The sequence below is a fragment of the Peromyscus maniculatus genome, chromosome X, assembly GCF_049852395.1.
Source record: "Peromyscus maniculatus bairdii isolate BWxNUB_F1_BW_parent chromosome X, HU_Pman_BW_mat_3.1, whole genome shotgun sequence".
Taxonomy (NCBI): domain Eukaryota; kingdom Metazoa; phylum Chordata; class Mammalia; order Rodentia; family Cricetidae; genus Peromyscus; species Peromyscus maniculatus.
In genome coordinates this window covers 55,555,504-55,627,592 of record NC_134875.1, presented here as the reverse complement: position 1 = coordinate 55,627,592, position 72,089 = coordinate 55,555,504, and the positions used below count along the sequence as shown (strand labels likewise).

General features: G+C 41.7%; 3 protein-coding genes across 8 annotated transcripts; 1 reads left to right on the top strand and 2 right to left on the bottom strand.

Moving 5' to 3' along the window:
* The first annotated feature begins 11,649 nt into the window (after positions 1 to 11,649).
* LOC102912542 (signal peptidase complex subunit 3) lies at positions 11,650 to 13,230 on the top strand. Its single transcript, XM_015989368.3, has one exon. It carries the CDS (start codon positions 11,824 to 11,826, stop codon positions 12,364 to 12,366), a length of 543 nt encoding a protein of 180 aa, XP_015844854.1. The 5' UTR covers positions 11,650 to 11,823; the 3' UTR covers positions 12,367 to 13,230.
* A 28,360-nt stretch (positions 13,231 to 41,590) lies between these two features.
* Positions 41,591 to 43,282, bottom strand: LOC102912852 (protein BEX2). The gene is made up of 3 exons (XM_006995957.3): positions 43,124 to 43,282; positions 42,697 to 42,774; positions 41,591 to 42,230 (listed from the first exon to the last, which is right to left on the bottom strand). Exon 3 carries the CDS (start codon positions 42,223 to 42,225, stop codon positions 41,836 to 41,838), a length of 390 nt encoding a protein of 129 aa, XP_006996019.1. The 5' UTR covers positions 42,226 to 42,230; positions 42,697 to 42,774; positions 43,124 to 43,282; the 3' UTR covers positions 41,591 to 41,835.
* A 6,172-nt stretch (positions 43,283 to 49,454) lies between these two features.
* On the bottom strand, positions 49,455 to 62,835 carry Nxf3 (nuclear RNA export factor 3). 6 transcript variants are annotated; one of them, XM_042269831.2, is made up of 21 exons: positions 62,450 to 62,835; positions 57,801 to 57,981; positions 57,461 to 57,611; positions 56,420 to 56,503; positions 56,210 to 56,314; positions 56,019 to 56,096; positions 55,810 to 55,876; positions 55,577 to 55,665; positions 55,344 to 55,451; positions 55,061 to 55,170; positions 53,119 to 53,155; positions 52,727 to 52,795; positions 52,601 to 52,656; positions 52,344 to 52,457; positions 52,160 to 52,218; positions 51,804 to 51,919; positions 51,659 to 51,701; positions 51,003 to 51,075; positions 50,359 to 50,502; positions 49,878 to 49,938; positions 49,455 to 49,771 (listed from the first exon to the last, which is right to left on the bottom strand). In XM_042269831.2, exons 1-21 carry the CDS (start codon positions 62,451 to 62,453, stop codon positions 49,718 to 49,720), a joined length of 1,803 nt encoding a protein of 600 aa, XP_042125765.1. In that variant the 5' UTR covers positions 62,454 to 62,835; the 3' UTR covers positions 49,455 to 49,717. The 6 variants fall into 6 exon arrangements, with proteins under 6 accessions (XP_042125765.1, XP_042125762.1, XP_042125763.1 ...); XM_042269828.2 differs by having other exon boundaries at positions 55,810 to 55,930; positions 62,450 to 62,594; XM_042269829.2 differs by having other exon boundaries at positions 55,810 to 55,930; positions 62,471 to 62,593.
* Between the last annotated feature and the right edge of the window lie 9,254 nt (positions 62,836 to 72,089).

The window sequence follows — 72,089 nt, the reverse complement described above, 5'->3', positions numbered from 1 at the left end:
TAGCTTATGTCAAGTTGACAAAATACAAAAACTAATCAACTGACCAGGACAGGTAATAATGTGTACTATTTTTTTTTAAGAGTTAGCATTTTCGCCGGGCGGTGGTGGCGCACGCCTTTAATCCCAGCACTGGGGAGGCAGAGGCAGGCGGATCTCTGTGAGTTCGAGGCCAGCCTGGACTACCAAGTGAGTCCCAGGAAAGGCACAAAGCTACACAGAGAAACCCTGTCTCAAAAAACCAAAAAAAAAAAAAACCAAAAAAAAAAAAAAAAAAAGAGTTAGCATTTTCTTTGACAAAGATATCTATTTCTTCTATAGTGTCTTCAATGCCAGATATTCTCTCTTCCATCTTTTGTATTCTGTTGGCGAGGCTTGCCTCTAAAGTTCCTGGTTGAGTTACTAAAGTTTTTACTTCCAGTTTTCCCCCGGTTTGGGTTTTCTTCAGTGATTCTGTTTCCACTTTCATGTCTTGAACTGTTTTATTAATCTCCTTTCACTGTTTGTGTTTTCATATATTTCTTTAATTCATTTCCTCTTTAAGGACCTCTAACACAATAATAAAAGCTATTTTAAGGTCCTTGACTTGTGCTTCATATATGTTGCAATACTCAGGACCTGCTGTGGTAGGATAGCTGGGCTTTGGTGGACACATATTGTCCTGGCTGTTATTGTTTTTTTTTTTTTCTCTATTTTATTTTATTTTATTTTATTTTATTTTATTTTATTTTATTTTATTTTATTTTATTTTATTTTACAATACCATTCAGTTCTACATATCAGCCACGGGTTCCCCTATTCTCCCCCCTTCCACACCCTCCCCTTCCCCCCAGCCCACCCCCCCATTCCCACCTCCTCCAGGGCAAATCCTCCCCCAAGGACTGAGATCAACCTGGTAGACTCAGTCCAGGCAGGTCCAGCCCCTTCCTCCCAGAATGAGCCAAGTGTCCCTGCATAAGCTCCAGGTTTCAAACAGCCAACTCATGCAATGAGCACAGGACTTGGTCCCACTGCCTAGTTGCCTCCCAAACTGATCAAGCCAATCAACTGTCTCACCTGATCCAGCTGGGGGCCCCTCAGCCTTTGGTTCATAGTTTATGTGTTTCCATTCATTTGGTTATTTTTTTTTTCAATAATTGAGTAGAACCGACATTTATTATAAGCCACAGTCGTATCCTTAACCATCAGAGAAATGCAAATCAAAACGACTCTGAGATACCACCTTACACCTGTCAGAATGGCTACGATCAAAAACACCAATGACCAGCCAATGTTGGAGAGGATGTAGAGCAAAGGGAACACTCCTCCACTGTTGGTGGGAATGTACACTTGTACAACCACTGTGGAAATCAGTATGGCGGTTTCTCAGAAAATTAGGAATCGAACTACCTCAAGACCCAGCCATCCCACTCTTGGGCATATACCCAAGGAATGCTGATTTATACCATAAAGATACATGCTCAGCTATGTTCATAGCAGCACTATTTGTAATAGCCAGAACCTGGAAACAACCTAGATGCCCATCAACGGAAGAATGGATGGAAAAAATGTGGTACATATACACAATGGAGTACTACTCAGCAGAGAAAAACAATGAAAGCATGAAATTTGCAGGCAAATGGATGGAACTAGAAAAAATCATCCTGAGTGAGGTAACCCAAACTCAGAAAGACAGTCACGGTATGTACTCATTCATAAGTGGATTCTAGATATAAAATAAAGAACAATCAGACCACAGCCCATAGAACCATATAGGCTATATATATAGTATGGAGGTCCCTAGGACGACTGTGGCTTATAATAAATTGATTGTGTTTTTATGCTGGCCTCTAGGCATCTAGGTTTGGGGAGGCTATAAGTCTAGTGCCAATACATGGTCTTGGGTTTTTTTAGTGGGTGTTTTGTTCCTTGGTTTCTGTTATCCTCTTTGGTTCTTAGAAGTGTGTAGTGGCTGTGGGTTGCCTAGCAGAGAATGCTTCTGGGATCCTGCCAGATGTGGTCACTGAGGGTTCTGGATAGAATGTGTTTCTAGGTATTGGGAGCTGACACTTAGGGGAGGGCATGGGGGGAGGAGGACTGAGAGAGTCCACAGGAGGGAGGAAAGCAGGGTGTGCCACCAGGATCTGCTTAGTACCCTGGGAATGGAGGTGAGGAGATGCCACAGTAGGTGCCTGCCACAGAGTTGAGGATGAGACTGAGGGATTTAATTTGGAAAAGAGGAAGGAGAATGATATCTGAAGATTGCCTGTTTCCCTGGCCTATCTGCTTCCCTGAATGGCATGGCTGGTGGGTTCCTAAGGAATGCCTGTGGGGAGTTTGGCTGCTGAGACAACGGAATGGGGTGATGAGGAAGGTTGTAGAAGATCTGTGTGATCCACTAGAGATGGGGGTATAGGGGAAGGGGAGGCTGAAGCAGGTGTCCTGCTATGGAGCTGGGAATAAGAGTGGGGGACTGGCTTTGGAGGAGAGGAGGGAGAGTGAAGATCTGAAGATACCTACCTCCCTCTCTGGCTGCTGTAGCCAGTAGGCTCACAGGGAATCACAATATGTGCTCTTTGAGCCACGCTGCAGAATAGATTTTGAGATTCCAAAGAATCGACCTCACCTTTTGCCTTTGAAGTTACAAACCCAAGGCACCTCAAAGGCAAATAGGCTTTATTTCCCTCCGTGTAAATTGTTCTTATGAGGAGAGGACCAATGATAAATGAGTCTTATGCCTGTCTTAGCCTTGACACTAAGACATCTCCAATATTTGAAAGACCATTGTAGTCTCACTCCATGCCATAGACACTGGACAGTTCTCGTAGTTACTGTTAAACAGCTCCGCAAGAAGAACAAGGTCACTCTTGTTTCAACAAGTTCAGGCTCATATTTATACATATGTGACTATTTTTTTTTTGTTTCTTGTTTTTTGAGACAGGGTTTCTCTGTGTAGCTTTGCGCCTTTCCTGGAACTCACTTGGTAGCCCAGGCTGGCCTCGAACTGACAGAGATCCGCCTGCCTCTGCCTCCCGAGTGCTGGGATTAAAGGCGTGCGCCACCACCGCCCGGCTCAATATGTGACTATTTTGTTGAGCATTGTTTTGCATCATGTTCATCTGTTATATTTTTGTCGTTGTTGTTGTTGTTGTGTCTTTTTTAAGTTTGGGTGATACGGTGTTACTGGCCTCACCGAATGAGTTTGGGAGAGTTCCTTCTCTTTCATTTCTGTGGAATAGTTTAAGAAGCATTGGCATTAGCCTTTAAAGGTTTTGTTAAATTCAGCAGTGACGTCGTCCATTCCTGAGTCCCCTTTTCTGTTATTACTCTTTGTGCACAGTGTATATACCGTGTCAAAGTTAGAGAAATCAAATGTCTCTTGGTTGCCCAAGAGTGAGAACACTCCAGCAGTTCAGACAGACAGATGTGGCAGACCACAGTGTATGGGACACACCCTGTGTAGTAACTCCCATGAGAATGATGGCATGATTTGGGTTTCCTTGGGCTCTATTAATAACTGACTATGTTACTGGAAAGGATTGCTGATACCGGATGCTCCAGTAGTAGTAAGGGATCAGAAGCACTTGTCCACTGAGTTTATTCTAGTAAGTGTTCTGAGTTCTTCACAGGGAAGCAGGCAGAACTCAAACTACTTTGTGGTACTTTTACCCAGTCTTTTCAGTGAGTGATAGGAAAATGTATAGCAATGACATACATAGGAGATCCTTAGGAGTGTGAGTGTAGGAAAAGTTCTGTTATTCTTTTCTGCTGTTACTGTGGTCATCTCCACTCACAAGTGGGATATCAGATCCCTGACCCCCCCCCACAGACACACACACATTCCTACAGCTGTATATGGCTGTAGAGAGAGAAATGGCTAGGGTGTTACTCTGAGTCTCTGAGTTGTAGTGCTCACGAGGAATTAGATTAAGCAGTAATAAGCTGCATCTGGAGCCAGGCATAATTCCTCTCAGCTAAGATGATCATAGAAATAAGGAAGAGTGAAACTAGGCCAGAAACCTCTGTGTTCCTTAGAAGCTAGGTTATCTTAGTGAGTTTTTAAATTTTTATTTTATTTTTATTTTTAAAATTGTAAATTATTTTACGTGTATGGATGTTTTGCCTGTATGTATGTCTGTGCACCAAATGCCTGCCTGGCGCTTACAAAGACCAGACTAGGGCATCATGTCACCTAGTAATGTAGTTACAGACAGTTGTAAGCCATCATGTGGTGGTGGGGTTTGAACCGGGGAACTTTGGAAGAGCAGTCAGCACTCTTAACCTCTGCCCCATGGTTAGTTTTTAGTGTCAACTTTACACAACCTAGAGTCACCCAAGAAGAGGGAACCTGAATCGAAGAATTGCTTTCATTAGATCAGATTGCTTTGTAGTCATGTCTATTGAATATTACCTTAACTGATTATTGATATGGGAGGACCCAGCCTACTGTGGACAATACCATCCCTAGGCAGGTGGGCCTGGGCTGTATAAGACACCTAGCTGAACATGAGCTAGGGAGTGAGCCAGTAAGCAGTGTGCTTCCATGATTCCTCTTGAGTTCCTACCCTGACTTTCAGTGATGGACTGTGATCTGGAAGTGTAAGCCAAATAAATCGTTCCTCCTGTGTTTAGTTACTTTTGTACTGCTGTGACAATACACCATCGCCAGGCAACTTATAGAAGAACGCATTTAATTTTGGTTCACAGTTACAGAGGGTAGGAGAATCCATGATCAGCATGACGGGGAGTATAACCCACAGACAGACAGTAGCTGAGAGCTTATATCTGATCTACAACCATGAGACAGAGGGAGGGGAGAAGGGAGAGAGAGAGAGAGAGAGAGAGAGAGAGAGAGAGAGAGAGAGAGAGAGAGAGAGAGAGAGAGAAGGCATGGGCTTTTGAAACCTCAAAGCCCACCCTCAGGGACACATCTCCAACATGGCTACATCTCCTAATACTTGCCAAACTTCCACCACCTTTGAAACACATATTCAGATACATAAGGATATGAGGGCCATGATTGTTCAAACCAGAATGCTTTATTATAGCAACATAAAAAGAAAGATTATGTGTCTTAATTAGGGTGGGGTGAAACACCATGACCAAAAGGCAAGTTGGAGAGGAAAGGGTTATATCTGGATCACACTTAAATATCACTGTTTATCATTGAAGGAAGTCAGGACAGCAATCCAAACAAGGCAGGAACCTCGAGGTAGGAGCTAATGCAGAGGCCATGGAGGAATGCTGCTTACTGGCTTTCTTCCCCTGGCTTGCTCAGCCTGCTTTCTTATAGAACCCAGGACCACTAGCCCAGGGATGGCACCACCCATTGATCACTAATTGAGAAAATGTCCTACAGCCCAATCTTATGGAGGCATTTTCTCAATTGAGGTTCCCATCTCTCAAATGACTGTAGCTTGCGTCAAGTTCATGTAAAATTAATCAGCACAGAAGTGATATACAGAACACTAAAAACGTTGGTTGAAACCTTCCCAAAATGTCCTTGTGGGCCCAATCATAGTGAAACCACATGTTTCTTTTTCTGCTTGGTTATTGACAGGGGCGCATGAACAGCACTAGGACAGGGGTGGTAGAAACCATAGTGACAAGAGCCTTATGCGCTGACACCTTAATGAAACCACATATGCCTGGCCATTCCCATCATATCAAAGGGCCGTGTCCCCATTCCTCAGTGCTTGAATACAGCATCTTACACACACACACACACACACACACACACACACACACACACACACACACACACACTTCACAACAACCCCTGCCCCCATGGTGCAGTACTCTCAAGGATTGGCACAGCTATGAGGAAAGTCACTCCACTGAACCAAGTCTGGTTTGTGAAGCAGCTACCTGCTGAACCAGTATGGTGGAATATTTATGCATGATAGGTCCGTTCTTAAGAAAGTTCCTGGTATTAGCACCTCAGGGTTTTTTCTGCAAGATGAAGTGAATTGCTTTTCCAAAGTAAGACTACTGAACTGATTTCTAGTTTCTTTTCTATTTACACTACTAGGCATGTAAGGGTTATGAAAGTTTGCAAAAACTAGGATTTCACTGTGAGAAAATTATGCAAGTATAACTATTTGCCCCTTTTTTAGTTTTAAAATGAGGGTAATGTGGAGTCAATTCAGAGTGATTCTCTGCAGTCTGGATTTAAGACCTAGAAAGTGACAGATAACTTGCTTGTTTCACTTGTAGGTATTGCAAAAATGTTTCCATGAAGATTGTCATAGTGTGCCATCCCTCAGAACTGTGCGTGTTTATGGTTCACATTTTCCATTTGAGGCAGATGGAGCATATACACAAAGTCTGACTGGGTTTTCTTTTCGAATTCTAGAATTATTCCAGGTGATAAGAATCATGAAGTTGGACCATTATTGAGTTCAAATAGACTAAGTTTAATATTCATGATCTTTGACAAAGAAGACCTATGGAATCATCCCGTCCCCAGATTCAGCCATTATAGATTCTTATCATCATCATTTATCCATCTTTACTTGTCTAGGATTCGCTAACAATTTTTTAGCTGCCTTGGTTCTTTTAGGCTCTTTGATATTTCTCTATATACTCATCTATTCAAGCAGAAAATTCTGTGTCATTGCTCGGGTTGTATGTCTTATCTGTCTATCTCTGCCCATCTGATATGAAATAGTGCTTAGTTTTCTAACCTTAGGGGCCCCATTAGGTTCGTAGAAAGCTATAACTTGAGGAGATGGCATGGTTAACATTCTATCTGAATAAGTATTTTAAGTTTGTATTGAGAAGTGTTTTTGAAAGACACATGTTCTGAAACATTGTCTATCATCTGTTTTAAGGACAACCTTACAAGGAAGCTCCTTTGTTTTGGCACATATAGACAAGAACCTTTCAAATAGGAGATCACTTCTTTGTCCCATGCAGCATCACAAGGTCAATACATTTTCCAGTTTTGGGTTTTATTAATAAAAAACATTTTCCTTCTGGTCTAACCACCACCAGCCCTCTTTAATATCATCATTTCTCAAAGATTTATTTATTATATCTCACGTGACTATGTGAATGCTTGCATGCATATATGTGCACTGTGTATATGTACCTGGTGCCACATGAGGACATGAGGACATCTGATCCCCTGGAACTGAAGTTATGGTGCTTGTGAGCTTCCACGTGGGTGCTGTGAACCAAATAAAATTCTTTGTAAGAACTGTAAGTTCTCTTACCTGAAGTACTGTCTCTCCAGCCTCGCTCTAATGTCACCATTGCGATACATAGAGTGGATGGGTGTATTTTTTCATACATTTTTTTGTGTGTCTAATTGGCTCAGAGCTCAAATGTGAAATTATATTTTGAGATCTTATAATGATACAATCAATACAGAGCAAGATTGTAGGGAGAAAAGATGAAGTGTACATGAACGTATGCATGTATATAGCATGGAATCTGCCTTGATGCTGACAAGGAAAGAGAGAAGGGGAGAGAGAGCTGGCAGCGTACTCTAAGACCCATCTTTGAGATGCAGAGCAGAACATACACTTGCTCAGAGCAGACTATTTTCAAGAGTTTTGAAGGGAGAGGGCTTGGGATGAGTAACTCCCTTGCAAATGCATTAATCAGCTAAGTGATTGCCATGACATAGAAGGCATGATATGTAGAGGGGCTAGAATTTGGCTCATGATTGAAGCATCTTTAAATGGATGAGCATATCAAGAATGGAGAATAATAATTTTTATTGGGATTGCAGTGAGTCTGTAGATTAGATTGGGGAAAATTAACATATAAATAACCTGAGTCTTCTGACCCATGAACAAGATGTGCCTTCCAATTGATTGGGTCTTTAATTATTGTAGCAACATCTTGAAGTATTTAATCTACAAACATAACTTCTTGTAAATAGATTATCCATACAGATACTTCATATTTTGTGGTGATTTTTAAATGACAGTATTTTTAAAATAAAAATGCATATTATCATATATTTCTCCCAAATTTTCAGTGACCAAATATGTAATGGTAGCTGTTGAGGAAAAAATGGTTAGAAGCACAGGTCTAGCTTGTAAAAAGTACTTCCTGCTCAACATGCATTTTCCTGTACGTCCACATTTGATTTAAGAAGTCATTGAAAATATACAGAAACTATAGATCAAAGTACCAATTTTTATCTGTTGACAATCTATAGAAAACTCAGTTTGTTGAGAGAACATAGTTCAGTAGGATTTAATGCATATATGTGGTTCAAAATGAATTTGTTGAAAGGTGTGGTTTCACTTCTTTACCTTCCAGTAAATTCACTTATAATACATTCCCAGGATCTTGGGTGGTGAGAGAGAAGGTAAGACATGTATGTGGGAATGTGTGATCATATGAATGTATGGATATTTATGTTACAGGAATGTTTATCATAAGGAATACTTGAAATTAATTAAACCAGTCATGCCATTCTTATTCGGATCCTAACACATATTAGAAAATAAGATTAATGTCACTGTTGTTTTCCCAGTTCTCCTTGGCCAATGTGGTTACCATGACAACTCAGTGCCTGCTGTGGAAATTAGTGCCAACTATGCTTCCACTTATGATTTTTGCCTGAATCACTTATCACTATGGTGTCGTCATGTGTTGTTTTTCTAATTATGATTTTCCTTCTAAAATTATTATTTGACATTTGAGATGTGACAGAGATTTTTCCTGCCCATTTATTCATTTATAATGTTTGAGTCAACCTAATTTGAGTCACATTTTTCTCAGAAGTTACCCCCTTTTTATTGATACATATATGTACATATATGCTAACTTTATCTACAATTTAGCCAGTAAATTACCCTTCAAGATAGCATCAATATTAAGTTGACACCTTCCCTCCCAGAATTCCTTGAGCATATACTTTGTTTTCTAAAACTATCTCCTCATCTGTACAAAGAAAATAATAATACTACCTATCTCAGAAGATAGCTTTTAAAAATATCTAAAAATAGCAATGCATAGTGTATGGTATCTTATCTGTTTTCAGCATATGGGACTTCCCTGCACTTTGCCTCCTTTATTCAGTCAAAACAATACCTCTGACATCAATATTGTGCACTGACTACATAGTAACCATGGATCAGCCCGCATGTCTGTTAGGTGAGTCTTGGTTCCATTGTTTAGTGTGTAAGAGGAGATGTAGGATAAAGCTGGGAAGAGGAAAAGCATCATTGCACAACTTCCAATGAACTGAGTCTGCCTTTTGCCATCTATTGCTTTCATCTCTATTCCACATGCTTTCTTTTTCCTCCCCGTCTTTACTATAACATCAGAGAAGAGTGCTTAACCTGCACTGCAGAATCGGAGGCTCCGAGTGAAGAAACAAGTCTGATGTAGAGTTAGTTGGATAGGTTCCTTGAGGCCCCATCATGGGGACACTATTAGTAAGACACCACCCTTCCACCAGTCTCCTCCTGATGAGAGAGAGGAGAGATACTGCAGGCGAAGGACGTTGAGATCATGATGGGAAGATGTACAGAGATGACTGGCCACACTAGTGGAAGCCCATGAACTGTGGACTGGTGGCTGTGGAGCCCCCATGGGACTGGACTAGGCCCTCTGGATATGGAAGATGGTTGTTTGGCTCAAACTGTTTTGGGGGGCACCCAGGCAGGGGGATTGGGATCTGTCCCTGGTGCATGGGCAGGTTTCTGGGAATCCGGTGCCTGTGGTATGACGCCTTGCACAGCCTTGGCACAGTGGGAAGGGGCTTGGACCTGCCTAGGCTCAGTGTGCTGGGCTCTGCTGACTCCCCATGGAAGACCTCGATTTGGGGGATGTGGGGATGCGGGGTGGTTTGGGAAAGAGGGCTGGGAGTGGGAAGAGGGAGAAGGGAGGGTCTGTGGATAGCATGAGGAGTGAGTAGAAAATTCCTTAATAAATTAAAAAAAATACTACATTAATGTTGGAGACACATTGGGTATTCAGTATCAGGATAAATCAATACTACATGGATTCTTGTTAGAAATGTGGAAAATAAAATGTATCCATTTGGATAGTTTGGACAAAGAGTAGGTTATTATAATCATATATAGATGGTTTTGTTGAGTTTATAGGGAAATAAATACTAGAAGTTCACCAGAAAAAAAATAAATAAAAGTAAATAGGAAAAAGAAAAGAAAAGAAACCCACCTTGGCCCTGAAACCCAAGTCAGCGAAAGAAACGCTTTAGCCATGAACCCAGAACCAAAGAAACACACTCTGACCCTGAAACCAGTGCCAAAGAAACACACTTTGGCCCTGGAATCAGAGCCGGGAAAGAAATGTGCCCTGGCCCTGAAATTAGAGCCAAAAGGCCAAAAAGGTCAAGGGAAAGAAACACACTTTGGCCCTGAAACCAGAGCCTTTTCTGCCCCTGATCAACTAAGCAGGAAAGTAACCAATCCCTGAGCACAAGATATAGCCACTCTGGGCTCAAGGACTGAAATCTGACCATTTCCCACCTGAAAATCTTCTCCCTGGAAAAACCCCGCCCCTAAGAATCCCTATACAAGCCCTGTGTCTGTTCAGTTTGCTGTGGCCCCTTCCCTGCTGCCTTCCACCGAGGCAGAGGCAGCCACTCTCCTGGATTCCTTCCCTCCCAAGAAGTCTCTTGAAGGAGGTTTGGATGAGACCTTCTTTCGCCTGAGCAGAGACAGGCTAGGCTGAGCGGAGCTGGGGAAACCCTCCCCTAGCGGAGCAGAGCTGTTACACTGGGGAAGCCTTTCCCTGGAGCAGGGCTGTAAGCTGCTATGCTTACTGTGACACTTGGTATTCCTGGGCTCCCAATCGCCAGAACACTTTTCCATCCAAGCCACAATGCTTACAATGTGTATATAAAGCGCTGCCTGAGGCACTGGGAAAGCAGTACAAAAAACAGGATAGGAAGGGTCCTGGATCAGTCACCATAGTAGACTGGCAAAACTGTGTAAGAAAACCATTAACCAGGCAATTTCTGTGGGGATTTATGTTAGTGGGAAATAAACAGAAAAGCTCTTGAACAGGGGGTTACACAGAGAGTTATCAGTGAAGGCCTTTCCTGGAAGCGGCTGAGTGAAGAAGCCAGCACAGACAGGACAGGACTTGGTGTGCTTACACTGTGTGCTCCAGCTGATCCTGGAGCAGAGGGCAAGCCCAGTGGCTGGAGCCTGGCAGACAACACACAGGCTGATGGGGTGAGGTGGAAGGGCAGATGCAGCACAGAGTCTGGGCCACACATTTGAAGCTCTGTCTGTATTTTGGGTGTGGAGGATCCCAGTAGGGGAGGGACATGACCCATAGGTGATGGCTGCTCTCTGTGCAGAGAATGGACTGCAGAGAGGCAGGATGAGTTAGTGTGTGTGTGGTAGGGGAGGGGGTACAGCCCTCAGGAGCCTGTTGCAGAAGGCCAGGGGAGGGGCTAGGATGTATGGAAGCCATGATGCAGCAGTGTGCAGAGGGAGGGGGGTCCCTGGACAGGGCTTTTGGGGGCGCAGATGGGACCTTCAGTGACTGTGTCTGGGTGTGGGGCATGAAGCAGCTCAAGCCCTCCGGGCTTATTTATCCACGCAGAGACACGGCGCTGCTGTTTTCTATCAGATGCTCCAAACGCCTTAGACTCTCAGCAGACAGTGGTTGTAGGGTTAACCAGTGACTTGGCGGGGTGGGGGGGAGAAAGAAAGAAAAGGCATCGTGGGCGGTGCGCGCTCCAGGGACGCGTGCGCGCACCCAGCATTCTGCGCGAGCCAGGGGCAGGCGGAGGGACGCGAGCAGACTGCACGCCGCCGCCGTGCCCAGCCAGCCAGCCCGAGCCAGGCAGCCAGCGAGCGCCAGTGGAGCCCGCGTGGAGGGAGCCGCCGGCTGAGCCGCAAGATGAACACCCTGCTGTCGCGGGCGAACTCGCTGTTCGCCTTCACGCTGAGCGTCATGGCGGCGCTCACCTTGGGCTGCATCCTCACCACCGCCTTCAAAGACAGAAGCGCGCCTGTGCGCCTGCACGTCTCCAGGATCCTGCTCAAAAAAGTGGAAGACTTCACCGGACCCAGGAAAAAAAGCGACCTGGGCTTCATCACGTTCCACATCTCTGCGGATTTGGAGAAGACTTTCGACTGGAACGTCAAGCAGCTCTTCCTTTACCTCTCGGCAGAATATTCCACGAAAAGCAACGCTGTGAACCAGGTGGTCCTCTGGGACAAGATCCTTCTGCGAGGCGAGAACCCCAAGCTGGACCTGAAAGATGTCAAAAGCAAGTATTTTTTCTTTGACGACGGGCACGGTCTCAAGGGAAACAGGAATGTCACTTTGACTCTGTCCTGGCAAGTTATCCCGATTGCTGGGATTCTGCCTCTTGTGACTGGATCTGGACGCGTGTCTGTCCCATTTCCAGACTCGTATGAAATTGCCACGACTTTTTGAAGAACTCTCTCTGTGTCTGTGTTAAGGAATCGTAGTTAAAAATTGTCAAGAATCTGAAGGAACTCGTGTTGTAATAATCAGTTACTTTACGTGTAGCATTCGTGCATGTTCACATTGATTGTGATTTAGAAGCAGTCTTTTGTTCATCTCTTGTTAAAGCATGCTTGGTTCCTGAAAAACAGCTAATATGATTATTTGTTAGATGCTATCAGTGGTGGAAATAAGGTGACTAATAACTTTTTCTGAAAAGTGAATACATCTTTAATATGCAAGTCATTGCAACACCTTTAATGGCTGTGTGTCTAAGAAATATTGCTCTTTCCAGGTTTTCCCTACAAAAGGTTTCATGTTTTACATATTTTTAAAAATAATTTTTTACATTGTCCTTGAAAGCTGAACATGTTTGCATGACTTCCCACTGACTGAAGCTTGTTTCCATGTGTATACTTACTGCCACTAGTTGCTAATTGTGTACAATTCACGGAAAGTCTCCATTTTCGTAAGTTTTGGAGTTAATACTTATATTAAAATTTCAATTTACAAACTCTCGTATTCTATTGCCAATAATCTAGTGATGTATATAATACAAACATAGGTTCTTTTCAGATGAAGAATGTGAAACGCTGAAGCTTGGGGAATCCAAGCTAAAATAGCCAGCGAAGAATGGAGTCAAACTTCGAGCTCAGATATTCTGATTGCCTGAGTCTGTTCCATCTCTTATGCCTGAGATGATGTTGTAGTACAATTTCATTATAATTTCCATTGTGTTTTTGTAACCCTGAAACCTTTTGTCTTGATGTTTCCGATATTACCTAGAAGTAGCTTGTGTTCAAGTTGTAAATAAAACCTGCTATAGAAATAGTATTTCCTTTCACTCTCTGTGTATTTTTCTTTAGAAGTATAAAATCCAAATATATCCAAAATAAGTTAGATATTATACATATAGAAGTACATGATTAAATATATGACTTGATATTTTTTTTCTGCTGTGGGAAAATCAATAATCTCCAAGATAGCATTTACAGGGCAGCTTCAAGGGAAAGAGAGGGTCGGGAAGGGTTATATAGCACAAGTGATATGAAAGCAGAAGGATGAAACCATAATGTAAGCAAGGAGAAACACTATAGTTTCACCATCAGTGACGACACATTATTATTATTTCAAGAAGCACTATGCAACCTCTATGGAAATCAGTATGGAGGCTTCTCAAAACATGAAAATTGAACTGCTCTGTGACCCAGCTATACCATTCCTGGGCATATACCCAAAGGACTTTATATCCTACCACACCAACACTTGCTCATCCATGTTTATTGCTGTTCTTTTCACAGTAGCAGAAAATAGTCATCCCAGATGTCCATCAGGGGATATGAAAATGTGGTACATATACACAACCTCACTTATGCAGCCATAAATAAGGTGAGATTGTCCAGGAAATGTGTGAAATTGAAATATATTAGTGAGGCATCACAGTCTCAACAAGACAAATAATGCACGTTTTCTTGTGGCTGCATAAGTTTGATTGTGTATATGAACCACGTTTTCATATCCCCTGGTGGACATCTAGGATGACCCTTTTCTGCTATTGTGAAAACAGGAGCAGTAAACATGGATGTGCAAGTGTTTCTGTGGTAGGATATAAGGTCCTTTGGGTATATTCCTAAAGGAGATCTCAGCGTCTAAGTTTTACATGTGTGTATTTTGGGGGGAATGAGTGTATGTGGCTGCCAAGTGACCAGTAAGGGACCCAGGAAAGGAGTAAACCGAGGCTTTAAAGGAGGTAACAGAACACATGGGTGTGGAATAGAATTCTGGAGGTGGAAGGCTTTAGACAGGGTGGGGGACCGGGCAATTGGGGAGATGAAAGGGTGGGGGCATAGTCAACCATAGCCAAGTGTGTATGAAAATGGCATGAGGAAACCTTATTTTGTAAGATAATTAAAAACAAAATAATAATGTTATTGTATTTTATCTCATATGAATACATCGCTAATTACCTTTGTTCCAACAAATGTGTATGTAGCTGTACAGTTCATGGAGAAGTATGCAGGATTGAATTTTTCCAACTAGCATTAAAAAATCAAAGGCATAGGTAGCATCATACCCATTAAAATGGCTTTGACTTCTGTTTTTTTTTTTCGTTAAAGATTTTAGAGTCTTCACTTGTTTATTGATAAAAAGACAAAAATTGGACAAGTTAACATAAATGGTGGTCCTTTCACATGACATACATGTGCCTTTTGTTTAGCTTATTCACAGAAGTTTGAACAGGAAAGCACCTTAGTAATGTGCAGACAGGAAGACAAGCAAGGACCATAGATCATTCTTATAAATTTGAACTTATTTATAGTCTGTATACCAACAAGAACATTTAACTCCAATACCTCTGTACTGCTACTAGACATACAAATGTTACAATCTGCAGTTACCTAGTCTTATGTGTTGGTTGTTTCCTTTGAGGAAGACATGCACAAGAAGCCTGCAATCTTAACCAGACCCTGCTGCCAGTTCCACGTGTACTGCTGCAATGGGTGCATCTGTTGGTTTGGTACACATGAATGGTGAAATTTACTCTAATTGCATTTTTGACAGGTCTGTGTTCTTAGAGTTTGCGAGGAAGAGAAACAAAAAGACAACAGGATGACCCCAGTTAGTCTGGCCCAATCTGTGAGCTACAGGGTCACTGAGAGATGCTTGGGGGCAAGCAATGAAGGAGGACACAGAACGTCAACCTCTGGCCTCCACATGCTGATCCAGCCCCATACATGTGAACATATGTGCATGAATAAACAACACACAACGGTTAAAAATAGTTGTTGCACCTTTGCCTCTTCCTGTATCAATGGAAGAAGACGCTCATAAACACTCAGGTACTTTTGAGGAAGGTAAGGGTATCACAAGTGTGAGTTTTGATCTTACCTAAACAGTGTGATAGTTGTGGTTCAGGAGAGTTGAAAGCCCATGTTATTTCTTCCTCTGAAGAGAATATTTTTAAAATATTTGAAAATTATTTTTAGGTGTGTGTGTGTGTATGTGTGTGTGTGTGTGTGTGTGTGTGTGTGTGTGTGTGTGTGTGTGTGAATTCTCTAGAGCTGGAGTTACAAGCGATTGTGAGACACTCAGCATGGATTCAGGGAACCAAACTCAGGTTCTGCAGTAAATACTTTTCACCACTGAGCCATCTCTCCCAGCTCCCTCTCAGGAGAGTCTTAAATGCTCTGAAAAGTAAGTCTAGCGCGTTTACAGGAGAACTATCACATAGGGAAAAAATGTTTGTTTCTAAACATGGCCCATCTATGGCCACACTGCTCTCCTACAATGACCTATTTAATAAACAGCACAATACACCTTAACTGGAAAAACAAAATTGATATCTGAAACGATGTAAGTAAAACTGAAGTCTGGAAGTAAATACAACATTAGCAAACTACTGACAAAGAACCAAGGCGGCTCACCAATCTTTGCTGAATCATTTACACTCCCATTGCTAAAAGTTCTCCACTCCTCAACTCATGAAGCAGATAAAATGAACTCAATTATAACAAAAGTAGTGGTGTGGTGAATATATCAAATTGCTGAATAGCTTATAGCCAATGACTATAAAGCTTATAGAAGGTAGGTGGTGTGTATCCACTACAGGGTGGACCACTTGGATATTTACACATAGACTTCAATTTCCACCATCAATGAAGCACCAGTATTTCTAACAACAGTTTATGAGTTTTATTCCTGTGTAGATGTATTCTCATGTGGGAAAGATGATTCCAACAGGTTATTACAAAGCATATTTCTCTTTTTTATTTGTTTGTTTTTCAAGGCAGGGTTTCTCTGTGCAGTCTGGCTGTCCTGGAACTCACTGTATTGACCAGGCTGGCCTCAAAATCAGAGATTCGCCTGGCTTTGCCTCCGGAGTACTGAGATTAAAGGCATGCGCCACCACTGCCTGACTGAAAACACATTTCTTTTGCAAAAAATATTTTATTTTTAATTAATTATGTGTTGTATATGATTGCAGTGTCCACAGGCACCAGAAAAGGCCATCTGTAGCCTATATATGATAGACTTTTTGCTAGACTATTCTGCTATATGAACTCTGCTCCCATAGAACTTTGTTTATTCCACTGGGAGCAATGCCTTCGCCTGCCCATGGGATGCTAAGGGCAAGTTGCCCTGCTTCAGCAATGCAGCTTAGCAAGCTAAAGGGCATTACACAAACATCCCTCATTCAGCCAGAAGGCCTTCTGTATCCAGAGCACATTTGGTGGTAGTGATGAAATATTCCCTGTATGTTCTTCAATGTTTTTCTATCCCTGCTTTGAACTTGGAGTTATCTGGAATAAAGGTTTCATACACTGCCAGTAAGGGAACTCTGGAGCAGCATTAGCCTTGAATCCCCTGGTTCTTTTGAATCTCGAACTCAACTTCAATTGATCAGCAATAGCCAGTGGCAGGTCACAACAGACAGCAGATTCCCCAGAGCTGGATTTATAGGCAGTCAAGAGCCGTCTGACTGACAAGCCTGCTTGGGTCCCCTGGAAGAACAGTTTGAGCTCTTAACTGCTGAGCTATCTCTCCAGCCCTAAAAACGTGTATCTTTTGTGGAGAAATCTACAGTGATGATAGTGGTACTCATTTTATGAGATCAATTAAATAAATGTTACTAGAAAATATTATCATTGTTCCTGGTATACTGGCTCTTTGGAAATATTCAAACACAAATGACATTTTAAAACCTGAAATTGTCCATGACAGTGTTCCCTGAGGGGATTGTCTGAGAGTGGAAGACCTTCCCTGAATATAGGCAATGGGCTCAGCCATAGTTTGTGATCCAAAGAGAATGGAAAAAACGAAGGCTGCTAGCATGGACTTTCATTCTTTCTCTACCCTTGTCCTGGACACCATGATATGACATGTTTTAATCCACTACACAATAAATACCAAGATTGCATAATGTTAGTTGATTAATGCTAACAGAGTTCTTCTTCAGCAATTATTGTTATAAACTTTTATATCAGAAGGAAGACGATTCTTGAACATCTTGAGAAGAGACTGTTAGACATAGACCAAGCCCGAGCTTGCTTGTTATCAATAAACCTCTGTCTGTTCGACTCCAGAAGTGGGAGCCAAATGTTGTGACCGCATCGCCAGACCCCCAAGCAAGACCACCACAGAGCCAATATCCGATGCAAAACACACAGAGATTTATTGATAACAAGCAAAACCGGGCTTGGTCTGTGTACAACATCTGACACAGTGGGTGGAGGAGGACGGCCCTGAGCTCCCAGGATGAGGAGTTTTTAAAGGAAAAAAACCACAAGCAGGGTGGTACAAACCTTAGCATCATATGACTGGGTGAGGGTGTGTAACCTTTGAATTTACTAGTTGGGGGTTACGGTTATCATTTGGGGGCCAGGCCTGAACAAGTCCAAGGCTTTGCCCTTGAGCTGCCATGTGGGCTGGCTGGCCCAGCACATACTGACTGTGGGGGCTGACTCAGTGGCCCGGGCTTTGTCCTTGAGCTGCCATGGAGGCTGGCTGGCCTCACACATTCACATTGACCCATGCACATAGCTCTAAGTTGGTGAGGGGTCCCAGACAGTAAACAACTGGCTGAACCTTGAGCAGTCAGAGTACGTGCAGAAAGGGAGCTACTGCAAGGACTATGTTTCGTTCATCGGCCTCCCAGAAACTGCTTGCTCAAGTCTCAGGAAACTGAAATTGAGGCCTGATCTCTGAGAGAAGACTAACAGCCTGTTATGGCATCTGCTTGGTCCTTTCAGGACCACACACACACATACACACATCCAGTCAAACAAATAACAACCCAATCAAACAATTTTCTCCAGGAACTTAAACTTATTCTGGAGTTGTGAATATGCAAGTGTAACGCACTCTCCTCTAGTGCCACTAGGTGGCCCTCTTTTCCAATTTTCTAGGTCCTAAATAGCATCCTGGAGAAATTACTAAGTTTCTCTGCTTTTCATAATGGTTCCATTTGGCATTTCTGATTGCTGCCTTTCAGATAGTCTCCCCTTAAAGTAATATATAAGCTCTCATAATTAGAGGCCATAACAGTGGGTGCTGGAATCAACACCAGTCTTAAAACAGATAAACATATGTGTTTCTACTCAGGAGAGATTTGTTGGATCTCCTGGAGGTATTGGTGGTAATGAATGGGGCACCAGTAATCTGGTCTAAATGATGGACTGAATTCTAGGTTATACTCTGGAGTTGCTAACATAGTGAGTCTGGAATATGACATAGAATCCAGAATTATTTTTATTTATATTTTTTGAAAATGCTGAAGTTTGAATCCAGGGCCTGGCTCGAACTAGGCAAGCACTCGAGCACTGAGGTACATGCCCAACCCCAAAACAAGCATTCTTTTTAGCACATTTAAATTAAGTACAGTCATGCATTTCATTATAGCATTTTCATATATATGTATATATATGATATGTATCATACACACTTTGATCATATTCACCCTCTATAACCCTCTCTTATCCTCTTCCTCTCCCCAGCTAGTTCCCTATTTGTTTTTTTGTTAGCTAATAAGTTTCACTGGAGCTGCTTACATGACCATGGGTGAGATGTTGCTTACATGAACATGGGCAACTCATCAGTTGACACACAAAGGCTCTCTCTCCATCAGCCATTAGCTCCCTGTAGATCATCATGGGAGGATGGACTAAACTGGACTTCTTAAGTTACTTCAGCTCATCTTAGAATCTGTAAGAAGCTGGGATTTAGTTCAGTGGAAGAACATATACTTAACAGGCCTGAGGTTGTGGATCCATCCCCAGCACAAAGAAAGGTAGAAATGAGACCACACAAGTTAACCAAGGGCAGTTGAATATGTCTGTAGTCTCAGTTACACAGGGAGGGTGAGGCAAGAGGATTATTTGAGTCCAGATATTTCATATCATCATAGGAAAAATAGTGAGACCTTACCTCTCTAAATATTAAGTTAGGGAAACTTAGGATAGCTATAAAATTATCACTTACTGATTTAATAGATATTTCTTTCTCAATTTACTGCACATTTTTTTGTTATTTTATCAGTTAATTGTTAAAATTTCAAATATAAACATTATTAATATAGAAAAGAAAATAACTGTGTGAATGACAAATACACATTAGATTTTACATATTTTAAGTTATTCTTTTTTAATTAATTAATTTATTTATTTATTTTACATCCTGTCCAGTTTCCCCTCCCTCCTCTACCAGTCCCACCCCCACCCCACATCTGTTCCCACCCCTCAATCCCCTCCTCCTCCATTTCTGTTTAGGAAGGGCAGATCTCCATGGATGTCAACAAAACATGGTGTATCAAGTTGCAGTGAGACTAAGCACCTCCTCTGTAGTGGTATTTGCTCCACCGATGACCCTGGGCGATACAGCCCAAAGGAGGAGGGGCTCCATGCAGTTGCATGTGACCTCTTATAAGGAGTTGGAGAAGGGTTACATGCCCCTTCTCCTCGCTCCTGCCTGTGAGGTGGATTCGCTCCTGGTCAGATCAGAGGGTGACTTCTGCTGACTGCTCTGTCTGTAATCGTGCTCTCAATGCTGATGAGAAAGGAACAACAGCTGCGGAGAGACATTGGACAACAGAAAAAAACTTCTGAGCTAAACCAACCGGTTAATGTCAAAGATGTGCTGACCTCAGAATGGAAACCAGGATATGTCCTACATTGGGGAAGGGATTTTGCTTTTGTTTCTGCAGGAGAAGAAAAGCTATGGATACCAACAAAAATTAATAAAAATTAATTTGAACAGGAGAAACCCCTTGATGAGGAGAAGTAAAAGCTCATCCACCGATGTGACATCTCTACAAGTTGTAAGAAAAATTTAACAAACAAGGGTTGGGGCAGAGTTCTATTTTTTGTCTTTACAGGATAGTAGGAATACCCATCTTTAAGAAATCATAAGGCCTAGGGTTGGGGATTTAGCTCAGTGGTAGAGCGCTTGCCTAGCAAGCGAAGCGCAAGGCCCTGGGTTCAGTCCTCAGCTCTGAAAAAAAAAAAAAAAAAAAAAAGAAATCACAAGGCCTTAGACACCCAGAAGTCTACAGCAGAAGGAAAGAACCTATTGGTACCAATATACTCTTCAGGTAATATCTCACTGCCTAACATCAATATCTCTTTAACGCTAGAATAGTTGTGTCCCAATTCAATTATAATTCAAGCTGGCTTTGGAGTTGGAATGTGACTCCATCCTTCTCTAAACCCAAGTATTTTGTTAAAAGAAAAAAATAAGAGATTCTGTCTCATATCAGAAGAGCTAACTGGTGTAAGACAGAAGAAAACCAATAATCTGAGGACCATTGTTATCAAAATTCTATTTCTCTCCATGCTTATTCTTCATTTCTTGGAATCCTTTCTTACATGTCATGTCATTTTTAAATCTAAACTTTATGTTTTGATATTAATAATGTTCAAGTTTTCCACAATGAAAATAAGTCTTCCCAATAGCAATCTCAAGTTTCCTGGAAGAAGATAGGGCCCCACAACAATGGAAGTCTTCCCAATAGCAATCTCTGAAGTCTTCAGAAGGAAGATGGGGCCCCACAACAACGACTCTACTCAGTCCAGAAAGATGCTATGGTAACTAAGAACATTACTCAATGATCAGCTTTGGAGTGAAGACTGTCCAGGACAGTTCTAAGATGAGATGGTCCATCATACTACACTTCTAGCCAGAATCTCAGACAACCTTACACATTACTGAGACTGGCTGTAGACTCTACAGCTAGCCCTATTGAGACCTAACTATCTAAGCTTTCTTACAGGACTTCACAGAGATACCATTGCCCCCTGCAGCAGGAAGTAATTATAAGAAAACGGTGCCCCTCTCCCAAATGTTTCATTTTTCTCAGGGTTATGGATGGATGGTTGTAGAGTTGGGAGTGGAGCAATAAAATTTGGACTCAGTATTCTCCTTTAGAAAAGAAAAAAAAAGGAATGGATTGGTATAGGATATTGAGGTAGATTGTTGTATTTACTAGTAAATTAATTCAGTAAAATATCAGCTTTAGAAAATTTGCACTGATATGAACTCTTGTATGTTGATACAAATGTAAACTGTCCTGACTCATGAACCTGAAGAGAAATGCATGCAGGTGCACTTTGTGCTTAGGACCATCTGGTGTTTTTGAAATGTAGGCCACTTGGATTCAGTGAGTAATGGCAGAGAGACGGCTGCAGCCAAGTTTGTGACAGTCTCAGACACTGTGTTTCTGAATCAGGGAGCAATCCTATAATTTGCTTGTTGCCAAACAAAGCTGCACATTAGGATCTCCATGGTTTTGTTGTTTGATTGTTTGTTTATAGTGCTGAGCATGGGGGAGAGAAACGAATACAAGAGCTGAGCTGAGATCTTCCAAAACCTGCCATCAGGCTTGGGCAGCCATGCCTGGATTTTCTGGCCCAAAATGAGTAACTATTGTTTTTTGACTTCAGACTCAAATGCAAGACAATTTACAAATTTTACCTAAAGTCTTCACAGATCTAAGTTGATAAAAAAAAAAGTGCATCGTTAGCATCAGGAAGCTTCCACCTGACGTGTAAAGTAAAAATCCTTAACAAATTTCTTAATCTCTGAAAAAATGAAGCCTGCAGGTTCTAAGAACTTGAGTGCATCAGCAGTAATTTTAATGAATGCCCCGATTGAATTATAACCTCTATACAGACACTGAATGATGCCATTATTGTAGTGCACTGTTCAACCACCTCTGTGCATAGTTCACTTACCTCTGTGCATAGTTCACTGTTGTTCAGCCACCTCTGTGCATAGTTCACTGTTGTTCAGCCACCTCTGTGCATAGTTCACTGTTGTTCAACCACCTCTGTGCATAGTTCACTATTATTCAACCACCTCTGTGCATAGTTCACTATTATTCTGTTAAAACGTCAGATTAACATGTCTGTATTTTTGAAGTTTTCATAAAAAAAGGAAGAGTATACTGCAAGCTGCTTTGTATTTGGCTTCTTTATATCCAGTAAAGACATTCCTGCACAAATTTCAATAAAAATGTGAAAAAGTGTTCGCCATCTTTATCGATCAGGGAAATGCACAATTGAGATCCTATTTCACTTTCTTCAGAAAATAAATAATAGCAAATGGTGGTAAGAATGTAGAAAAAAGAGCCCTTTGTACTACTGGTGGGAATATAGATTTTTTTCCAGCCATTATGAAAATCATCATGACAGTTTTTCCAAACCTACAGTTGGAGTTACCATATGGAGGCTGGCTAGTGAGATGGCTCTGTTGGTAAAGGTATTTCCTTCACATGCCTGATGGTCTGAGTTCAATCCCTGAAAGAAGAAAACCAACTCTGAAATTTGTCCTTTAACCTCCAAATGGAACCCATGGCACAGTAAAATGACTCTCTCTCTCTCTCTCTCTCTCTCTCTCTCTCTCTCTCTCTCTCTCTCACACACACACACACACACACACACACACAAACACACACACACACACACACAGACTGCTTATGTCCTAGTTATATCACATGTGGTTATAACACTAAGTCAATATACCATAAAAATAATTTCATATCCATATTTATTACATCACTATTCACAAAATCCAAATTATGGAATCAGATTATGTGTCCAACAACAGAAAAATGAATAAATAAAATGTGGATTATATGTACAGTGGAGTTTTAAAAATTATTTCTTTATTTTTTATGACTGTGGTATAATTACATCATTTCTTCTTTGTCTAGGCTTGAGGCTTCATGAGCTTCCCACCCTCATCCACATATGCCTGTCTGTTAATGTCATCCTTTTCAGGTCATGTTTAGGCCATGTTCGTGAGACTTTATGATAACTTCTGGCACCATTATAGAAAGCCACAATCAATCAAAATGCAGAACTGTGGAGTACAGTCTCAGTGAATATATCTACAAAACAATTCCTACACCTAAGGCTTATGAATCATCATGGAAGTGGGGACAGAGATACTGTAAGATCCAGAGGAACTTGTATTTCCTAGAAATTTCAGTAACTACACTCATGAAATATCACAATGGAGTCTTATTTAGCCATGAAGAAGAATGAAATTATGTCATATGCTGGAAATGGATGCAACTGGAAGCTATCAAATTAAATGATATAAGTCAGACTCAGAAAGACAAATATCACCTCTCCTCTCATTTATAGAACCTGGATTTTACATAGATATATAAAAACCGTGTGCGTGCGCACGTGTGTGTGTGTGTGTGTGTGTGTGTGTGTGTGTGTGTGTGTGTGTGTGTGTGATAACATGAAGTCAGAGAAAAACTAGAAGAAAAAAGGAGAATTATGGGAAGAATGAGAAGGAGGGGAGGAGTCAGGCAGTGGTGGTGCAGGCTTTAATCCCAGCACTCGGGAGGCAGGCAGAGGCCGGCAGAGGCAGGCAGAGGTAGGCAGAGGCAGACAGTTCTCTGTCAGTTCTGGCCAGCCTGGTCTACAGAGTTCCATGACAGCCAAGGCTACACAGACAAACCCTGTCTAGAAAGAAAGAAAGAAAGAAAGAAAGAAAGAAAGAAAGAAAGAAAGAAAGAAAGAAAGAAAGAAAGAAAGAAAGAAAGAAAGAAAGAAAGAAAGAAAGAAAGAAAGAAAGAAAGAAATAAGAGAAAAGGAGGAGAGGAAAGGGAAGAGTATTAGGAGTGAGTATGGTCAAAGTACTAATATGAGATATTCTTGAAAGAAATTTCTTTAATCACCTAGCAAGGACGTTGTACAGTGAATACTCACCAACACAAAATATATAATGAAGAAAAAGATAATGTGATGATGAAAAGCACATACAAATTTCATCTATTTGAAGGTGGTTTATGCTTTTGGAGTTCTGATCCAGTTATTCTCAGAATACAACTGTGTTTCTCTTATTTGGGGAAATTATTTGTTTTGTGACTTCAATTTTCTGATGGTCTAAGAAGAGTTGATTGTTTTATCAGATTTAAGTTCTTTTTAGAATAAAAATGAAGACTTAAGTTTCTTGGCTTCCAGATTTGAAATCAGAATTTGAAAAACATACTTAATTAGGAAAAACAAAAGAAATAAAACTCAGCAGCATCAAGTGACAACCCGATGATCTGTTTTTAGCAACGTGAGTTTGGATCTCATGTACCAAACAGAACCTATTTGTTTGAAATAAGTATACACAGATAATAGAGAAAGACTGTGGACAGTTCAACTTTTCCCTTTATTTAAAATAGATTCTTTTCACACACAATATATCCTGATTGCAGTTTCTGCTCCTGCTACTCCTCCCAGTTCATCCCCACCTCCACTGCCTTTCTATCTCTCGTTAGAAAAGTACAGGCTTCTAAGAGATAACAACCAAACATGACAAAATAAAATATAAGGTGAAACAAAAAACATCACATCAAATTTGAGCTCAGAAAAAGATTTAACATAGAGTTATTGATTTGGCCTTCCAGTGTTTGGTATATAGTACTGCATAAATATCCAATAAATAAGAGACTGCATGAATTGTTCTAGAAAACACTAGCCAATGAAATGAATTGCATAGAGACCCATTTGGAGAACAACTTCCCCTAAATCAACCCAGAACACTCATATGAAATCATAGAGACTAATTGTCCTATTTGGATAAACTAAATAACATAATGACCTGGCAAAGAACATTTGCACATTTATTAGCAGATAAGGGGAATGAAGACACATCACAAAGAAGTCTGCATGCTCTTAGTGAGTTATTCACCCAAGGATATTAATGAAAGAACAGGAGAGAGACTAGAGCCTGAACAGGGGCATAGGAGCCTAGGGATTCAAGGCAGAGACAGGGAGGGATTCCCTCAGGAGAGAAGATCTCGACCAGGATCAAATGAGGGCCTTTTAGTGGGAAAATCTCAAGTCAACAACTCAGCCATATTTTTGTGCTTACTCAAGATCCAAAAATAAGTTAGATAATAAAATGGGAAAGTGAGCCACTCCTTAGGCTGATTCTAATTCTCTTCCTTCAGCAGTTTGCCTCACTCATTATTTTTGTGATATGAATGCAGTTTTAATGTAAAAATAACAACTTACCTTTTAGCCTACAGTTTCTTGGGGTATATCAACTGCCAGGCACTGAACTAGATGCTAGCTGTTCCCAGGTGAGTAAGATAGGTGTGGTCTTTATAATTGTGGAATATACAATCCAGTGGAGGAAGGATACAGTAAACAAAGTGATCAATAAGAGGTTCAGGCTTGTACTTATTCAGCATATCACTGTGGATCTTGGCTGACCATAAAATGGTAGTCATCTTCCTGATTCCAGCTCTGATGTGCAGGGATTACTTGCTACCACACCCAGCTGCAGGGTTTCCCCCTCTGCTCTCTTTCCAGGGATGCAATATACCAGTCAGGCCTCAAAGTTGCTGTGCAGTTGAAGAGTACCTTGAATCATTGTTCCTCCTGCCTTCACATCCCAAGTGTTAAGATTACTTGTGTGTACCACCACACTATGTAGGAATGAGGATTGAACTCAGAGCTTCATGCATGCTAGGCGAGCATTCTACCCACAGACTGTATCCTTAGCTCAACTCTAGGAATTTGTGTGATGACAACATCACAATTTATACCAGAAAGTGAGAGGAGGGCTTTAAGCAGGCACTAATCTAAATGGTAAGTAGAAGATGCAGGTGGGTAGTCAGCCTAACAGAAGAATAAACAACCGACAATCAGGCTCAATGACAGTGAAGCACCTGGCCATTTAAGAGCCAAAGAAAACTAGTGTAACTGGAGCATAGCAATGGAGGGGTGAAGTGGCCGTTTTAGCTGGGTGGCCATGATCCAGGTTTTGCAGGACCTGAACGCTATGGTAAATATTTAATCTGTAATAAGTATTTGAGTGCAATGGAGACATTTAGTGGATATAACCGAGGGGAGGAGTATACTCATTTCCTTATAGAGACTGGATTAAGAAACGACAAGCAGAGAAACAGAGAAACCAAGTCACAGATCACTCAATAGCCTAAAAGTCTATGAAAGATGGAAAATAATTACAAAATATTATCCCATGACCTCACTCATGGGGTAAGAGTGAACATAGGAAACATATGACACCTGGGTGGGTATAACAACTTCTAGAAAAAATAATTTCAAGCTATAAGGTCCTGTCAGATAAATTGGAGTCAAAGAAGTGGAGGATCTATAGACTCAGTAAAGTTGTCATGAGGGAAGATGATGGGTTGGACCTTGAGAGATGAGTAACACTGAATATCTTTGGTAGGGAAGAGCCCTAGAAAGGTAGACTGAAGGAAGGAGAATAGCTTATGCTATGGTGTGTGTGGTAGCTTGAAAGAAAATGGCCCCCAAAGGGAGTGGCACTATTAGGAAGTATGGCCTTTTTTAGTAGGTGTGGTCTCATTGGAGGATGCGTGTCACTTTAGAGGCTGGCTTTGAGGTCTCATATACGTTCAAGATACCACCCAGTGTGATAGACCACTTCCTGTTGCCTGCAAGCCAAAATATAGTCAGCACCATGGCTGCCTGCATGTCACCACGCTCCCCGCTATGATGATAATGAACTGAATCTCTGAAAATGTAAGCTGCCACCTCAATTAAATATTTTCCTTTATAAAGTCACCTTTGTCATGGTGTCTCTTCACAGCAATAGAACCACTAAGACAGTGTGTATGCTATGAACCTGCTAAATAAACGAACAATGCCCAGTGAAAGCCTTGGAAAACCCTGACAAGATTTGAAGGGAAGACAACCAGAATGCTCTCTTTCCAGGGATCTTGTGCAATGGCACTCTATGCCTACTTTCTACCTACTTCTGGAGGAAAAGATGAGCCTAGCGCATCTGGAACTGGTCCTTCAAGGAGGCCAACATTCTAAGAAAGAGGTTTTGTGTAGATGACAACAGTGGCAACTGTATAGACTTTCTTGGAGTTCCCTTTACTTGGTCCAGCTCAGTATTTTCGTAGTTATTAAGTGGGTGCAGACACATGAATTCCATTTAGCCTGAATGAGAAGCCTTATCGGACCTGGTAATTGATTGAACTGAACCTTTTTTTGGTTTTTGATTCCAGGGTCCCAAGAATTCCTTAGATTTCTATCACATAAGGATCTTATGCTGAATTAGTTTATATGCTCTTTCTCTCTCTCCCCTTCTGATTCCTCTCCCTGAGTGTCTGAACTACTTCAGTTGTTTATGCCTTACCTTCTTTCCTTCCAAAAGTTATTTGGCCTGTCTTCTTGCTGCCATTTACTTCCTGCCCAGAGACCTCTTTGAGGGTCCAAACTATCCTGGGTCATTCCCAGTTTTGAGGCTCCTAGTGTAGTATACAGTTATCCAATATCAGTTTTTCCATTCTTCCTCAACAGCACAGCCATCCAGATGCATCCCTCACCATCCCACCCACTATTCATTTAAAGAGACAGAGCTTAACTATTCTGGATGAGCCAGGACATAAAATTTACTTGGAGACCATTATGGTTGGCTGTAAATGACCAACCATCTTCTAATGGATCAATCATATGTAAGAGATGGATTTTTCATCCCACAATTGGCAAGAAAGATTTTTCCCTCATCTCCTGAGGGACAGAAATAAAAACAAATGTAGCCACAATTACCATAATCTTAAGCCATCTGATTACACGAGAGAGAAATACCCAGCTTTAGGATGAAGCTCACACCTGGCATGGCAAAACTTGGCTAGAGAGATAGAGAACTTTTGTGTTTGATGACATCATTTATTTGCTAAATCTCTCAGTCCCGATCAGCTAGCAATGTGACATCATAACCTTCCTCAAAGTTCAAACCTGCTTCAGTCAATTATGCTTCAATACAGCCAAAGTTGCCTTCTGCTGTGATCACAGCCTCTACACAGGTCACTTTTGTGACTGTTCACCTGGGATGTAGTAATAATCACAGAATATCCAGGTTACAGAATTGTTCTAAGGATTTTTGTCTTTACAATTTTTAAAATTTGGGTTAAAATCTAATTACAATACTCCATCCTATCACTTCCCTCCTTCCAACACTGCCCATGCCCCCTTCCTCCAGTCTCTCTCTTGTGTAGCTAGAGTTTTCCTGCCTTGCCCACAGTCAGGACAAATCTCTGTCACCCGCCAGTCCCACAGCCGCTCAGACCCAACCAAGTAAACACAGAGACTTATATTGCTTACAAACTGTATGGCCGTGGCAGGCTTCTTGCTAACTGTGCTTATAGCTTAAATTAGTCCATTTCCATAAATCTATACCTTGCCACGTGGCTGGTGGCTTACAGGCATCTTCACATGCTGCTGGTCATGGTGGCGTCTGGCAGGCAGTCCTTCCTTCTGCCTTCCTGTCCTTTTATTTCTCCTCTCTGTTAGTCCCGCCTATCCTTCCTGCCTAGCCACAGCCGATCAGGTTTTATTTATTGATCAATCAGAGCAACTTGACATACAGACCATCCCCCAGCACAGCCAAGTGCAGACCATCTCAGACACCTGCACTCAGGCCCATGGTCCTAATCATCCTCTATGCGGACCTGCTGGGTAACGCCACAAAGAACCCAAGAAGGGCTCCCACAGGACATACAGAACATCCCACAGCATGCAAGTCTCCCCACCCTCTCAAACTGATGGCCCCTCCAGGGTATACTTATATATTTGGGCATTGTAAGGCTTTTAATACACGTTTCCAAATAATCTTTCTGAAGAGTTACACCAGTTCTCACTCACAGTCACCAGCAATTCATGAAAGTGCTCATTTTTTTCCAGAATCATCACTTTTAGAAGTTGCTCGATGACAGCATGAGGAGTCCACTATCTATGTTCAGGCTGTGGCTTCTGATGTATAACTTCATTCCCCTTATTTTAATATCTGTGCATCTGTGAGTTGTAAGATATATGGTGAAGGAACCTGAGTAACATGAAGCAAAAAGCACTTCCAACATAAATGGTAAGACAGTGTTAGCTATTCTAACTGGCTATTGTAGGTTACATGTAGAACCCCAGCACTCAAGAGGCTGGGGCAGGAAGATCAACATGAGTCATAGGCCAGTGTGTTCTATATAGTGAGGTCAGCTTAAGCTAAAGAGTGAGATTGTGTAGAAGAAAAACAAAAAAGGAGAATGTTCTTGTTTCATTTGCGTTTTCCTGATTATTGACTTACATGGAGTGAATCCAACTTCCTTCTTTTATAAGTGTACGATCATTCTTTTAAATTCTGTGACCTGGAGTTCATCTAGGAAATTATCATTGGTAAATGTTTCTATATGACTGACAGTTGAGGAGGGGAGGTACTGCCTTGATCTTTCCTATTGTTTGTATTTTTCTATGTGATCTTCGCATGTGGACTTCTTTTGTTAGTTCTTTGACATTGACAGTGCAGATTGGGGCAAAATACAGGATGTGTAGCCTTGGTTAGGCCTGCAGAATGGATGTGGCTTAGTTGAAATGAACTCAGGTAGATATAGCAGACTAGTCTGGCATGCAAGATGTGCATCCTGGTATAAGTCTGCAGGAGTAGTTCTGGGGCTTGGGGGAGGTGTATGGCAGGCAGAATCAGACAAATTCACCTGACCAGACTCTGCCAAAGTTTGTGCAGGATCTGGATGGGTGGAAAGGTTTGATGTGACATGACAGGGGCATGTAGGTTGGTGGCAGGCAGAGAGGGTCCAAGCAGAAGCCTAGAAGTTAGGGATGGTGAAGGTAGCAGTAGCCAAACTAGGCCAGGTCCCTGAATGTGGGACCTGGGGTCATGGGGAAGATGCAGAGAGGCTAGATCAGGATAACTTACCGAGTTAGACCCTGGCAAATCATTTCAGCTCACATAATTTTAAAGATATTGTACAAAGATTATCCTGAATAATTGGGTGAAAAGTAAGTATGGAAAATAGTATATATAGTATAATTCAATTTTATGGAATAAGAAATTCTATTGTACACATGTATCACATTTTTACTACCCATTTATATATTGAAGGACGTTTAGGTTGTCTCTATTTCCTAGCTCTTATGAATAGTGCAACACTAAACATGGCTGAGCATGTATCTGTGGAGTAAGAAATCGAGTACTTTGGGCATATGCCAAGAAATAACACAGCGGAGCCATATGGCAGATCTACTTTTATCTTTTTTGAGAATTCTCCACACTAATTTCCTTAGTGATTGCACCAGTTAGCACTTTCACTAACAGTGAATGAGGGATCCCTTTTCTCACATATTGGCCGGCATTTTTTGTCAGTTGTTTTCTTGGTGTTATTCTTTCTCACTGTGGTAAGATAAAATTTCAAAGTAATTTTAATTTGCATTTCCGAAATTGCTAAGGATGTTGAACACTTTTTTTTTTTTTTTTTTTTGGTTTTTCAAGACAGGGTTTCTCTGTGTAGCTTTCCACCTTTCCTGGAACTCACTTTGTAGCCCAGGCTGCCTCCTGAGTGCTGGGATTAAAGGCATGCACTACCACCGCCTGGCCTGAACACTTTAAAAGATATTTCTTAGTTATCTTTCTTTCCTGTTCTTTTCTTTCTTTGTATGTGTGAAAACTTTCTGGTCATAACCACACTCCATTTGCTTGAGTTGTTTGTTTTTTGACTCTATGTTGTATATCTTGGACATTAATCCTCTGTCAAATGTATAGCTAGAGAAGATTATCTCCTACTGTGTGGGCTTCCTCTTCACTCTCTATTGTTTATTTCTGTGCAGCTTTGTAGTTTCATGAGGTCTCACTTTTCAGTTATTTGCCTCAATTCCTGAGAGAAATAGTCCTATTCAGGAAGTCCATATATCTTTTAGGTTACTGCGTATGCTCTTCTAGCAGTTTCTGCAATTCAGTTTTCACACTAGATATTTTGTCCATTTGGAGCTAGTTTTTGTGCAAGGTGGTAGATATTGGTCTAATCTTATTCTTCTACATGTAGACATCCAATTGTCCCAGTACCATTTGTAGAAGATGCTTTCTTTTCTACAGCGTTCATTTCTGACATCAGATGACTGTAGTTATGTGCATTAATGTTTGGGTCTTTTATTCTGTTCCATTGACTACATATCTGGTTTTATTATTATTGTTTGTTTGCTAGTATTGTACTGTTTTTATTACTATAGTTATGTAACATAGCTTGACCATCTAGTATGGTAATTCTTCCAGCATTGTGCATTTTGTTCAGGATTTTTTTTGGCTATTGGGGGTCTTCTATGGTTCCATGTGAATTTTAGAATTCCTTTTCTCTTTCTGTGATGGGGATTTTTGTTAGGATTGTCTAGAACCTGTACATTGTTTTTGGTAGGGTGGTTATTTTCACAATATTAATTCTACCAACCCTGAGCATGGGAGATCTTCCATCTTCCAGTGTCTTCCTCAGTCTCTTTCTTCACAGATTTAAAAATTTTATTATAGAAGTTTTTCACACCGAGTGGCAGTGGTGAACACCTTTAATCCCAGCACTCAGGAGGCAGAACCAAGTGGATGGATCTCTGTGAGTTCAAGGCCAACCTGGTCTACAGAGCGAGATCCAGGACAGACACCAAAACTACACAGAGAAACCCTATCTCAAAAAAAAAACAAAAACGAAAACAAACAAAAAAAAAGTCTTTCACTTCCTTGGCTAGATTTATGTTTACTTAAAAAAATATGTATTTTCACACAAATGATGGCTCATGATGAAGAGAATGTGGAGTAAGGGGAACACTCCTCCATTGCTGGTGGGAGTGCTAACTTGAACAGTCACTTTAGAAATCAATATGGCGATTTCTCTGAAAATTGGGAATCAATTACCTCAAAACCCAGCTATATCACTCTTGGGTAACAAGGAGATTTCAAGAGGGGATGCCTACATCTCCCTGGGAAGGGGAAATTGATGAGATTCCATGAGTGAACTGCAGGCAAGTGGAGATGGAAACATGAGAGATCAGGTTTTGGGGGAGGGTCAGGCAGAGGGGGAGAGTACTGTAAGAGACTGCTGGAAGGGAGGGGCATTTCAGGATCAGGTAAAAACCTGGAGCAAGAGACTCTCCCAGGATTCTAAAAAGATGACCTCAGCTAAGACACCCAGCAATAGCAGATATGGAGCCTGAACTGGTCATTTTCTGTAACCAGACAAAACTTTCCAACCCAGTCACATAACCTTCAACCTGCAGTCCATCCTGCCTATGGGATGTGCTGGGATAAGATGACCTAGAGATTGAGGGAGTGGCCTACCAATGATTGGTCCAGTCTAAAATCCATGTCAGGAGAACAAGCCCACCCCTGACACTGCCTGGAGCACCATAAGCTGGATGACCTAGAGACCTAGGGTAGAACCAAACATGACTGGAGTAAAAAAAAAAATGTCAATGTAATGATGCCCACAAATAAGTATGTCTCACTCCTATCAAAGAATCTTCATTATCACTGCCAGGGGGGCCATCCCCCAACAGCACAGGGCTGAAGGGGGATCCACAGAGTTGAAGTGTACTAGAGGTTTTTGTCTGAGGGTGTTAGGGGAAAGACATTCACACACTCTTTTAATGGTTTCCTTGTTTATTCTTCTGTACTCTTCATTCAGTATTCTTTTTCTCTTTTCTTATCTCTATCCAGAAATGTCCCTTCTGCCTCTCTTGATGTCTTTCTTTCTTCTAACTCTATCTTTACTCTCAATGTTTCCCTTTTAACTCTCTCATTCTTGATGTTTTCCTTTAATTTTTCTCATTCTCGATGTTCTTCTAACCCATTCAAACTCTCTCTTTAATCTTTCCCTTTCAACTTATATACCCTATCAAAATCTTTCAGGCAATATAAAAATTACAATGTGGTTACATTCTGTTCTTCAAGTGAATGATTACAATGACTACAAGTAAAAAAAAATCATGTTTTCTGTATCCCTTAACATGATTAAACATTTTATGTATTACAGGTGAAAAACAAATTATCCCAAGGGCTCACATACATTCACACCCAAGCAACTTGTTATAGGTTAACTGTGTAAGAAAGGAAAATATCCTTCTCAGTCAGGTACTTTACTGGCAGGTTGTCATTTGCAGGTACAAAAAAAAAGGACCAATCACTTTATTACTCATCTTGAAATGTAACCTTAAAGTAGTCACAAATCTAAACTTTTATATATGAAAAAGAATGAGTCAGCTCTACTTTAAATCTTTAGGGTGCATACCCACTCATAAGTAGATTTTTATGTCAGGAGATTGAGAGCAGAAATAAGTATAAGGAGTTATACCCATTGGTCATCACCTAATCCTAGCAAGAAAAGTGTGTCAGCTGGTAATAATTGGGCTGCTTTGTTCTCATCCCCTGACCTTAATGAGTTCCTCATTCAACTATGTGCCTTTCTAGAACTTTAGATTGTCTTCTTGGGTTTTTCACCTCAAAGTTATTTGACAAAACATCTTAGTCTAACTTTAAGATATTTTCAAAGCTTTGTTTCAGCTATGATGCACCCCAAAACCTGTGAACACATCTCCCAATATTAAGGTAAGAATTTAAACTAGTTAGGCTACTGGGACTCAATTGTTTTTCTTAATCATTGACCTAAACCACAGTCTATACAGCTCCTTAATAGAAATCATCTGTTCTAGCTGTGTGACACTTCCTTGTTTATGTTTTTTATCATCAAAACTCTGTGTAAGTAACATTATTATTATCAATTAGACAGTATAGCTTAAGAATAAATCATCTTCATAATAATCCATAGGTAAAAATACCTAGTAGAATGGGATGTTTCCATGAGATAAACACACATTACAGGCAGTGGGGATCTCACTATACCCAGTCACACCATGCCAGATAGCAGAGAAGGGTAGCAGAAGCAAAAGACATTCTGTGGTTTGTGGTCTTGAGGCCTTGTCTGTCTGAGATTCACCCATCAGGGATTCACCTCCTGGTGGGCTGACACCCTGAAGTCAACTACCATCTGATGCTCCTCTGACATGGTCACCAGCACTTCATTTTACTTCTACTGATGGAGACTATTACAGAGATCCATAAGTGGTAAAAATACAGAGAATAAATCAATGTGGGGAGCCAAGCCACAGTTGTTACATCTACAACACAACTCCTATACCTAAGGCAAATGAAGCATCACAGAAGGAGTGGAAACATTATAAGAACCAGAGGACTAGGGTTTCTGCTGCTAGATAGTGTCTTCTAGATATGACAGGGAAACTATAAAATCTCATGAATACGTTCACCCATGAAATCTCAACAATGTGTTCACCTAAATAAGACCTACGTAATGACCACATCAGTTAGCATGCCATTGTGAATGGGGAAATACCACAGGACCTCATGCATAGATGAAGAGCTACAAGCAATGAATGGCTGCTGAGACAAGGAAAACCTATTTTCTCTAGAGGCGAGACTACTGATAGTTAGGTAATACCAAGTGGTCAGCCATAAATATACATGAGCAAAACTAAACTGACCCAGTATTCACATATATATGTGTGTGTATATATATATATATATGTGTGTGTGTGTGTGTGTGTGTGTGTGTGTGTGTACATATAAAATATTTGAAGAAGAGCAGTCAGTAAGGGAGTGGGAGGAATGAGAAGAGTTGGCAGGGAGGAGAATGATAGAAATGATGTAAGTATGCTACTCACATGTGATATTCTGAAAAAAAATAAACCATTTAAATGAAAAAGGTAAACATAATCTCAACAAAGAAATATATAATAGAAAGAGAGAAATAGAGATTTTTCAGCAATAAAATTATATTTACCACAAAAGAAACTGGAATATTTAGCAAAATTTAGGATTTTAATATTAATATTTTATTATTTTCTCCTTAATTTTATTTTGCGTTTTAAAATGAATGTATATCATTCATCTTGTGGGAAATTAAAAAAATAATTTGAAATATAGTATATTTTAAAATGATTTAGGCTGATGGTTGTTCAACAGAAATATATTTTGAGTCACATGTCTAATTTTGAGTTTTGTGGTATAAACAGATTTTAAAGGTATAAGTATTCAAGTGAAATTAATTTTAATAGTCAGAAGCTGGATAACTCAGAGACCTATGGTAGAACCAAACACAACTGACAAAAAAAGTCAATGAAATGATTCCAAATGATATTCTCGTATATTCATAGATCGGTGCCTAGCCCAATCATCATCAGAGAGGCTTCCTCCTGCAACTGATGGGAGCAAATGCAGAGACCCACAGCCGAACACTAGGCAAAGTCAGGAGAACTCAAAGGCAAAGAAAGGATTGCAGGAGCCAGCAAGGTCAAGGACACCGGCAGAGAGGAGAACAGGGCCCACAGATTCAACTTAGCAAGGCGCTTAGGGGCTCACGGAGACTGAAGCAGCAATCACAGAGCCTGCATGGGTCTGAGCTAGGTCCTCTGCATACACCTTATAGTTGTGCAGTGGGAATGGGGTTGTCTCTGACTGTTTTACCTGCTCGTGGGACTCTTTCCCCCCACTACTGGGTCGCCTCGTCCAACCTTGATATGATGGTTTGTGCCTAGTCTTACTGCATCTTGTTATGCCATGTCCGGTTGATATCACTGGGAGCTCTGCTCTTTTCTGAAGGGAAACAGAGGAGCAGTGGATCTGGGGGAGGGAGAGAGGCATGGGAGGATGGGAGGGAGGGGGAGGCTGCAGCTGGATGTACTGTGTAAGAGAAGAATAAAGAAAAATACATTGTGGCAGAATATTCAAAATGGCATGATATTTAACAAATATTTAATGAAAAACTATCAACAAGATAGTAATAGCTTTGAAATTTTGTGTACATTTTACATTTTTAGCGCATCTCCTATTTTACTATACACATTTTGAATTCTCAATAGCCACACTTATGCTTATGCTCACTGTAGACTTGGGGGGGGGAATACCTTGAATCCTTAATCAGTCTGAATTTCAATCATTTGTTGAAGCACTGCCTTACTTTGGTAATTATAATTGACATGAACTGGACATAAAAATCTCAGTTTTCCTAAGCAGTTCATCAGTGACTCAAATAATGTGCACCACTCTGTGAGACAAATTATTACAGCTGGGATCAATAAATACTTTTTAAATCCCATAAATTTTCTTAACTTTTAAACATTAAGCTACTCATTTCAGTGAATGAAATCTTTTTGCTTTCATTTTGCATGTTTTATAATATTAAGAGCTAACATTTACTAGAACTTGATGTATGATATGCATCTCAATGAACATGTTCTGTTTTACAGGTAAGAAAACGGCAGCTACGGGAGGAGGTTATGCAACTTTGTTCCGAGTCCTAGGACTTGTAAGTGGCGGTGTCAATATTTGAGCTATGGTTTGCCTCCTCACTCCAAAGTCTATGCTTGTTCAAACACACCTTCAAATGACTGCTGTGTCTGTGTAATCTCTCCCCCACCACACACACTTTGTCCATGTACCCTGTGCTCTTTCTTGTGGCCACTTCTCCGAGATTGCACCATGCATCTGGTGTCTGCCGGTCTGGCTTGATCTAGTTTTCCCTAGACTATCCTAGATCTCCTTTACAAATGCTGTTTCGTTTTCTCACCTTCACCACTCATTTTTCCTTACATGGTATTGGACCTGTTTTCATCAGTTTTATGTGGGAGGCTGCTAAGCTGATGGTGTACTCCTGATAGATAACTGTGTACATTTCTTCTCAATTCTCTATTAAATGATACCATATTGCTACCATGAAGTCAGCTGTCATAGTATTTACACACTGCAGATAGGTTAACACTACAAATTGTTTATTTGAAGCTCCATAGTTAAGCTTTTTCTTTACTTACTGCTTTTGCATCCCTTGATTTTTTTTGTATGTGACTGAAGATGAGTATAATATATTTAAAAAAACACCATTCTATTTGCCTATATGTTTGTTCTTATGGTGATATAAAAATATATTTTATATCCAACTTCTTTTTTTTTCTGAGACAGTATTTCTCTGTGTAACAGAAATCCAGGACATAATTTCTCTCTATCCTGGAACTCACCCTGTAGACCAGTCTGACCTTGAACTCACAGAGATCCCCCTGCCTCTGCCTCTCAAGTGCTGGGATTAAAGACGTGTGCCATCACTGCCCAGCCTTCTAGCGATTCTTTTCTCCTTGTAGGGATAAACAGGCTATTTTAAGAAATCTAGTAAGTTTTTTTTTTTATCAAATGTTGGCAAAATAAGATATATTATAAAGCAAATTTTTTGTTTGGTTGGTTGGTTTGATTTTTGATTTTTAGAGAAAGGGTTTCTCTGTGTAGCCCTGGCAGTGCTGGAACTTGTTCTGTAGACCAGTCTGGCTTCAAACTCAGAGACTGGTCTTGCTCTGCCTCCTGAGTGCTGGGATTAGAGGCATGCGCCACCACTACTAGCTCAAAAGAATCTTTTTTTATTACTCTGTTATATATGTGAAACCCTCACTGACACTCAATAGATCCTTACTTTTCATTGCATGTAACATTGGCTTTTCTCCTAGCATTTACTGCTTTCCGAGTCTGTAGCTCCAGGTCTATATTAAATTGGAGACAGCTCTTTTAAAACATGTTATTTTATAGAAAAAGTTATGAATTAGTAGAAATATTTACATAGGTTGCTCCTGCTATTTTACAATCTGATGAGGCGAAAAATATTCCTTAGACACATAATTTATTTTATATTAATTTATATACTTTGGGGTTAAAATTTATGAGACTATTGAGAATTTGAATACTTAATTGTTAATTTTAATATGCAAAAATATTTTTCTAGTTTTTTATTTTATTTTAATAAGCAACATTCTTTTTTGGATGGAGAAATTGCCTTGCAATAATGAGGACCTGTGTTTTATCATCAGAACCAATGTTTTGTGAAATATGGAAGTTTGACATGATGTCAAGTGATTGTAAACCTAGTGCTGGGAAGATAGAGATGGATCAAACCCTGGGCCTTACTGGGCATCCAGCCTAGCCTATTTGATGAGTTTAAATCTGTGAGAGACCCTATCCTAAAAATGAAGATGATAGGAACTGGAGAGATAGCTCAACAGTTAGGACTACCGGCTGCTCTTCTGGAGGCCCTGAGCTCAATTCCCAGAACCCACAATCAGCTCACAACTGTCTATAATTCCAGTTCCAGGGGATCCAATGCCCTCTTCTGGCCTCCTCAGGACCAGGCACAGACATAGTGAACAGACATGCTTGCAAGCAAAACACCTATACACATAAAATAATTAAAATTAAAAGTAAAAAGGTAGACATTATATGAAGAGCAACACTCAAGATTGTCCTCTGGTTTCCACAGACATGCATACATATGTCTGCACACACCTGCCTGTGCGCGCACACACACACACACACACACACACACACATAGACATGTACAACCCCCATATTTACACATACATAAAAAGAAAAACATGTTTTATTTCCTATTATGTATCTAATTAATTCCAAACATAACATGTAAAACAGTATGACTTTATGATCCCAGAGATTCTAAGTCAGAAGTCCAGGGTGATTTATCTGAGTCCTCTGCCTCAAGGTCTTTTACAAAGCTGCAATGGAGATGTAGACCAGGCCTAGCATTTTACAGGCCATTGTGGGAGGTTCCACCTCTGGTCAAGTTGTTCTAGGGTATATAAGAGAGCTGTATGAGTAAACCATAGAGAGTAAGCCAGTAAGCAGCACTCTTCTATGGTCTGTACATCTGTTTATGCTTTCAGGTTCCTACCCTGAGTTCCTGCTCTGGCTTCCCTCAGGACTTACAATTTATAAGGTGAAATAAAATCTTTTGTTCACAAGTTATGTTTGGTCATGGTATTCTATTACAGCAGTAGAAATGCAACTAAGACAGTATTTCTACAAATACAAATTTACAGTGGAAAGATTGTGTCTGTATCTATTCAGACAGTGCTTGAGCAATGATGGTTAAGAAAGGTAGGTGATTGTAATAAGTATATTATTTTTAATCACTGTATAATCCACTGAAAAGCACTTGAAGTTAATTATAGTTCCTATTTAAGAATGGGGATAGTAAGTATATACATATCAGTACTCTTTCAGACATTAATGTGCAGCAGAATCACCAAAGATGCTTGTTAAAAATGAAAATCTGTTTGGGAGGCATCCAGGCACTGGGACCGGGTCCTATCCTCAGTAATGAGTTGGCTGTTTGAAACCTGGGGCTTATGCAGGGTCACTTGGCTCTGCCTGGGAGGAGGGGACTGGACCTGCCTGGACTGAGTCTACCAGGTCAATCTCAGTCCTCAGGAGGTGGGAATGAGGGGTGGACTGGGGGGAAGGGGAGAGGGGCGGGAGGGGGGAGAAAAAGGGCATCTGATGATTCCGATGATGGCTGATATGTAGAACTGAATTGTATTGTAAAATAAAATAAAATTTTAAAAAAAAATTAAAAAAAGAATAAAAATTAAAAAAAAAAGAAAATCCTATTTAGTGAACCTGGAGTGGAACCTTACATCCATACATAAACCCATAATTTAATAGACTCCAAGTGATTCTTGTACTGGTAACAAATCCACATACTGTCAAGAACATTTAGACATTTCTAAATAAGTTCAATGTCCTTTTAGAAATTGCATGCAATCTCTTCTATAAAAGGAAGTTATACATTCGAAGTTATTTATCTAGCTAGGAACTGTACTCAGATCGAAAAAGAAAAAAAAAAACCAGGGCTCCAGATTCAATCATTGTTTTTCTCCTTTTGAACATCCTGCTCTAGTCAGGCAGAAATCATAGCATGATCAGCAGACAGTGCATCTTTGATCAGGACATGGAAGGTATGCCAGACTACCGCGACCTGGCCTCTGAAACTGCTTAGTACCTAAAGAGAATGATATGCAGGTAGGGCTCTTGCCTAGGAGGTGAGGATGGGTGAAAACTAGGTAAACCGTACCCTCGTGACCTTGCTTCACTTGTGTGAAAGCAACGTCACTCTTGATTGGTAAAAAAAATTTCTTGGCTTATCTGTGTGGCTATGAGACTCAGTTTCTGCTAATGAGTATTAACTGTCCTTTCTTCTTTTATAAAGAAATTAAAAGTATTGTATTTCTTTCCCCCACGTACAGAGAAAAATAAACCACCAAGTCTGTCAGTCTATATTTCTCACAACAAATTGATTGGATTGAGAAGTGCCTAGAAAATTGCTAAAATAGACCTCTGTTTCTATGAAAGTGAAATTAACAACGGGAAAATCTCACCCCTAAGGAAGCCAGCATGATCCCACTAGCTGCCCTTGGGACAGAATAAAAGCAGAGAAACAGTGGTGCTCATTCTCTCTCCCTTCCCCCCACTCGCAGCCCAGCCACCGTGGTGTGAGCTACTCTGTTGCACAACAGCCTCCCCACAATGATAGGCTGAAATATTTGCAACCAGGAACTAAAATAAATTCTTTCTCTCTTTGAGTTGTTCATAACAGGTATTTTACAACATGGGCAAAACGTATAAGATCATACCTTTTTTGTTACTGGTTGGGATGTGGGCAAAGAGTACCCAGGTCCCAGATTTCTTAACCAAAAAGGCTCACAAATTTACTAAAGAAGCAAGGTGAATTTTGTTCAAAGCAAGGCAATAGTGTAGGTTATAGAGGGATACATTTGTCAGGATAGCAAGCCATATGATCGAGAACACTGAAGGTTCCCATTATAGTTCAGGGCTTCCTTTTATGGGATTTAAGGGAAGTTTACTATGGGGCATTGTTTGGGTGATTCTCTTACTTTGGCTGACAGATCAAGTCATACATTCATTTTCCCTAATACGCATGTCCCTTCCCACATGCATCTGATTTTAATAATATGCATGCCCAGTTATACATAGGCATACAATGGTAAATAAGGGGTTATACTTAAAATTTTACTGCAGGATATAATTTCGTCTTACTGTGCTTGTACCCAAAACCAGTCTAAGCCAGAAGGACCAGACCTTCTATTCTCCACACCCAGATACCTGGAGAATTCACTTAAATAGAAATGATTTAAATGTGATTGTTACCAGGGGTAAGTGGGAAAACACACTATTGTTTGTTCAGAGATGGGAGTATGTATGTGTACCATGACGCACGCAGGTGAGGGCCTGAAGGGGTTCAGGGATTGCTGGGTGCATTGTGAGGAGAAGGAAGTGAGTATACCACACAGTTGAAAGGAATAGGTTGCAAAGTGTATTATTATACCATGGGGCGATGGGTATAACCAAAACCAAATGGGGGCCCCCAGGGTACTAAAATGTCTTGTTTGTCTGCCTTACTCTCACAGAAATGAGTCCCAGTATTAATCCTTTTACAATTGAATTCCACCCACTTTCCCACTGTGTGTGGTATATATAAGTAGCCTTTAAATAATAAATACTAAGATTGCTTTTTAAATCTGCTTTATTAGCTCCACAATATATAATGAGCATCTTTCCATGCATTAGATAAATTCTGCTAACAAAAAAATTTTAAGACTGAATCAAAAACACAAGTTTCAATTAGAAGCTGGCGGTAAGTGGAGACCCATGGGGAACAAGTAACATCAAAAAGTTTACAACAGTGCATCACAAACATGTACGTTTTAGAAGCAGGGGTCCCCATATTCTCTTCAGAGAGAACTTCAGGATTCAGGGCATAAGGCAAAACTCATCGTGGTGGTCGTGGTGGGGCGGGTCAGTGCTAACCGCCCTCAGACTATGGCTCAGCTGCCTTTCCCTCAACTTCTCCATGAGCTGCCTCACATCCTCCCCAAACCTCTCCACGTTCTCCTGTCTCACCCTTGCCTGGGGCTCTCCAACCCTATACAGCAGGTCCCATCTATAGTGGGCAATGGGCGGCCTGACTCGGAAGCGTCTGCGACTTCCTCTAGGCACGCTGTATTCGCCTGTTTCCAAAGGCAGGGCCACGGGCGGCTCCCTTTTGTTAGCCTCTTGTGGCTTTTCTTCCTTCTCCTCCTTCTCCTGATGGTCATTTTCCATGTTGAGATTTTTTACTTCTTGTTCCTCTTTGGATTCCATTTCTCCTAGAAGACAAGGGAATTGTTGAAAGGTTCAGCACCGAGGACAGAGGCCCATTTTCCAACATTCACTATTCTGAGTGTCCATATGTTTACTTTGTTTTTCAAATTTTATTTTCCTACCTGAAAGGCCCAACACGCCCTCTAGAGGGCCCCCAGTCCCATCCCCTCTCCCCACAACCCACCATTTTCCCCGTTGATCTATCTCCAAGGCTTTTGCAGCCATCAAAATGGAGGATGGAGCTGGTGGATGGGGATGGTGGAAGGTGGTGGGGTAGATGGGAGGTAGAACGAGGGGGATGGGATGGAAGGTGGGAAGGAATGGATGCGAGGAGGGCTGACTTTCCAGACAAGGCTTTCCGCACGCTCCTCCAACCCTCCCCTCCCCCACTCCGCCCCCCAACACACACACACACACACACACACACACACACACACACACACACACACACACACACTGCCCTGAACCGACCTGGGCCTATCCCTCGCCGCGGAGTCCTCCTCTCAATTCTCCTGCCAGACGCGCCGCCGCGACTCTCGGCTTGCAGACCTGCAGACAGGGTGGGATGGGAGCGACTCAGCGCGGAGATCAGTACCGCACCCCCTCCTCCGCCTGCACCCCCACTGCCCATCCTTTCCCGCCTCCCACAGCCACCAGCAGCCCGTCCCCTTCCATGCTCTCCAGGGCTAGGTCTAGCACTGGTCTCTGCCAGCCGCCCAGCCGGCCCTTCCCCGAGACCCCCGCCATCCCCGCCCGCAAGCAGGGGCGCCCCTTCCCCGGGCGCAGCCGCGGTTCTCGTTGCCATGCACAAAGCCGCGGGGCCGCCGCGCCGTCCTGCAGCGCGCTCCGGCGCACCGGGAGGCTGTGGCCCTAGGGCCGCTGCGTGCGGGCCCCTTACCTGCGCCGCTCGCCCAGGGCCCGATGCCAGCCCGCCCTGCGCAGGGAAGCGCGGAGCTGGAGACCAGACGCAAGTGACGACTGCACCCAAGGCTGCGTCGCTCTGCAGCCCCGGGTCACGTGAGGGCCCCGCGTCACTGCCAAGCTAGCTCCCCTGCTCAGGAGGCCAGTGCGACAGGAGGCCCCGCCCCAGCTCCCCTCTATGAGCTCTCAAGTCACGCCCCACCCGTCACTCATCCAGATCCTCGCCAATCTGAGTACCCACAAGTGGCCTCACCGTCTGGAGGTTGGACTTCTCCCTTCCCTGTTACCAGGGAGAGTCTGCACCATCCTTCTTGGTTCAGCACCACCACACCCTCACCCTGGCGTTCTGCTTTCTCCGTTCTTTACATCTGTATAGATTCTTTCTATTAATTTCTCTTTATTTTCTTTTTAAATATTAATGAGTCTCAGCCACAACTGGTGCCTCACTCTTGAAATCATGGCACTAGGGAGGCTGAAGTAGGAGATTCACCATGAGGTAGGACCAGTGTAGAGTACATAGTAAATTTCAAATCATTTTGGGCCACAGAATGAGACCCTCTTTCAAAACAACAAATTTTCATACCTCAATTTTTGAAAAGCAGGAAATTTTATTTTTGAACTAAATGTTTGAAACTGGCACGGTAACACACACACACACACACACACACACACACACACACACACCATTTTCACCTGTGCTGGATGCAATGCATATATTGCATACATTCAATTGCTACAAACTATTTTTAGAACATTCTAGTTTGCTTGAATTTTTCTCTGGAAAAAAATTTAAAACAGAGAATCTCCTTGAACACAATCTGTGTTTCTAAAATCAGTTAAGTGCATCTTAAGAGACAACTTCAGTTGTTAGAGCATAGCAATTTTATGAAAGCAGAATCTATATCCCGTCTGGAAACAATACCAAGTGTTGAATAATTCTGTTCCATTTTATCCTACGATTACCTTCATTTTTAACTGTAGAAAGGCTTTTGCTAGCAACTGAAAGTTAATGGCTATTACTATGGGTGGCTTTAAGGATCTAAGTAAAGGGGAAAAGCTGTGAGGTAGTCATGCAAGTTGAGGGATAGAAGATAGATCATCTCTGCTGTAAAAAGAGGCTAAGAACTGCTAGTTTCCCTACCAACAAATTCCAGAGCCCCCAATTTCCTATGTTCAGGTTCCTGTTGCATATTTCCAAGTCACATGGAGATATCACCTTTGGATTCTTTTCTCCAACTCTTCCACAAGTCCTTCCCTAGTGAATTACCTTCTATCATAGGATAGAGGTCTGTGCCCATACTGGAAACCACCCTAAACTTTTGTAGATTCCATGTAAAGTAGCAAGTGTCTGTTGAGTGAGGGGAAAGGGGAATCCCAAGACTGCCTGCTCTTCTTAGCACCCAGCTTGGGTAGAATCCTGTCTGTGTTCCGTTTGTTAACTCTTATGGAGCATTGGAGGTGTGGACTGCTAGTATATTTATCATAATTGCTTCACCTCCAGACCACTGAGCAGGAAGAGCTCTGTGAGTTTGAGGTCAGACTGGTAAACACAGCAAGTGCCAGGTCAGCTGAGATACTGTCCAAAAAAAAAAGTAACATGTGGCTAGAAATAATAAATATCAAGGCAAAAATTAATGAAATGAAACTAAAATAACAATACATATACCCAATCAAAGAGTTGGTTCTTCAAGATTAACAGTACTTACAACATCTTAACCAAACTAACAAAAGAGAGAGAAAACTCAAATAAATAAAATCAAAGATGAGAGGGGAGTTGTTAAAACAGAATTCAATGAAGTCCAGATAATGGAATACTTTGAAAAATTTTATCCTAAAAAGATGGGAAACCTAAAAACAATGAATAAATTTCTAAATTCGTATGTCCTGCTGAAATTAAATCCAGAAGATGTCATAAACAAATTAAAAAGACACAAAAAGCAATGAAATTGACACAGTAATTGAAAGTCTCTCCACCAAGCAAATCCCAGAACTGGACAGATTGATGAAGTCTATCAAACATTGAAGGAAGGTCTAATACTAATACTCCTTAAACTGTTCTACAAAATAGAAACGGAAGCCGGTTCTTACACTGACATCAGATCTGGATAAAGACATAACAGAAAAAGAAAGCTACAAGCCAATTTCCTGGATGAACATAGATACAAATTTTTTCAACCAATAGGGTTGGATGCATTCACATGAAAGGGATCTTGAGCCCCCACTGCTAACCAAGGAACTATGGACAGTTGATGGCTTCTGAGGAGTTATTTAATGGTGAGGCTCCTGGTAGGTCAACCACACTCCATGAATACCTCTATAATGAGAAGCATATGGCCAACACAAATTGGAGTGAGCGATTAAATTTTTAAAAGGGGACACAAAGATGGGGGTATTAAATTGATAATTTAGAAATCTAAATTATCTTATTTTCAGAAAAAATTGTCAGTGTGTATATGCATGCACAGGCATATGTCTCTATAGTAATGTATTAGTCTCCCAAAACTGTTATGGTGAAATAGTGCACACTGATGGCTTGAAGTTACAAAAACGTCCTGGAATAATTTGGAATAGACAAAACAATGAAGACTATTTGTGACAAACATTTAGCCAACATTATACTAAATGTGGCAAAAAAAATAACATTTCCTCCAAATTTGGGAAGAAAATAAGGTGCCTACTCTCTCCACTCCTAAATCAATATATTTCTTGAAGTCTTAGGGTGTGGGGAAGAAGGCAAGAGAAAGATATAAGGGATTAAAAAAGAAAGGAAGAGGTCAGATAATCCCTATTCACAGAGAACATAATTGTATACTTAAAAGAGCCTTGCATTAAAAAGAAAGTCTTACAAGGTGTATATGGTCTTTTTAACACATTGGTTTGGGATTTATGACCTCCAGATTATGAGAAAATAAATTTCTATAGATTTAAACTATCCAGTGTGCAGTACATACTTTATATGTGTTAGACAACTAAAGACACCCACATAAAAACACACACTTATGTATGCCTATACATGTACACAAGTGTTCCTTTTTCTTTTTTTAAACATAATTTTGTATTGATCCTTTGGGCATTTCATATCATGCACCCCATCCCATTCATTTCCCGGTCCCTTCATATCTGCCCTTCACCCTTGTAGCATTCCCCCCACAAAGGAAAACTTAAAAATAAGTAATAAATAATACAAATAAGAATATGAATTAAAACACAAACAAATATAGACAAACAAAAAGGCAAACAACAAAGCTCCCTTCACTCTTTCATCTTTCCCACCTCTCCATGGCTTCTTCATTTGTCTCAGTGCCCTTGGGAGCTGCAGTGTATCATGCAGTGTATAGACCCTTTTCCCCAAACAGCTTCACTTGCAAATGTTCATTATATAACATGTTGTTGGTCATGTTCAAGGCCTCTGGCCTCTGGCACACCATCAATACTGGTCCCTCACCAAAACTCCTCCCAGATATCCTGCTGTTGCCCAGAGTCATGGAGATCCTGCAGCTATGGTTGCATAGAACCAATCCCTTCATGCACTCCAGCAGGTCATAGATGGGGTAGATGTTAGGGTAGGCCAACCCAAGGCCCTGCAGGTGGGCCTGGGTGGTAGGCAAGCTGGTCAGTCTGGGCCTCTGGAAACACCCCCTTCAGGCTAGGGGCAGAGCAAGATCTCCCATGCCTGTGGTGAGGGGTGAGGTCAGCTATCATCTGGCCAGTAAGGGCAGCAGCCATCTCTGCATGGCCCTTATACCTCAACACATGGTTCAACGCATGGTTCACCTGGGTCCCTGTCATAACACAGGCAATACACATCAACACAGACCCCAGTTACCCTAGAACCAAGGACCCAGACATGGCTATCAACAGCAGGTTGGGCCGATATGTCATCATAGGCCCCAGGTGGCAGCACAAGCCTTTCAGATCCACATGGGCTGAGCCCATCAGTAGCATGGTCCCCAGACTCCAACATGGCCCCAGGTGGCCAGACCCAGGCAGTTGCATGGCCTTCAGTGGTATCAGGAGCCACGGACATTAACACAGACCCTGGTTACAGTAGGGACACAGACCCAGACAAGATCTCTCAGCCACAGCCAGAGCCCAGATGATACCATGATCCTGGGTAGCAGCGAAGGACACTCGGATCTGTATGGCCCCAATGGCAGCATGATACTCGAATACCAACAGACTCCAAGCATTTGCATGTCTTTTGGTGGTAATAGGAGCCACAGACATGAACACAGAACCTTGCTGCAGTAGGGCCACGGACCCAGACATGGCCCTCAGCTGCTGGTCGGGCCTGGATGTCTCCATGGCCCTGGGGCAGTGCTAGCCACCCAGATCAAGATGGCCCCCGTGGCAACATGACCCTCAGATACCAACATGGCCTCAGATGTCATCCCAGATCCCCGCATCCTCACAGCCTTGGGTGGCAGCAGGAGCCATGAACATCAACACAAATCTCAGCTGCTGCAGGGCAACAGACCCAGACATGGCCCTTGGCAGCAGCCCAGGCCCAGAGGTCACCCTGACCACGGATGGCAAGCAGGCCTCCCACATCTGCCCATTCCTCACCACCTTCCTGTCTTCAGATCTGCGTCTCTCCACAAGACATGAACCATTCTGCTTCTCCCTCCCTCCCTCCCTCCCTCCCTCCCTCCCTCCCTCCCTCCCTCCCTCCCTCCCTCCCTCCCTCCCCCCCCCTCCCTCCCTCCCTCCCTCCCTCCCTCCCTCTCTCTCTCTCTCTCTCTCTCCCATACTCCACCATATATTTGCTCAGCATAATGGTGCCCGACTGCAGTTTCTCTTCCCTGCCCAGGGTGGATGGCCCGGGCACGCACATAGGTGACCTTCACCCATTTGGTCCTAATGGCACTGGACAGGCCTGCAAGTTTCTCTACCTACATGCCCGCCTAGGGCCGGCTGCCCTGTAAGGGAAAGAAAACCACAGGCTTGCCGGGCTCGATTGGGACCAGACAGATGGACACTTTTTCTCTTAAAATAATAATCTTAGCTGGGTGGTGGTGGTGGTGGTGGTGGTGGTGGTGGTGGTGGTGGTGGTGGTGGTGGTGGTGGCGGCGGCGGCGGCGGCGGCGGCGGCGGCGGCGGCGCACGCCTTTAATCCCAGCACTCGGGAAGCAGAGCCAGGCGGATCTCTGTGAGTTCGAGGCCAGCCTGGTCTAAAGAGCGAGATCCAGGAAAGGCACAAAGCTACACAGAGAAACCCTGTCTCTAAAAATCAAAATCAGAATCAAAATCATCATCATCATCATCATCATCATCATCATCTTTATTTTCCTTTTCTAAATCATTTCAGGATTTGTGGTTACTTTTGTACTTTTAGTGGTGAAACATATTTTCATAGGTTTCCAGGATATATTTTTTTGAGACAGGATTTCTCTGTGTAACAGCCCAGGCTGTCCTAGAACTCACCCTGTAGACCAGGCTGGACTGGAACTCACAGAAATCCGCCTGCCTCTGCCTCCCTAGTGCTGGGATTAAAGGCGTGCCACCGCCACCACCACCCCGCTTATTTTTTTTTTAATAAAAATACAAAGTTAATCATAATTTCCTTACCCTTGCCTCTTTTTATATCAAGGATTTTTATAGTATGACAGTTACATATATGGGAATTATTATTCTTCACAGGCTTTTATGTGTCCTTTAATGTTATATCCTACCAATTACGCTGGTTTTAATTTTGAATAAATTTGTATGGCTAATAGAAGAATATTGTTATCTGCATGAAATACTTGATGAATACTTTAGGCACAAAGAACATCAGTACTCAGTTTTAACAGGGTTAGAGAGTCTGCTCAACATAGGAAGCTGTATAGCCCACAGGAGCATAAATGTACAGCCTAAGACTGGGTCTAAGACTTGAGTCTCTATAGCAGTTCTTCCTTAGAGGTACTCATCCTTCTAACATAGTCTGCCTCCATCAACAGCATCTTCTGAGCATGACACAATTATCACAAACTTCCCGCAACTGAGATTGCCTCCTCAGGGCCTGCCCAAGACTAGACCTCTCATTAGCCAATCGGTGAATGGAGCCTATCCCTCTCTGTCAAACTATTGGCTACTGATGGATTCTAGGGGAAAGGAAATCATTGTCTTTACCCATGTCCCCACAGGTGAGGCCAAGGGACACATGGCCACACACATGGCCACATAGATGGCCCTGTTCATACTCAGAGGGGCACAATGCAAAACAAAAGACTTGAGTGTGAGACAAGGACGTGGAGGGAAGAGGGAGGGGTGGAAAGGAGATGTGACAGGGTGAGGAGTGAGAGTAACCAGAATGGATTACAGAAACATGAAATGCTCAACAAATTTAATAAAATTTATAATAAAAGAAAATGTTAAAAAACAAGGATCCTGACATATGTGGCAAAATACACCAACAACAGGCCATTTAGATACATGAAAGTTCGATTCACAAGCTAGGCCTTAGCTTCCAGGACGTAACTAGATGCCCCAGTTCATTTAAATGGAAATTACTGTACTAGAACAAAATCGCAACAGAGGGTTGAAGAAATAAGACAGTGACACGCAGGGATTTCTTCTTGGTGTGCTGCTCTTAGGATCCTGGACCTGGCTGTATGGAGGGATCCTCTGGGCTCACGTCCTGTACCTGGAGGAAGTAAAGGACACAATTGGGAGATGAGCAGATCCAAGAAACTAGCATCATTTCCAGGCCACTTGGCCTTTCTCATCTGGCTTCAATTACCAAACCTCACCTTGAGTAAAGCCAGGCTTTGTATGGCTTTGCTGTAATTCCACTGCTCATCATTAAGGCACCTGTGATAGAGGATGAGCAGACAGCATCCATCAAGACACAAGAAAAGAGACACTGGCAACACAGAGGCATTTCCTGACCTGTGTGACAGAAACATGCCTCTACGTGTATTTCAAGATATTCAGCAAGATGACACTTGTGCCATAATATGGGGAAATTCCTGAAAATCAAAGGTCTCTCTTTAAATGAACAGGGTCCATGGATTTTGGGGAATCATCCAATATCTATTGAAAATGGTTAGTTAGCCTACTGTTTACCGAGAAGAGAGGAAACTGTTCAGTAAGACAGTGAATGAAATGAAGAAGCAAAGCCTGTGTGTTCCAAAGACAGTGAATGAAATGAAGAAGCAAAGCCTATATGTTCCAGAACTCGTTCTCCTAGTCCTACCTCATACTCCATCATTGTGTACACCCAACACTCACTTCTGAGACCACTCAGCATTCATCCCAGACTGCATCATCTTCTGTTGATCTTGAGAGAAGGCAGGCAATGTGGCCACAGGGATGGAGGCACTGGGAAGCCCTTGGACGTTCCTTACAAACAGCTTGTCATTGATGATATGAAGGCTGGAGGAAAAGCATTCCCGAGATGGATGGGAAAAGAGACAAAAATATACTTCCCAACAATTGTCATGCTCTCACTGTGCAGCAACCAGACTGTTCTCATATTCCTGCTTTGCCCTGCTTTTCTTCCCTGGTTATCTACAATATTCCCAGAGAAGGAGCACACTGTTGGAGACTGTCTATATAAATAGAATGGCAGATTTAACTTTAATTCAAAAATGGTTTTATCAACTAAAAAGAGTAGACAGTGTAATCAACATTTTTAGAAGACAGAACTACAAATGGGCAATGTGACTTGACTAAATTCACAGAATAAGCCTGAAATAAGCAAGGAAGAGGCTGGTAGTCTGACCCCCAAATCCGCACTGTTAACCACTACACTAGACTACTCCTTGAATCTACCCATTAGCCTTCCACAATATTGGTAAAAGCCCAAGCACAGCATTGTCACACTGCTGGCCCGCGGCTGGGGTGAGCGTGCCCATCCACAGCACAGCACTTACTCTGAACTGTTGCCATAGGTAGCAATGAAGGTCCGAGTGAAGGCATGAGTACATCCCTGCGAGCTGCCCTCCACTTCAAGGACAAGAAACAACAATGCACTTTTAGAGTGGTCACTGTTTAAGACCCCCAAGGGCATTCCCCAGTCAGGGTCTTATACCAAAAGGGGCCAAGAACCACTCAATATTTGGCTTGGAGTCAGGGGAATGTGGCAGGAATGGAGAGGGCTGGTGACAATGGAAATGATCCACTCCCCTCGATGGGCCCCCTACCACATGCTGGGCCCTAGGAAACATCCCTTCCAATGTTCACTTGGTCTGTTTTCCATTAAGGTGGGGAGGGGGAGTTTAATTGGCACCATTTGCAACTGTGGAAATGCCGAGGTTAAGCAACGGGCCCGAAGTCAGAGTAAGAATGTAGAATGTGAGCCACAAAGCCACAGCTCCCCTGTCCTCCCTCACCCCTGAGCTGTGGGGCACAGGCACAGCCTTTTCGGAGACCAGGATGGCCTGTGGGCAGGATGCTGTGGACAGGAGAGCGCAAAGGGGGACAGGAAGGAAAGGCACACAATTGAGGGGAGCTGGGGGAGTTCTCAGGGGTGCACATCCAGGGCAGGAAGCAGGACAGGGTCTCAAGAGGGGATTCTACAGACACTCACCTTCCTTGAACAATCCACTAACAGAGAAGCAAATCATTGTTTCCTAAAAGGGAAACAAGGCATGAGCTCAGGTCCTGCATAACTTTCTACTCACCCTCAGCTTTCTGAGTATGTGACGTGGCCCATGAAAAGAGCAGGTGCTTACTGTCTGGAAACATATGTCCACCACAAAGGAGGTGAGGTCATGCTGAGTTTTGGGCAATGTACGAAGAAAGTAAATAATGTCACATTTTTTATGCTTCAGCAGCTGCCTCCGAATATCTGTGAAGGGGGAGAGAGAAAGCTATGTGTCCTTGGAGTTGCACATACTTTTTACACTCTCACACAGCGTTCCCCAGTCAGAGCCACATGCTAAGGGGTTTAGGAACAAGCAGCGGTTGGTTTGGAGTCAAGAGAGTGTGGCAGGAATGGAGAGTGCAACAACAGCCTTGGCCTCTGGTGACTGTGATTGTACCGTCTACCCCCCTTTATCTTGCTCAGTCTTATCCACCCCACACTTACAAGAATCCTTGAGAACCTTCATATTTCTACTGTACTTGAAGTACTCCCACAAGCTGCTCCTAGGAGAAAGGGAAAACAGATGTGGTGGTCAAGCCAATGTAATGATTCCAAGGGACTGCTTGCATCTGCTGGGGAGCGGGGTGCAGTGCTCTAGGTCAGAGCTTGAGCTGACTGTGCTACTCACGAGGATGAGGATGAGTCCTCGGCACTGAAGAGCACGGTCAAAGAGAAGCAAGCCTCATCATGGTAGGCATTAAAAAGTCCCTGCCGATCTCCATTGTCATAGATGAAGTAATACCTGTTGGGGGAGAGGGGACAGGATGGGATAATCACATTGGTTTGGGCCCCAAATGAGAGTTCAAAGCTTCATCAAGTCGAACTATAATGTGATAGCCCCACCTCTCCCATTCTCCCCTTCGTCGGGTTCCTGGAGGTACTTACTGATGCAGGAACTGTAGGACCGCAGTCTTTACAGCCTCAGATGCAAAGAAACTTCCCTGAAATCAAAGCGAAGAGAATGTAAGTGTTGGCCCATTTTGATACACAAATTCAAACCTCTCTCCTCACCTTGCAAGTTGGTAAGCTCTTGTGGTCTTCAAGGCCACAGAGTGTTGGCTTAGGTGAATCCTGTCCATCCTGTGGGAGGCAAGCAAATCATTGCAGAGCTGGCAGGTGATGCTGGTTGATGAGGGAAAAGGGATGGGGTTCACAGAATGGAAGCGGTCAGAGGTCAGGTGTGAGAAGGGCCCCAAAAATGTCACTGGTAGAAGTGCAGTTGGGATCATGACTTGCCATTTGGCAAGTTCTTCTGTGAGTCTGAATCGCTTCTCCCTATCTCTTTGAGGCAGAAGGGACAAGTCCAAAAAGTTGAACGTAAGGAAGACCTATTAGCTTTCAGAGCAGCTTGGATGTAGTGAGAGCCCCAGTTAGAGAAATCAGTAATCAAGGAATACACTTACCAGGCTTAATAACTTGGGGAACAATTCCAGAATTGAACTACCAAAAAAAAGGTAACCTGATTAAGAATTATGCAGTGTATATGTGTATATAAACATTGCATGGCACCCCTTTATATTATATATGTTAGATAGCATGTCTGGTTACATTGTAATGCATTTATCCATCTGTTGACATATAAATATAGGAACACAGATAAAACCATACAAAAATAATTGAAAGTGAAAATACCCTCCTTATGGGATGACCTAGAAGAAAGAGAGTTGTCTTTCCCCACTGCTCTCCTCTCTCTTCTTCCTACTGTATAGCTTCTACACTCACTTCTCTAATCCCTTTCTTCAGGCTCAAGAATCCACACTGGAGGAGCTTGGCTCCAAGGACTCCTTTCCCCTCCTCACAGTCCCCATGGGAGGCTCTGCAGGGAGCAAGGCATGGCATGGGATCCCAGGAGTGCTGTGGGACGGTCTGTATGTCAAATTGCTCTGATTGGTCAATAAATAAAACACTGATTGGCCAGTGGCCAGGCAGGAAGTAGGTGGGACAAGGAGAGAGGAGAATTGTGGGAAGCAGAAGGCTGAGGCGGAGAGTCACTGCAGCCGCCGCCATGACCAGCAGCATGTGAAGACTCTGGTAAGCCACCAGCCATGTGGCAAGGTATAGATTTATGGAAATGGTTAATTTAAGATAAAAGAACAGTTAGCAAGAAGCCTGCCACGGCCATACAGTTTGTAAGCAATATAAGTCTCTGTGTTTACTTGGTTGGGTCTGAGTGGCTGTGGGACTGGCGGGTGACAAAGATTTGTCCTGACTGTGGGCAAAGCAGGAAAACTCAAGCTACACAGGAGTGTGTCAACTTGTTAGTGCCCACCATTCTAGAGATTCTGGGGCAGGGAGGTAAGAGAGGTATGGCTCAGGACTAGTAAGAGGAAGGCATGGGGATGCTAATGGAAAGGGAGTGAAAGCAGATGAGGCAGATGTGGGGGAGACACAGAGGGTAAAGGCAAAGGAGAAAAAGGAGGCCACACAAATGGAATGGAAGATGTTCTGTCTGGCCTGATGCTAAAGCTCAGAGGTCACAGGTAACAGAGGAGAAAAGGGATCCTCTGCAGCAGTCCTTTACTTCATCTTCTCCAGACTGTTCACAGGTCCCAAAGCAAGAATGAAACAAAGACTTCACAGTATTAGGTACTGTTGAATTCAGGCTCACGGTTCTTCCTATGCTGGCTGGGCTCACTCTGGGAACAAGGAGCCTCTCTGAGGGAAGGAGACATTCCTCAGAAACATCTCTCTCTTCTGGTCACTATGTTCTCTCCTGGAGGTTCCTCTCTACCTGTGCATGTCTGAGTAGGGGTCTAATCCAAGGAATCAACTTGCTTATCTCATGCTATGCAGGGATCCTCTTTTACATTTGGTAGGATTATGAGGAAGGTAGGTAAGGAAGATAAGGAAGACAGAAGAGATGGAAGCTTCTTTGGTTCTCCGCATGACCCTCTTGCTCCAGGAAGCCCTCTGCTCCTTGGCATTGGCCCACTTCTAGATCTTTAGTTCAGAAAGCCCATGTTTCTTTCCAAGGAGGAGTAAGTCCCCAACTGTGGCCCAAAGTAAGTAATGTTACCATCATCCAGAAACTCTGACCTCATCCTGGGGTAACAGGGCCTTCGGAGCAGCCTGGGAAAGATGAGGGGACTTTATACGAGTAAGAAAAAGAGCGCTCCGGTTAGGCTAGGGGAGGAGTCCAGTGCCATCTTTCTGAGGCGCGGGAGTGCAGGCTGGAGGAGACTAGGTGCTCAGCCCCAGGAATCACACCTCAAGTCATGTGAATGGGGGGAAAGGTCAGAAGGAAAGGAGTAGTGTGGGGACAGCTGAGGATACAGACAGAGGGAAGGGTGAGGTCTCTGGTCCTCCCAAAGGGCCAGAGCTGCTCTTCTTGAAGATACAACTGACTTTATGTTAGTGGGCTTATCCGAGATGGTAGTACTCAGAGAGTTTTTGTCTGCACATATCTCTTCTGGATTCGGGTCTTGCCCCTTGACTCTCTCCCCTGCAGACTTCACCTGCAATTATGAGAATTAATACATGGATCAAGGGACGAGAAGCAGAAGAATCCCGAACCCTTAGCTCTTCCCCTTGCTCCCCTACCAGTAAATCCACTTCCTTGCCTCTTGTCAACACTCTGATGACCACTTCTACTTTCTCACAAGAGAAATGTCTCAGTATTATGCCTCACCTCATTTTTAGAGACATGCAGGTTATCAACAGGATGGGCCATTGCCATAGTATCGAGCAAGCCAAACAGCTGATATGATTTGCTGTAACTCTGGTTCAAGGGCAAAACCTACAGTGATGGAAAAAAAAAAAAACAGAGTTAAATGATACAACAGGGGATACTTGAGACCAATCTAAGTACTAGAAACCTCTACCAAACTTGCTCTCAAAACAGCACCAAATGTAAGGTATTACCTGGGTCATGTCCTCTTCATGCATATCCAGGGAAGGAGCCATGTACCTTCCAGGTTTCAGTGCCAAGTCAGTAGGATGGGCCATCAAATCTTTGGGAAGCAAGAACAGAGACTCGGAAGGCTAAGAGGTAGCCAGCTGGTAAAGAGGGGTTGTCAGCATCAACCCTCCTCAATTTACAATTCCTAAGTTTCCACCCCAGCCAGCCTCTTCTTCCCTCATCTCCTCAAACTTACTACTGGCAGTCATGCCTTGGTCAAAGGGGAGTCTCTGCATGTTAAGAACTTGCTGAGAAGTAGAAACCTGTGGGTTCAGAGCCAGCTGCAGTATCACAGATGGAGTTCTGTGACTCTGAGGCTGAAGTGATAAAAGGGACAACAAACAGATGGGGAGAAAGACATAGGTCCAGCTGTGGGTATATAAACTGTAAGACAGCCTACATTACCTTTGTTTGATCCATCTTTTCTGACTTCAGCTCTGTCACCGAGTGGGGTTCATCACAGGGGCTGATGAAGATTGATATCTGCAGTGAACACATGAGAGTCTGTGTTGACACTAAGAACTGAGAAGCCCTAGGATCATAAATGATATTGACCCTGGCTTGCACTTTATCACAGTCACACTCTTGACACATACCTTATTATTAGACTCATCCCAAATCTTGTCACTGATACTTTTCAGTTCAAAGGCAATGCCAGAATTATCAACAAAAAACTGGGCCTGCATTTTCTCATAGTGAAACTGCGTGGATACAGGTGAGAGAAATGGAATACAGGCAAATGTCGTGGTTAATAGAGCCCTTCGTCTGTCCTGGTTCCTCTCGTCTCCCACCATGTCCTCTCTTACCTCCACTGGAGTGAAAGGGATACTGCACTGGCTCTGAATTAAATCCAACAGCCACTTCTTATCGTATTTTATGCCAGAGGGAATCTAGGATAGGAGAAAAGATTGGCACATTGAAATTTAAAGTCAAACTTAATCAGACAAAAGTGTTTAGTCCATAACATAATGCATGAGCTTGTTTACATCAAAATTTAGAAAATGTGAACAAATCTATCATGGTAGAAAACTAATCAAGAGTTGCTTGAAAAAAACAATGGTATGGGGAAAGAATGGAGGAGAACCATTGTAAAGGGAGACAAGGATGCTCGATGTGCTTGACAGGCATGTTGACTGTGATAATGATTTCACAGCTGTGCATCCACGTATTGTTAAGTTATGCACTTTAAAAACTTGTGACTTATTACCCGTTAATTTTCTTCAAGAAAGCCATAAAATAGGAAGCCGTAAAATACTTGTTTTTAAGCTTTAAAGCAATTTCTAAAGATGGGACAAATTTGATGATTTCTTTTATATCACCTGTGTATTTCCTGACTCTCCTTTCCTTTCATTCAGGTTGTGTTCTTCAATAGTAAACTTCAGATATGTAAATAAACTTTTGAAAAATTTTTAATTAATTTACTTTTTATTATCTCTCTGATTTTTGAGATTATAATATAATTTCATTTATAAAGCCATAATAAGAGATTTTACCTATGGCAGATCTAGCTTTCCTCTTTAGTAAGGACCCCAAAGACACTTTAACTACAACCTCCCCAACACACACATATAGTTTTAGCAAAACTGAGGCATCTAGTGTAGAGCTGTCCTACCTTCTTAGCATTGATTTCTTCCTTTGCTTAAACACAACTCTCTGACTTCTCCCTGCAGTCACCCTGTTCTCTTTATATTGCCTCTCTGATTTTCCCCTTCCTTTATCCAGCATGTGGACTCTGGTGTCAACTCCACTGCACCCAGAAAAGCACCCAATGACTCTACACAAGTCCAACACAACTCCTCCTGATCGCCTTCTTTTGAGCATTAAATCCATTTTGCTGGAGTACTTACTGTGACCTTGAACCAGTTCTTTGAGGTGTCATCTTGCTTGTCCTGCATTTCTTTCTCTGGGGGTTTTAGCTCTTCCTCCCTGCTTACATGCATTTGGTTTTGTTTATATAAGTTGATTCTCTGAAGCCGGGATGGAATACCATATGGAGTGCTGTTGGAAAATGAAGTAAAAGTAGTCCACATATACTTAGAAATTCTCCAATAGACCATTTGCCCCACTTGTACCAATGCTACAAAAAAAAGATTGCTCAATGACTTGGAGATATAAATAACATATTTAACCACAGTATTATGCATTACTCTAGCTAGTATATTCCAGCCATGCTGACTGGTCACTTACTATCTTCTTCGAGTATACATGGGAGAAATTCTCATTGCTGGCTGTCCATCTTGCTGCTGGTGGAATGAAGTACGCATTTGCATTGTATCTCTGATGTGTTCAGTAGAGTTCAGAAATCTCCTTCGGAAAATACCCCGACATTTCATTCTTCTTTGAAAAGGGTTAGTTTGGGAGCTGTGCCCTTAAATTAAAATCAATACATCAACATATAATACCAAAAAGAAGGTCCTGGGAAAATACAATGGCAAATGAAGATTGTTAGTTATTATAATCCACCCCTAAAAAATATCTGTAAGCAGTGCGAAAAAATATTGGAAGACTTCACTGTGCTTTCACCTCCTGGGGTGTGAGAGAGAGGAAGGGAGCACTCACGGCTAAGGAGAGAACAAATGCAGAGGTAAAGGTTTGGGCTCAATAACTGGTCTGTGATGATGTCCCTAACTGTCTTACCCTGCTCAGGCTGAGTGATCTGAGACAAATTATGTTTCATTCCTCAATCTTGACTCTCCTGTTTGAAGATAATAAAAATTATCTTGGAAGGTTTTTTTTAAGGTTCAAGGATCACAGGCAAACTCCCTGCCTCAAAAAAAGGGAGCTAGACAAGTGATACATAAAGCAAAACAAAATATGCACATTGTATCTTGCTCAAATATTATCGTGAAGATTAGTAAAGGAGAAAGGAAGAAGTGAAAGGAAATATGGTAAACATATCTAACATATCTTAGTTGAGAAGTTTCCACATTAAAAAAGACATCAAGTTCAAGTAAAAACGGTAATAGAATAGAAGAAAAGTGCACATTGAGAAAAAGAGCTATCTCAGCAGTTTAGAGAACTTGTTGCTCTTGTGGTGGATGGGAGTTCAGGTCCCAGCACCCACATGGTGGCTCACAGCCATCTGTAACTCCTCAAGAACCAGGCACACATATGGTGCATATGCATAAGTGCAAGCAAAGCACTCACATACATGAAATAAATAAACCTTACAAAGTTAAACTAAAACAGAAACGGGCTATGAGATGGCTCAGCAGGTAAAGAACTTGCCACCTAGCCTGACCACTGGAGTTCAATTCCCTAAACCCACATTGTGGATGAAAAGAACTGTTTTCCTCAAGTTTCCTGTTGTTCTGTGACCTCCAAACATGTACCCACAAACATACACTGAATGAATAAATGAGTGGATGGATAAATGAATTAATTTTTTAAAAAACAGAAATATCCCTTTGGGGTCTGGCAGCACACACTAATAATACCCAGTCCCTAGGAGGCAGAGAAAAGAAAACTGTCACAAGTTCAAGGTAAAGCTAGTCTATATACAATCATCAGTGCAGTAAAGAAGACTCAATGACACTGATAAATTTGTAGGCAAATCTGAGTAGTTAGTGTACAATACAATACTTCTTCTGGGATGCATATGCATATCTTGGATAGATATTGTAATGAAGACTAGAAAAAAAGAGAAGGGAAATATTAAAGAAGTTGTGATATTCATATCTCACATATAATGAAAGTACATGACAAATCAAGCCAGGATAAATAGAATCATAATGTTGCAAGGTTCATGTATTGTCTGAGGACAGGTAAAAATAAGTTTTTTGCTGGGTGGTGCTGGTGGCAGCGGCCCAAGCCTTTAATCCCAGCACTCAGGAGCAGGTGAATCTCTGTGAGTTTGAGGGACAGCCTGACCTACAGAGTGAGTTTCAGGACAGCCAAGACTACACAGAGAAACCCTGAAATGAAAACCAAAAAAAAAAAAAAAAAGAATAAAAGATAAATATATAACAAATAGATATTTGTACCAAATTAAACCTATGATTTCATTGATGGGCAGACAGAGCCTGATTACATTAAAAAAATCCATTAGCTAGGTATAGTGGAACATGTCTGAAAGTCACTACTTGGGAAGCAGAGGCAGGAGAATCAGAAATGCAAGTCCCGCTTTAGCTACTTAGGGAGTTCAAGGCCAGACTGGCCTACATAATGAGACACTGTCTGAGAACAAAGTAAACAAAGGATTCTTCAAATGTTCTTTTTTTTTTTTTTTTTTTTTTTTTGGTTTTTCGAAACAGAGTTTCTCTGTGTAACTTTGTGCCTTTCCTGGAACTTGCTCTGTAGACCAGGCTGGCCTTGAACTCACAGAGATCCGCCCGCCTCTGCTTCCTGAGTGCTGGGATTAAAGGTTTGCGCCACCACCACCCGGCCAAATGTTCTTTTAAACACATAAAATCTAATTATCTATAAAAGTTTTAAATAAAAGGGCAAAATATTCTCGCTTACATGTGGAAGCTTAAAAGGTTGGCCTCATAGAAATAGAGTTCAGGGTGTGATTAGCAGAGATTAGAAGCTGTGGAAGAGGAGGTGAAGAAAGACTCATTCATGTGTACATGGTGGGACACCCCTTAGAGCAGGAGGAGTAACTCCTAACACTCTTTTCTAAGATTTGTGTATGTGGGAATCCACTAACCTGGGCTCACACAGGCTCACAGAGACTGAACCGACAACCAGGGAGCCTGCATGGGACTGACCTGGGCCCTCTGCATATATGTGACAGTTGTGTAGCTTGGTCCTCTTGTGGGACTCCTAACAGTAGACTCAGGGGCTGTCTCTGACTCTTTTGCCTGCTTTTGTGACCCTTTTCCTCCTGCTGGGTTGTCTCTTCCAGTCTTAATATGAGGGTTTGTGCGTAGTCTTATTGTAACTTGATATGCCATGTTCGGTTGATATCCCAGGGAGGCCTGCCCTTTTCTGAAGGGGAATGGAGAAGGAGTGGATGAAGGGTTGGGGAGAGGGACTCAGGGAAGAGAAAGGAGGACAAACTGTGGTTGGGATGTAATAAATGAGAGAAGAATAAATTTTAAAATTAACAACAACAAAAAGAACTTGCCTGAGGCTAAATTTTTAAAAAGAAAAAAAAAGATTTATGTGTGCAAGTGTGTGTGTGTGTGTGTGTCTGTCTGTCTGTCTGTCTGTCTATCTGTCTACGTGAGTATATGCACACACCTGTGTACAGGGACCTCCACGCATGCACAGATGCCTGAAAATGGCATTTGGATCCCTCAGAGTTGGAGTTACAGTTGTTTGCAGGAAGCCTGTCTTGCTACATGAATGTTAGGACCAAAACACAATTTGACATACTTGCTCGGCAAGTGTTCTTAACCACTGAGCCATCTCTCCAGTCCCAATTTTTAATGTTCTACTACACAGTGGAGTAGCTATAGTTAACAATAATTATATATATATATATATATATATATATATATATATATATATTATAATATTTTAAATAAGAAAATACATATCATTTTGTACTATCCAACTGCAGGTTTATATTGGAAATAGAAAAGGTACATTTTAAAGAAAGAAAGTCTATGAGACAGGAATGTAGTTCAGTTGATAAGAGTGCCTTCCTCACATGCATACAACTGTAGGCGCCATGGCCAGCACTGCATAGACTAGGGATGACTAGGGTGGAGGCAGAAGAGGCAGAAGTTCAAGGTCTTCCTTGTCTACATAAACAGTTCATAGCTGAGGCTACAGGAAACACTGTATCAAACAGGAGAGATAGGGAGGAGGAATGAAATAGTAGAAGAAAGGACATTTCATAGTGATAAAAAGTTCAATTAAACAAGAAGATGGTATCAAAGTCTGCATTAGCATGCATTTCTTAATATAAAGAAAGAAAATTGGCTGGAGGGAAAATAAGTGGACAAATACACAGTTTGGGGGGAAATTTCAACATTAAATAACAGATAAATCTATCAGACAGTAGTTCATCTGTATAAGGGAGATTTAAACATTTTGAGAAACAAAGCGGGCATGATATCACATGCCTGTAGTCCTAGATACTTGGGAGTCTACAGCAAAAGGATCACTTTAGCCCGAGAGTTTAGGACAGCCTGAGATGTCATTTTTGTACATAGGCATACGTATGTAAAAAGCAATTTTATATATATATATATACATAGATAACAAATATACTTAATTAACATGGAACCCTACATATATGTAAGAAACTTCAAAATAGTTCACATGGTAGGCCATAAAGCAAGTACCTAGAAGCTTCTTTTTTCTTCTTTTTTTTTTTAATTTATTTTATTTTACAATACAATTCAGTTCTACATATCAGCCACGGATTCCCTTGTTCTCCCCTGTCCCGCCCCCCTCCCCATCTAGAAGCTTCTATAAGGATAATTCGATGTTCTGAATGACTGGAATAGTTTCAGTATTAATGGTTGCTTCCTTGTTCCTCTTCTAACCCTAGTGTGAATCCAAAGAATATTAATTTCCACCAAACCCTATTCTAGGTCATATTTCCTATTTCTCAACTCCTAGGCCCAAGATGACCTAAGGCTCAGATCTTTCTTCTCAATGAGGGGTTGGGGTGGGGGTGTATTGTGGCGGCGGGGGCGGGGGGGGGGGCCTTCACCTCCACAACAAGGGAGGCTTTCCATAAAGAAACATGACAATCACCTCAGTACTCATTTGATCCTTGTCTTCTGGAGAGTGGAAACTAAACAGTTTGAGGGTCCCTGCCACCCTACCCCTACCCTGTTCCTAAAGAGGTCACCTAAGGGCCACATGGGAAGAGGAAAGGGCAGTATCACCCCTGCCCTTAGAAAAACTGGGCAAACACCTCATGCTGATCAACTCACCCATGAAAGGTCCTGAAGTACCTTGTCACAAATGTCCTGTGTTCTTCTGAGGAGAATCTGTGTGGTCTAGAGCTGAAAAACTGAGGAAAGCTGCAGAGAGAGATGAGAGCCGGCTCCAAACATGAGCTACAAGATGGAAGTCCTCACAGGAAGTTTCATCTAGTAGAGCATAGAGAGGAGGTCCCTGGGTTGGGCAGAGTGGACTAACTTCCTGTTCTTACTGCCTCCTAACGTTTCTACCAGTCAAACACCCCGGAAGCTGCCTCAAATTGAGCCGCCGCTACACCAGAAGCCAACTAGAGTTTGAAGGCTTGGGACTCTGGTACTTGTTGCTACAAATGCAGGGAAGTTTGCATTCCCAGCTCTGAATTGGTTATATTACGCTGTGTTCTTTATTTTTTTGAGAGCTCCGAGTGACCGCTGTAAACCAGGCACTGTACGTCTGTACTTGCTACATCAGATCTCTTCTCCCCTCCCCCACTCCTCAAGAAATTATCTGATCTCAGAATCACCAGCTCTCTGAAGCTGTGGAGGCTTAATGGGGTACAAGTTTTGTCTGGAGATATTCAGCTGTTACCTTGGGAAACCGAGTAGAACTAAGAACCATGCCATAGGCTGAGCCCTTTCTGCCCAGTTTGACTACACTTATGTAACAACCTTCGTTTCCTGAAGTTAGAACAAAGTAACAAAATGTTCTGAAAATCATCAAGTGATTGGAATTTGCCTTTAGCTCATTCAAGAGAGAGAACACACAAACATTCAGAGAGTGGGGCACGGGGAGAGGGGAGAGGAGAGGGAGGTGAGGAGAAAGGAAAGAGGGGAGATAAAGGAACAAGCAAAGTTTATGGATCGTTGTAATGTTTCAATGAGACTAGAGTGAAAGTAGTCAATGTGGATAAATGTCTCACTGATTAGAGACAGAAATGTAGTTCCAAGCATGTCAGGCCTCTTTGCAAGAAAAGGAAAGGAAAGGGGGGGGTCTGGATTCAAGAACTTCCTTAAAACTACTCTCCTCAAACTTTTTGGCAGTCCAGTCTAGGTCTGTATGCTCTAAGAAATGAACCCCAGCCACAGCATGAGTTGAATAGACACCCCTCATTTCCCTCTCTCTCTCTCTCTCTCTCTCTCTCTCTCTCTCTCTCTCTCTCTCTCTGTATGTGTGTGTGCATTTACAAATATATAAATATAACCTGCTGAGGCTATTTTTGTTGTGTATATGGTTTCAGGGTTGACCACTTTGTACAGGACAAGCAATTAGTGGACTCATCCATGGAGAGGATGACTCTCCTTCTCTTAGCAGCCGTCAGTTGCCTATACTTCCTTGTCCAGGTGTGGTTTTTCCCTCTTCTGCATTAGCATGTTGATTGATAGTGCCATTCTTCAGATCTTATTTATGCAGCCATTTCTAACAGAGGCAGTCTCATAACAACCTTCCTGCTACTCTGGCTCTTAAAATTAAACTGCCCAAAGTAACTTCATTTTGTCCCAGTTTTAACTACACCCAATTGCTCCTAGTCCCTTGCTGAGAACACCCTGCTGAGCACCTACCGCTTTCTGAGGTCCACTGTTTTACAACATAAAAGAAATCGTTTTAACCAACTTAATTGAAACCTTTGAAGCTCTTGACCACACCCCCAGTTGCCTCTAGTATGATGTAATTTTGATTTGAGGTTTTAAAAAGCCTACCCTGCTTTTCTATGGGCAAAGAATTCTTTGTAGCATGATCCTGCTTTTGGTCACTGGCTTAAATAAAGGACTCATACCTAGTCTTATATCCATTGGTGGTCTGTAGCTTTCTTTCATGGCCTGTAACATAAATTTTCAACCTTCTCTTCACTGATGTTCTCTGAGCCATAAGTGCAGGAGTTGTAATGTAGATGTATCCATTGGGGCTGGGCTCACCGTGATCTGTTGACCTCTACTACGTTGTGTTCAGTTGTGGTATTCTGACATGGTCTCATTCTAAAATTTATATGGAACCAGAAAAAAAAAACCTGGATAGCCAAAGCAATCCTAAGGAAAAAGAATATTGGAGGGATTACCATTCCAGACTTCAAGAGATATTACAGAGTTATACTGATAATATGCTACTGGCACAAAACCAGACATGTAGAGCAATGGAACAAACAAGTATTAGTACTTGTAACTACAGCCATCTGATGTTTGACAGAGGTAATAAAACATACACTTGGAGAAAAGACGTCATCTTCAACAAATGGTGCTGGGAAAACAGGATGCCCACACATAAAAGATTGAAATTATACCTATGTCTATTACCCTGTACAAAAAGTAGATATAAGTGGACCAAAGACGTTATTTTGAAATATGAAACACTACTCCTGTACATCTAAGGAAACAATGAAGTGAAGAAGAAACTCACAGAATGGGAAATTGTCTTTGCCAGCTCTACATCTGACAGAGGATTAATACTCAAAATATATAAAGAACTCAAAAAACCAAGAGTCAAGGAGACAAAACACACAATTGAAAAATGGACTAGGGATCTAAATAAAGAGTTCAGTAGAAGAAATAAAAATGGCTAATCAATACCACAAAAAGTGTTCATCATCCTTAGCAAGTGGGGAGATGGAAATATTTTCAAAGTTGAGGTTTCATTTTAACCCAGCCAGAATAGCCAAGAGCAACAAAACGATTGACAACAAATGAGGTTTTGGGGGGAAAAGAAATCTCCATTCACTGTTGGTGGGAGTGCAAATTTGTGCATTCACTCTAGAAATCAGTATGAAGGACCCCCAAATTCATTTCTTCACAATGGCTAAGACATGGAAACAAAACCTAAATGCACTTTAGCAGATGAATGGATAATGAAAGTGGGCTGGTACATTAAAAAAAAAAAAAAAAAAAACCCTTATTCTAGCTTTCTTTGAGCAGAGTTATTCGTGGCAGGAGCCTGCTGTCAGTCACTGGCTTAAATAAAGGACTCATAGTTGGTGCATGAGAGAGAGAGAGAGAGAGAGAGAAAGAGAGAGAGAGAGAGAGAGAGAGAGAGAGAGAGAGAGAGAGAGAGAACACAATATACAAGGGATAGTGTTCAGCTGTAAAAAAAAAATGAAATTACAAAATTTGCAGGTAAGAGGATTGACCTCAAAAATATTATACCGAGTGAAGTAACCCAGACCCAAAGAGACAAATACCACATATCCCCTTTCATCTATGGTTCCTAGCTCTGTATCTTCAGATTGAATATACAACATGGAGTAACCACAGAAATAAAAAAGTATAAATGGACCATTGGAGAGCATGAGAGGGAAATATCAGGATATAGGCTATATGAAACAAGAAATGGGAAAATAGGATGGGTGCTTCAACTGAGGAGAGTGTGGGAGGTCAGTACAGGAGAGAACAAATAACACCAATATTGTTTGATAAAGCTTCAAGGAAACATTATTTTACATTCCCCTAAAATCATACACAATACATGTAAGTGCAAATGTGTACACACACACACACACACACACACACACACAGAGAGAGAGAGAGAGAGAGAGAGAGAGAGAGAGAGAGAGAGAGAGAGAGAGAGAGGCACTAAAGGAAGTTGTGCCACAAGGGCTGACAAGGTTCCCCATAATAACTACAGGCTAACAAAAACTCCAGTACCAGGTATAAGAAATCTCCTTTCAAATGGTTCGTCAGGGAAGTTCAAGTGACCCCCAAACAAAACAGACTATGGCAACTGCCCTTGCTTGCTTCTCAGAGGTTGAGGGTGGGCCCCTATTGCTGAGCATACCACACCTTTAGGAAACAGGACTTGGACTATTTGAACTGAATCTAACCTGAGAGCCTCCTTCCTGTGGGCTAGCTTCAGTGGTATCAGAAAATACTATGCAAGCTGCCGAGGGAGAGAAGTAGTTAATAGACCTATCAGCCATGGATCCTATGACTCACAATAATGACCAAAATGAGAAGATATCCATAAAGGTCCAGTAAGTAGCATTCATATTTTGGTGGTAACCAACAGGGGTCTAATGGAACTTAAGGCCAACTCAACAGGAGGGAAATCATGCCTGGTACTAGACACCTAGCCAAATTCCCACAGCTAGTGAGGTCATGGATCTTAGAAGAGACTCTATTGCCACCATTTTGCTAGACCAGCATAATTCCTAAATACATTCTAAATCTTATCCTTAGACCCACAGATTAGTATAGCTACCATCCCTCATCAAAAAAACTTCTCTTTACATCAAATGTATGAAGGGTTTTTTTTTGTCAATTTATTATATTCAAGTATTTCTTTCAAATGAAAGAAAAGAGTGAAATTACTCCACACCTTTCCACACCTTTAATCTACAAAATCCCCCCCAACCTATAAAATAGTGTAAGTAACATTTTCCAGTTGTTTATTTACTATGGTATAGTCTAAATGGGTACAAGCTACTATGTATAGTTGTGGTGATATTGTGTTCCCCAAAATGTTGTGCACCCTAATAAACTTACCTGGGGTCAGAGAGCAGAACAGCCACTAGATATAGAGGCCAGAAAATGGTGGCACACATGCCTTTAATCCTATCATTTGGGAAGCAGAGATCCATCCAGATCTCTGTGAGTTCAAGGCCACACTGGAAACAGCCAGGCTTGGTAACAAGAGCCTTTAATCCCAGGAAGTGATGGCAGAAAGCAGAAGGGTATATAAGGCGTGAAGACCAGGAACTAGAGGTTGATTAAACTTTTAGCCAGGTTAAGCTTCAGGCTTTCAAGAAGCAGTTCAGCTGAGATCCATTCGGATGAGGACTCAGAGGCCTCCAGTCTGAGGAAACAGGATCAGTTGAGGAATCTGCAAGGTGCAGTGGCTGTGGCTTGTTCTGTTTCTCTGATCTTCCAGTGTTCACCCCCAATACCTGGCTCCGGGTTTGTTCTTATTAATAAGATCTTTCAAGATTCATGCTACATATAGTCTACTATAGTATACTACTATGTATAGTCTAAATGAACCCCAAAGGTTCATGTGGTAAAGACTTATTGTTTTCCTCATTACATGAAAACACTATTGGTAGGTGGTACAACAATTTGGGAAATGGGCCTTAGTGGGAGGTTCTTGCATGCTTGGGAATAAGCACTTCAGAGGGTTTTAGGAGACGAGGATCTTCTCTCCATTTGCTTCCTGGCTGATGAGATGAACACATTGATCCAACAAAGGCTTCCTGTCATGGTCATCCAGCACTTGTACCAGAGGCCCAAAGCAATGAACCTGCCCCATCATGGAGTTGACCTTTAAACTTCTGAGCCAAAATGATCCTTTACTCTTTATGTTTGTTGTCCAGGTATTTCATTATGTTAACACAACACTTCAATGCTTTCTCCTCCAAAGATTCTTGGAGATTGAAATGAAAAACATCTTCTTTACAGTAGACACTGCTTGGTATAACAAAGTCCATACATAGTCTCTACAGGTAGAATACAGGTTTGAAAGTTTCAAAAAGTTTAGTTTATGGAATAGCTACTAAAATACATTTCCAAAATATTTAAGTTTTCTAAAGGTTTATTTTATTCATTTGTATGTGTGAGTGTGTGTATATATGTGCCCTCAAAGACCAGAGGAGGATATTCAATTTCCTGGAGCTGGATTTAGTAGGTGGTTATGAGACACCTCTCATAGATTGGGGACTTAAACTCAGGTCTTCTGGAAGAGCAGCATATGGTCTTAACCACTGAGCAATTTCTTTGACTCCTCACTTTTACTTTTGAAGAAGAGGACAAATTAAAGAGGCAATCAAAACTTAGCCTTGATTAGGAATCATTATTCTTTAAATTATCACTGACTTTATACACAATGTCACAATAGTTTATTATTTATTCTACATTATAACATATTTAATTTTTACTTCATTTTATTTTATTTTAATTGTACATATCTGTGTGCATGCATGTATGCAGAGGATTTGTGGAAGCCAGAGGTACTGGATAAGTCTGAAGATGGATTAACAGATGGTTGTGAACTGAATGCTGGGAACTGAACTCAGGTCTTCTGCAAGAGCAGTATGCATCCTTAAGTGCTGAAGCATTTCTACAGCCCCAAAATTTGCATAAAGTGTTTCATTAGAGATGAGGAAATAGCATCACATCTCAGGCAGGATGAGGTCATATCTCTTATGTGATATTCATTGATTTTTTTAACATCATGTGACAAATCCAAATAAGAGGAGTAATAGTCCTCTGTGGGTAGAGAACCAGGAAGTTCGGAAATCCTAAGCATCTCTACAGTACATATTCCAGAACCAAGACTGATACCTGAAACTATTTGGTGATCAAAACCTTTATTTTTTTTCTACTACTTCAACTGTCTTTGTTTTAATTAGAGTATACTTTTATAAGCTTTCTTTATGACCGTAACAGGAATTCTCATCCAATTTAGACAAAGTGGAAAGTACATAGAAGGAGGAAAAGGAATATTCGAATAGCCAGCTACACCACTGACAAACAGATTTAGATGCATTTTATTTTTTTGTGTATGAATGTTTTGCCCACATTTATGTACTGGTGCATGCTTGGTCTCAGAGGAGGTCATAAAAGGACATCAGGTCCCATTACAGATGTTGTGAACCACCATGTGGGAATTAAATGCTGGGAATTAAACCTGGGTCCTCTGTACAAGCAACACACGATTGAAACACCGAACCATCTCTTTAGTCCCAAATATAGTTAACCTTTTAATGTTTCCTTCTGACATTACAAAAGAAAGCCTAGCTTCACTGCATGATGACAATTGGGACAATCTGAGTTTTTACTTCTGTAGTTTTAGACACATTGCATAGTTACTACTTTGTACTGGAGAAGGAAAGCAATGCTTAATCACCACTGCAAAATATCATTGCAGCACCTGGCAAAATAATTATTTGTCAAAGTTTACCTTCGTAAAATTTAAAAACTCACTTTAATGCACAATTAAAATTTACATAAAATATATTTCTTCATAGACAAATACAGAAATTAATATCAAATTGAGATACTTCCATTCAGCATCATGGGAATTTTAGCAAAAACTCTTAAATCTAAATAATTTGGTGATATACAGAAGCCAATGTGAGTACTATCCACTATTTTCTTTAATTAAATAAATATACCTAAAGGCAAAGCAATCTTTGCCCTCTGGTTGAGAAAATCCATTTTGGGGGTTGAGAAAATAAACAATTTAGTAGAATTGTAGGAGTACAGGTTCATGGTTAAAGGTATAGAGAGAAATGTCATAACAGCAGAGAAACTGACTTTTTACTAGCAAAAGTATAAATTCAGAGTTTAGAATACTGAGTTAAAGCAGGATGAGAAATCAAAGCTTGAACATTTCATTCATGATAATTTTTGTCTCTAGAAATCTCGGGTGTGTGCAGTAGTGTTCTTATGAGCGTAGGCAGGCACACCTTCACTAACTCCACCTTTGAAGTTCTCAGCCTTAAAACTGGCTGCCACAGTCTAAAACACCTGTTGTTTTACTTTGTTATAGCAAAAACTGTGTCCTGATGGAGTGGAATATCTCCTCCTGTGCTGGACTGTCCAGTAACGGAGGATGCCACAAAATCTTGGTGTTTAGGAGCATGTTCAGTAACGTAGATTAAGATTTGGTCTCTCTCTATGACAACAGTAAATACAAAATTGTCCAAGATTGCACTAAGGTAAGCAAAAATGTGTAAGACTTTTATTGATATTTTTGATCTAGTCATCTTTACTGACTCCCTCTTTACCTGCCTTCATCAAATTTAGCACTGTCTCACTGGTCTACTGAGAATACTCATAGTCTAGCATCGCCAGCTGGTTTCTTGTGTTCTGCTGAACACAAACATTCTCAGACAACATCAACATCAGCCATTCTGTAACCACAATGAAATGAGCAAAATGAAGCCAAGACAAAGAAAATCAGAAATGACCATTCTTATCTTGAGTAATCTGAATGACTCGGGTTTTTTTTTAATTTTTTTTTTGAGAATTTCATACATGAGTACTGCATTTACGTCATTTCCACCCTCCCTCTCCCCCTTCTGACTCCTTCACCCCATTCCTTCTCAAGTGCATGGCCTCATTTTTTGGTTTTTCTAGACAGGGTTTCTCTGTGTTACAACTCTGGCTGTCGTGAAATTTGTTTTATAGAACAGGCTGACCTTGAACTCACCAAGATCCGAGTGCCTCTGCCTCCCTAGTGCTTGAATTAAAGGCATGTGCCAACATGCCTGGCTGGCCTCTTTTTTAATTATTATTGTTCTACACACACACACACACACACACACACACACACACACACACACACCATACAAAATCTTTATTATTGTTCATATGTATATGTACTTAGGGTTGACTACTTGGGACTCTATAACATATAGGGAGCTTATTCCAATAGAAAACTTATTCTCCCTCTCTCAGCAGCCATTGAATTGCCTGTAGCTCTTTATCTATGAGTGGAGCCTTGGGACATTTCCCACATCCAGGTTAAGATGTCAACTAGTGTTGTCATTATACAGGTCTTGTGTAGTCAACAATATTGTTGAGATTTCTTGGATATAGCATCCCTATCATGTCTAGAAGATACTATCTACCAGCAGGCATCCTGATCCTCTGGCTCCCGAAATCTTTCTGCAATTTTTCCCTGAGCCTTAGATGTAGGCGATTGTATTGTAGATATTATGAATTAGGATTGGGAATTTCATGGTCATTTGTTCTTTTTATTTTGGCCAGTGGTGAATCTCTAGTCGTCTCTAGCCACCACAAAAAAAAAAAAGAACACTTATTTGTGGATATGAGGATAAGTATTTAGAATGCAGTTATGAATTATACTGGTTTAGGAAAGTGGCAGTAGTGGGTTCTCCTCTAGGGTCTACAATTTTTCCAGCCATGGGTCCTCTGCTAGGTTTACAATAACATGCATGGGTTGTCTCCTATTGTGAAGGCCTTCAGTCCAACTAGATAACTGTTGGTTATCTCTATGATAATAATGACACTATTGAACCACTGCAGACACCTTGCTTGACTGGTCATTGTTGTGGTTTATAGGTTTGCCCATGCATAGCACCTTCGGATACTGTGAGAGCTACTAGTCCTCAGGAATGAGCCTTCCAGGTTGGTTCCAGCTCAATTACTTCAAGTCCTGTGTCTGAACTGTGTGGTTTCTTCAGCAATGGGATCTTACCTTCAAGTTATTGAAGGCAGCCAAAAGCAATGGCAATTGCCTACACTGTTTGGAGAGTCTATTAGACTCCTCTAGCCAACAACTAGAAGGGAGGATTCGCTTGCCTGGTAGTAGGGCTTTTGTTAGATAGACTATGGTTCTTGGGCAATCAATATCAACCCATGTGGTGTAAACTTTGTGTGTGTGTGTGTGTGTGTGTGTGTGTGTGTGTGTGTGTGTGTGTGTGTGTTATGTGTCCCTGTGGCTTTTTCAAACATTTTTATTGTTATTTATTTCTCCTTCCTTCCGCTGCCTCTGTATTACTGTCCAGTCTCCTCCCCTGTAGCTAGAGTTTTCCTGCTTTGCCCACAGGGACAAATCTTTGTCACCCGCCAGTCCCACAGCCGCTCAGACCCAACCAAGTAAACACAGAGACTTATATTGCTTACAAACTGTATGGCAGTGGCAGGCTTCTTGTTAACTGTTCTTATAGCTTAAATTAATCCACTTCCATAAATCTATACCTTGCCA

What these genes read in the sequence shown, in the direction of transcription:
- LOC102912542 (XM_015989368.3), top strand. Translation starts at nt 11,824, where the DNA reads ATGAACACCCTGCTGTCGCGGGCGAACTCGCTGTTCGCCTTCACGCTG.
- LOC102912852 (XM_006995957.3), bottom strand. Translation starts at nt 42,225, where the DNA reads ATGGAATCCAAAGAGGAACAAGAAGTAAAAAATCTCAACATGGAAAAT.
- Nxf3 (XM_042269828.2), bottom strand. An exon ending in TGCATGTCTCTAAAAATGAG is followed by an intron (nt 55,171 to 55,343) that starts GTGAGGCATAAT and finishes TCATAATTGCAG; the next exon opens with GTGAAGTCTGCAGGGGAGAG. An exon ending in AATGCTGAGTGGTCTCAGAA is followed by an intron (nt 49,939 to 50,358) that starts GTGAGTGTTGGG and finishes CCTCTATCACAG; the next exon opens with GTGCCTTAATGATGAGCAGT.